Source organism: Chelonia mydas, chromosome 9 (assembly GCF_015237465.2).
Source record: "Chelonia mydas isolate rCheMyd1 chromosome 9, rCheMyd1.pri.v2, whole genome shotgun sequence".
Lineage (NCBI taxonomy): Eukaryota > Metazoa > Chordata > Testudines > Cheloniidae > Chelonia > Chelonia mydas.
This window is the reverse complement of record NC_057855.1, coordinates 50,598,724-50,670,812: the sequence shown is the minus strand read 5'-3', so window position 1 is coordinate 50,670,812 and position 72,089 is coordinate 50,598,724. Positions and strand designations below refer to the sequence as shown.

General features: G+C 44.7%; 1 protein-coding gene across 1 annotated transcript; it reads right to left on the bottom strand.

Moving 5' to 3' along the window:
• Nucleotides 1–43,968: 43,968 nt before the first annotated feature.
• SOX14 (SRY-box transcription factor 14) lies at nucleotides 43,969–46,003 on the bottom strand. Its single transcript, XM_007056968.4, has one exon. The coding sequence runs from the start codon at nucleotides 45,595–45,597 to the stop codon at nucleotides 44,875–44,877; it is 723 nt and encodes a 240-aa protein (XP_007057030.1). The 5' UTR covers nucleotides 45,598–46,003; the 3' UTR covers nucleotides 43,969–44,874.
• Between the last annotated feature and the right edge of the window lie 26,086 nt (nucleotides 46,004–72,089).

Sequence of the window (72,089 nt, the reverse complement as noted above, 5' to 3'; positions counted from 1 at the left end):
TGGGTTATTGAACGTCTCATCAGTAATTTAGATGGAATCCAAACATTTCCAATCCAATCCAATCAACACTATTATACTGCTTGGTTCTCCACATGTTTCATGCTGCAAGCCATCAGGAAGGAAGTTTCAAACTAGTGGCCCATGGAGCACTGCCTGAGAGCCATTGATATGAACCCACTCTTGTGTCTATCTAACCAGTTGGCAAGTGGAATGTCTTGGAGAGAGAGAACAGTCTCTGGCTGTCCTTGGCATTAAAATTATTGAACACTTTTTTTCAGTGATTACTGCAGGTAAATCCCACCTGAAGGTCCTTTCTCTCATTAAATGTGACTCCCTGGGGGAGAGGGCTGTTTCCCCTCCAGCGCAGGAGTCTCTGCCAGTTGGGGAAAGGCAGCAGTTGACGCAGGGAGCCAGGAAGTGGGTGGCTGGCTGCCTGGGACAGGGGAGTAGGGACCACACCCGTCATGAGAAAGATGGGAGTCCGATACCTGATGTTTGATGGGGCCCCAGCCCCTCCCATTTCACTTTATGTACACAGATGTTACAGGCGTTTTGGGGGCTCTCCTGAGCTCAGGGCCCCAGTACAATTGTCCACCGTTTCTTCCCCTCTCATCAGCTCTGGTGGGGATGCCATGCTGCCACAGTTGCCTTGATTGTGCTGCTTCCTCAGCCTGCTGTGCATCTTGAGTCTGCCCCGCCACCTCCCACAACCCCACCTCTGCCGGAGCCCCGGTGCTATCGCACTCCCTCTGCACCACAGCCCGGGCTGCTGTGCATACACCCCTAACTCGAAAGCGAATCCCCTTCCCAGTCAAGGTGAGCTTTTGCTGCCTCTGAAACACCAACGCCCCTGAGCTGCAGGAGGCCCTGGGCCAGACTCCATCCCACACAGCTATAACCTTTTAAATTGAACACACATCCTCTTGGGTTTGCAATTCAAAGTGACACTGACAACACTGATACATTTCTCTGCCCCTGCCAGAGCTCAGCCCCTCCCACTGGTGGAGGTCATCCCCTCCCTGCACACTGCTAAGTTATCCATGGCACAGATGACTTATCCCTGCTTAGTCTTCCCCTCCTGCCCAGAGCCAAGCCCAGAACTGTGCTCTCAGTCTGCATCTCAGCAAGAAAGGAGAAACACTCCCAGTGAGCGCAGTCAGTCAAGGTCAGCATGCCTCCCCCTTGACTGGGATACAATGACATTGTTTTATGAATATATTTGCCAGTCCCACACCCCACACACTCTCTGGGTATTATTTTGGTTCTCCCTCCCTTGTCAGGCTTGAACCTGGGATCTCCAGAAATAAAGCACAAGCCACTGCATCTTGAACTAAAGGATTTCACCACTTAGTGCTAGCTACAGCCACCTTATCTGCTCTCTGGGTCAGATATAGAGGGGAGGCATATTATACATACTGCACAGTGGCACACAAGCACATGTACCCCTAGAACAGTGGGTTTATTGAAGCCAAAGGTAGGATAGTTTGGCATGATCCTCCTGCTAAAATATTGGCATTATATGAGCCCCTATACTCATTCCCCACACCCGCCAGATCACAATCCCTCTTGAGTATCTGGAAGAGAGAGAGAAAGCTCTTATTATAATATGTGTTCCCTCCCCCACCACAGAAGAAACAGAGGATAGATAATGCTTGAAAAACCATTAGAAAAGAACTAATATGGAGCTGTCTCCAAAGAGCTGCTTTCCCTATGTGGCGAGCGCCTGGTGGATTAACCTTTTGTATATGCAGAAATAGGAAATGAATAATTGAACAGTGCTTAGACGCAGCAATGTCTCCTGTCCCACATGCTGTATCATCCAGATTCACGGCTCACTTTACAAAACCTCTCCAGCGACACCTTTTAATTGGGATGTATGGGAGGACGGGGTGGGGAAAGGGTAATGAGTGTTCTTTGCCTAATCATGCCTAGCAAGAGGTGCTGTACGGTTTAATATAATTCTGTAAACAAAATGATACACAGCAGTGAAGCCATCAACAGCCATTTGATCCACCCCAGATTGGTGATACAGGATTAATTAAATGTTCCCCCCACCCCAGCTATATCTCTCTATCAGCATGATTGGTTTATAGCTACAGCTACAACCTTCAAGTGGATCTGCGTGGCCGGGCCCCCTTCATAGTTGCAGAATCATGACCTTAGTTCTGTCTCTTTCCCAATTTAAGAACACACTGTGCAGTCCCTCCTTGCTTCTGTGACAGCCAAGTGAGGGAAATGTCCTTAGAAATATACTCCCTTTACTTTTATGCATGTAATCCTGGGAATTCAGGAATACTCACAGTGGAAGCACCCTCAAAGAGAGAAATCACTGTGGCATCCTAGTAGCACAGTAGTATAATAAGAAAGAAACAAGCTGGGCAAGAAGGGGGTGAGAATGAGACAAGCGTGTGTGAGATCTTTGCAACCAAGCAGATTTTTCTCTGATTTATTCTGTTTCTTTTCCTGGAACATGGACTGTGTTCTTGCACCTTCCCTTTGCGACGGCACGTTGATGCGGGTATTTTTCATCACCATATCAGACTGTATTTCTAATTCAGTTCTTAATCTGTTCTCTAAATTCTGACATTTTTACAATTTCCCAGGTGAGTCTCAGGAATTCACAGGACAGTCGGTAGCAAACGTGATATAGTTCAACTGCCTGACTGGGGAAAGCTCAGGACCCCTTCACACCACAGCAACACGGCTAGCTGAGCGGTAGCCCTTTGGCTGGGGGTGTACGCTGTGGTGAGTACTGCTCCTGTTCTTAAAGGGATAGCAGCTAGCACAACACTTTATAAACTTCACCTGCTCCTGCACTGGTGGGGTATGTCTGGCTACCTTGGTTATTCCTGTACTTGCTGAGGCTAGGCCTGAATGAACACATCACATGTAGGCAGTGTTGTTGTCACCATGTCAGTCCCAGATATTAGACAAACAAGGTGGATGAAGTAATACCTTTTACTGGACCAACTTCTGTCTCTCTCACCAATAGAAACAAAATTGTCTTCATTTACAAATTGTCAGTGATGGAGAACCCACCATGACCCTCAGTAAATTGTTCTAATGTTTAATCACCCTCCCTGTCAAAAACTTACACCTTATTTTCTGTCTGAATTTGTCAAGCCTGAACTTCCAGTTATTGGATCATGTTAGACCTTTCTCTGCTAGACAGAAGAGCCCATTATTAATATTTGTTCCCTGAATAGATACTTACAGACTGTGATCAGGTCACCTCTTAACCTTCTTTTGTAAAGCTAAATAGGCTGAGCTCTTTGGGTCTGTCACTCTAAGGCAGGTTTTCTAATCCTTGAATCATTCTCACGGCTCTTCTTTGAACCCTCTTCAATTTATCCTTCTTGACTTGTGGACACCAGAACTGGACACAGGATTCCAGCAGCAGTCACACACCAGTGCCAAATACAGAGGTAAAATAACTTCTCTACTCCTACTTGAGATACCCTGTGTATGCATCCTAATATTGCATTAGCTCTTTTGGCCACAGCATCACACTGGGAGCTCATGTTCAGCTGATTCTCCACCGTGACCTCCAAATCTTTTTCAGAGTCACTGCTTCCCAGGAGAGAGTCCCCCATCCCATAAGTGTGGCCGATATTCTTTGTTCCTAGGTATACCCATTTACATTTAGGCATATTAAAATGCGTATTTGCTTGCACCCAGTTTACCAAGCTATCTAGATCACTCTGTATCAGTAACCTGACCACTTCATTATTTACAACTCCCCCAATATTTGTGTCATCTGCAAAATTTATCAGTGATGATTTTGTGTTTTCTTCCAGGTCATTGATAAAAATGTTAAATAGTGTAGAGCAAGAACCTGCAGACTTCACTGAAAACACACCCACTCGATGCCAATTCCCTATTTACAGTTACCTGTTGAGACCTATCAGTTAGCCAGTTTTAATCCATTTAATGTGTGCCGTGTGAATTTTATATAGTTCTAGTTTTTTAATTAAAATGTTGTGCAGTAGCAAGGCAAACACCTTACAGAAGTCGACTAGATCAACCAGACTAGTAATCTAATCAAAAATATACATCAAGTTATTTTGACGGGATTTTTTCCCCACAAGTCTATGTTGATTAGCATTAATTACATTACCCTCCTTTAATTCTTTATTAATCAAGTCCTATATCAGCTGCTCCATTATCTTGCCAAGGATTGATGTCAGGCTGACAGGCCTATAATTACCTGGGTCATCCTGTTTACCCTTTTTAAAAACAGCTACAGCATTAGCATTCTTTTAGAACTTCCCTGGAGCTCCAAGTTTTATTGAAAATCAACATTTTCAGATGATACAACCCCTTTTGGCTGGGATAGAAAGAGAGACAAAAGGATCCTTCACCAAATCAGACTGTATCATTTAACCAGTTTTCTTGGTCTTGGTCTCACATATGTCCCTAGTGGATTTAAGGTTGTGCACCTTAGCATGAGACAGTAGGCCATAATTACTTAAATTGCAGTAGTGCATAGAAGATCAGGGTTCCCATTGTGCTAGATGCTGTGCAAACACATAGACCCTGTCTGGAAGTCAGTGGGAGTCTTTCCACAGACATTCATGGGAGTCAGCTCAGGCCTTAACTGGAGACCAGATGAGAAAGTAGCATGGCAAACAATCGAAAGAGGGAGATAGGACCAGGGTACTAGTCATAATAAGACATTTCTGCCCAGGCTGGCTAGGTGCATGTTGTGATGATTCTGAATCATTTAAATGTTGTGTCTATTTCTGTGCTGGTCTCTTGCAGGAGGCATGGCAGAAAAAAGATTCTGATAAAGCATTTGATGGAGAGGATGGGAGCTTTATGGCCTAGATCAGGAAGGACTTGCCATGGCATTTGAAGAAGCAGGGAAGATAGCAGGAAAACAGGAGTGGTAGAAGCAGAAAAATGGGGTTTAAAGCTGGCATCATTGGAGGATCAGAGTGGGCAGGGTCCATGCCAGCATATTCTAAAACCATTGCTTATTCTTTCCCATGGATAAGACCCGTCCTTACTCTCTGGATAACTTACTAGCCGAGTGCATAATGTATCAATCTCAAGAAGAGTTGGGCTCCTTCCCCCTAGCTAGGGGGGCTCAGAGATAGATCCCACTCTCAGCACAGGCACCCTTATGAAAGGCCAGCCAATGATGCTGTGAAGACCTCCCCTTTGGTATCTCTGCTCCACCCCAAAGGAAGCCCAGACACTGGTCATGCAAACTTCGCTGGTTGATTAGCTCTCCTTGTGCCTCTGCAATTCATTATCCTTTTGCCAGTTCCTAGAAGGGACCTCAGCAGCTACGATGAGAGCCTGCATCAGACCCTGCCCCAACATTACCCAGGACATCAGCCTAAATCTGAAATAGAGGATGACAACTTGTGAGTGTGGTCCAGGTTAGAGGCCAAAATCAATGGGTGCATTGATATCCTAGCAATTTTCAAAGATAAATCAGAGGGATCAACAGTATTTGAAGATTAGGAGTTGTGCCTGCCAAAAAGTGTAGATGTGTAGAAACCAGGAGAATATGTTATTTGGTGATTAGCAGACTTAGCTACTGCTATTTATGATATAAATGGGGCTTGGATATGTAGAGTCAGCCACCTGCTTCCCAGCCCTGTGCCCAGGCTAGAGTAGGGGCTGGCCAGGAAGGAGGAATCATGCTATCCTACTGCAAGAGCAATCCATCTGGCAGTGTTAGTGCACCTGGGTCAGATCTGGAACTTTGTACCCTCTCTCAGATTCCCATCCACCTGGAATAAGCAGAACCTCTGCCATCATTTCAGTAGGAGACTCACCCAAGTAACATCCCAGACAGTGAATCTATCAGACCCCACAAAACACTGGGCATCTGCACCCTATGCATCTCCCTGGTGTCCAGCTCCCCTGCCAGTGCCTGTCTCCTGAGACCTGCCAACTCATGACATGTTCCTGGTTACTATGGCAGCACATCTGCAATGGGGCCTTTAGCGTCACGAGAGCTCTGACCCTTGATAGGTTGTAGCTCCTGTAGGAGGCCTCGGGGTTGGTGGGGGGTGACCTGAAAGGACCAGGGGGGGCAGCCTATAGCATTTGGTACTGACTGGGAACTGGGAAATGGCTCTCACTCTCTCAGGCCTGGCTGCTTTGAGCCCCTTCCTTGAGGGGCCTTATCCTACTGTGACTGGTTCTTTTAAAGTGTCCTCTGAAGATGGCGCTAGGAGACTGACCTAAGTGTTACATGTTTTGTACCAGGTGCTATGTTCCCTGTCAACCCTCATATATGGGGGTGTCTGCACCTCCAAGTACCATGGTATCTCTTTGGCCTGAAGTTAGCATGCCCATGTCCTACTTGGCCTGTAATCAGACTGCTCCATCCATGGTTGCTATGGGTTTCCTCCTCTGGCTCCTTTTCCCTGCCCTGTCTGACACTGGGGTCACCCAAATGTGAGCTGTGAGAAGGTGAATGGTGCTGTGGTGTGTAGACAACACTTGTTCCCATGTGATTGCCTGTTTGTGTCTGGCTGTGGGTATGTACAATGACTGCTTTCATGAATAAGTGCAAGGCAGCTCTTTTGCAGGGAGTATGTAGTGGAAGCTGCTACAGATCAATTTGAGGTGCTTCATATTCATGACTCCGTGGACACTTGCATCCAGATATAGCCTTTGGAAAAGAAGAGGGACATCTATGGGGGCCCTTTGCATGGGGTGAACTTCATGCATTGTGAACCATTTCTACTGGGAGGCATGGACCCTTCTGAAGCTTAGCCCATAATGCACAAACACATTAGTAGGGACAAAGAGTCTCCTTGCTGTTCTGCACAGATGAGGTTAGTGAAGATGTTGGACGCTGTGTACCAGCTCAGACTGCTCCACGTCCCCTTCCTTACATCGGGACCTTCAGCTTTTCAGCTCTGCTGGTGCAGTGGCCAGTGAGTTCTGGACCGGTGAGGCTCTCTGGATGACTAAGAACTATATGGCCACACATTTACCACTCCATGTTTTTTCTTTGGAGTCATGGGTAAGAATCCTGGAGTGGAAGGTAAAGTCAATGCAGACCAGCAAAGCAGCTTCAGATGGATGTGCAGAGGTCACAGAGCTGGGGGAGAGGCCACCTGGGCCATGGCCCAGAGACCACATTTTGGCCAGGCCAATCCTGAGTGACACTGCAACCCTGTGGGCCCAGTCACAAGGCCATTCACTCAGATCTGAAGGTAGTGGATGCAGGGAATCATGGGCCAGGGGGTCAGGCTGCTAGTGGAGGAGGGGGAGAGGAGAGTCAGTCAGGGGAGGGCCAAATCTATGCCTCCACCACCACTTTAAATGGCACTGTGCCGCCCCTGGCAGAGGGGAAGCACTGGGCACTACATGGCTACATTCCATTTATCCCTGATGATCTGGGGAATAGTGTTCCAGTGATTTCTGTAGGCTAGTGTGAGTCTACAAAGCACCCTCTGCTGAAGGAGTTGCAGCTATAGCGAAACCTCACCTCCTAGCTATGGTGCAAACAGAGGACTGTGCGCAACTCACATCTGTCATAGCCTAGGCTCAATGTCTTCTGACAGTGGCCAGTGGCAGGTGCTTCAGAGGGAATTAACAGAACAGGGCAATTATCGAGTAATCCGGCTCCTTTCATCCAGTCTCAGCTTCTGGCAGCCAGAGGTTTAGAAACTCCCAGAGCATGGGGTTGCGTGCCTGACCATCATTGCTGATAGCCATTGATGTATCTATCCTCCATGATCTTATCTATGACCTATCCTCCATTAACTTATTCTTTTTGGAGCCCCGTTATAAGTAGCAGCATAGTTATGTCACTAGACCTTAACAAAAAGGGTTTTACTTGAGTCTCTAGTCATTAGGTAGATAATGTCAATTGTTCCCAAAATGTAGATGGCACAGGTGCTTCTTAGGTGTTCACCAGGAACAGGCTTTCAGCCACACTTAAGGAGATTTTTGAAACATCTATGTGATGGTCACACACTCAGCAGAAGGGGGAAGTAATCTGACTTGCTTGCTGTGACTGAACAGCACATAACTGTGAGAAGGAAAAGTTTCAGCAAACATCCCACTACCATTAGCGATCAAGTAGTAATTTTCTCTCCAAAGTCAGGGCTACAAATATTAAAACAGGGAATGCCAAAAATATGCACCAGACAACATTATCCCCATGTCCTTACTAAGACTTCTGAAGAATACTGTGATTTGACAAATTAATTGACCTCTAATGTAATCACAATCCTTCCTCAAATCTTTACAATTAGTTCTATCAATTTATCTAGGATTCTAATCCCCGGTTTCTGTGGTTTGCTCCAGCAATTAACTATGGGATTAAAGATACACAGCTGCACATTTTTCAGCAGCATCACTTGCTGTAATTCACAAGTCTTTGACCTGGAAACAGCTGAATCTTTCATACTTCTACCTGAAAGACATGGTGTTACAGTATGTAGGTTAAATGCCCCTACATGATACTGCCACTAGGTGGCACCATAACACTGCGGTGTGTTTTGTCCTCAGCAGAAGGGGTTGTTCAATTACACTTAGCAGTGGAAGGACGCTGTAAGCCAGGGCTGTGTCTTTTCTTTCCATGGACATCATGGTCTTTCCAAGACATGACACGCAGAAAAATCTGACTAAGTGGCTAGGCCTTGGGATAGCAATGACATTAGCAGATCAACGCAAAAGTTACTGAAGACCAATCTCTCTTGGATTTTAAGACAAAATCACCCGTATTAAGGGCAAAGTTAAATAACACAGAAGCCTCTCCAAGGACCATTGCACTGGAAAAGCTTAAGCCTTCCACCAGGAAAAGAGAGGGGGCAGATAAAGTCTTTGCTGTATTGCTATGATTGTTTATCCTGCTGTCCTAATATTTATCATTTCCATAGTGATGAATCCAGCTTGAGCAGCAATGTCAACTCATTAGACCTTGTAATGACAAGTTATTTTTTTCTAATGAATTTCTGATAATCTCTCTTGTGGCGAATTCCTGTTTACTCTTGAAAACAGCATTATACAGCTCTCAGAAATGTGAGATTCAGGCTTTTTTTAAAGTAAGAGATTTAGTTTTTACAATTTCATACTTCTAGAATGAGCATGGCTATGGAAATAAAAACCTACACAAATGGAAGGGTTTCCTGCCCAAGATGGCTCAGTTCTATAGCAAGTTAATGGACATGCTTTTCCCCCTGGAAATCTGAGTTGAAATCCTGACAGTGAAATGAGTTTGGTAGTCTCCATGTAGATACCCGATGCTCATGACTGTTCCCTGTGTTAATTCAGAACCCAGTAATGTGCTTGTTCCTTCTGATGTGTATTTATTAACACTGATTTCATCTGCAATATACCAGTTCACAAGGCCCAGAATCTTTTCTCTGGTTACTATTGATATTGATATGCCAGTCCTTTCCAATGGGCGCGGGGCATTCATTTAAAAAGATTAAGTTGAATAAATGTGTATCAAGGTAATCTTTGGCAGTGACCTCTCCAACATGAAGAAACACAGTAAGGATCTGTTCTCCTGTGCAATGTCCAGCAGCGCCCCATCATTGTCCAGCCACTTCCTTTTGGGACTAACCCAATTCGCATGCCACACATCTCAAAAATATAGAGCAAGCTTCCTCAAACGTAGTTACCATAATGACAGGCTTGTGTTATCTGCATTGCCCTCCAGGCAGAAATGACGGATATTGTCCTAAACCTCCAGAAATTAGGAGGTATTTCATTGTATTTTATTAGTGAGCGCACAGCCATGACACTGAATAGTGGACTCTGTGAGTGGCTGATTTCGGGCAGGCAGTTGCCACAACTCAGTCTTTACTCTTCCCGTTTTGTGTCGTTCCCACGATCTGTGCTCAGTCATAGCCTGGGCCCTGAGTCACATAATGCAATTGCTCAAGATGTGCTCAGACACTAGCTTTATTTGCCACAAGGGAGAGGGAAAAAAGCTGCAGAAATATCTTCATAAGGACCCCCTAGTTGGGTCATCACTGGGAAATGAATGGAGGACCTCTAGAACCAAAGCACAGACCCCTCCCACTTGAGATAAATGACTACGTCCATGGGCTGAGGATGGTAGCAAGCAGATATGCTCATATGGGCTGCAGCCACTAGAGGGGGATCTTTGGATGAGGTCAGAGTACAGAAGGAAACTGAGTGAGTGATGCGGCAGATGCCTGCAGCTGGAGAAGGAGGAGTACAAAGCACAGCACGAGCTTGTAGATCCTGCAGGTATCTAATGAGAAGTACTCTAGAGAGAGGCATGGAGACAGACTGTTTAGGGGTTCCGAGTCAGACACTGAATGTGGCATCATCCACAGTGTTGAAGTATTTTCCACATAGAATCATAGAAGGTTAGAGTTGGAAGGGACCTCAGGAGGTCATCTAGTCCAACCCCCTGCTTGAAGCAGGACCAATCCCCAATTTTTGCCCCAGACCCTAAATGGCCCCCTCAAGGACTGAACTCACAACCCTGGGTTTAGCAGGCCAATGCTCAAACCACTGAGCCATCCGTCCCAATTATTCAATAAAAGCGTCTCCTGAAACCTGCTTCCTCAAGAGTAGATGGAACATGTGTAGTGCCTGAGACTGACAGAAACAGAACACCAATCTGTGCTCATCTGCAAGAGGATTCAGGGATCACATGCTTCCTTAAGAACTGCCTGCCATGGCACAGCCAGGCTCTGGGGCACCGTATCCGCTCCCACGCCTTTTCCTGTCTGATGCACCTTCCCTACAGATCTCTTCGACTCCCCATCCCTTACCTCACCCCCCACACTCTCCAGCGGCCATGTATGCCCCCACTGCCCCAAAAACCTCATGCTCACCTTTTAGAACTTCATTTTGTTTCCTCTCCACCCCCCACGCCACCCCCACCCCACTGACCAGCTTTTGTTTACTGATTTAGAATGGGGTTGGATAACTGGCGTGGTGTTGTGTTTTCCGATTGAGGAGCGAATACTGAATGCTTTAGCCATTATTTATTGAGTACCTAATAGATACAGAAAACCTAACGGAGATAACAATGTATTGGAGATAAAATTCTCCATTAAAGAACTCTCACTTAATATTTGGGCTAGTAAATAGTTTTCTTGTCCTCTTTCCCCTACCCTGGCACTGAAATTTGATGTGATGCACCAGAATTTTAGGCATTAAATCATCATTAGAGAATACAACAACAGAAAACAGCCAAAATAGAAGAGCAAATGTCTCTGCCTCGGGCTGTGGCCTTCACAGAGGGCATCCTGAATCAGAGCTCATCTGTTATTGCTCCTGCATCCCTGGACTTTCCGAATGGTGAAATGCAGTGATGCCCAAACTCAGTCCAGGCATGGACAAGTGCTGCGTAACATTCTGCACGGGGGATAGACATTCAGCAGCATGTGCGCTTGAGCAGCAATTTCCAGGTCACCTTACGTTTCCCACAGGCTCTTGCTGAGGCAGTAGCTGAAGCAATACCTGGTAAAGGCGTACGTGATCTGGGTAGAGTTTCATAACCCAAGGGAGTGGGTCACAGGGAGGGTCAGCCAGAATTACCCTGGAGAGGATGACTCCGAAGTTCATGATTATTACTATTTACTTGTATTATCGTAAAGCCTAGGAGTCCTAGTCATGGGCCATGACCCACTGCGCTAGGCGCTGTACAAACGCAGAACAAGATGGTCTCTGCCCCAAGGAGCTGACAATTTAACAATGAGACAAGAGACAACAGATGTAGACAGACAGAGAGAGGAGTACAATGAGACAGTACTGGCCCGCACACCGGCAGCAGAGCTGTTGCCACTTTTTTGCAGGCCTCATGGCAAAGGAGAGCTTTGAGTTTCCATGGAACATTTTGCCTTTCTGACCCATTCAGACATCCAGGTTTGTATCTCTTCAGGCCCATTGCCATCCAGGAAATGGCCTTGGTAATTAATTTGCTGTTGGATTTCCCAGCAAGCTGGACTTTCTGGAGTAACACTAGGGGTATAGAAAAATAGGCAGTACATTAGTTTGTATATTGAATTGCAGTTGTGGATCACTTACTATTTAATGTGATTTTTAGAAATCTCTGGATCTGAAGTCTTCCCCACTAGGGTGACCAGATGTCCTGATTTTATAGGGACAGTCCCAATATTTGGGTCTTTGTCTTATATAGGTGCCTATCACCGCCCTCCCCCCCCCCCGTCCCGATTTTTCACTCTTGCTATCTGGTCACCCTATTCTCCACACATGCCAGGCCATAGCCTAATAACCAGTTTGCTGCCCAGTCCAGGGTCACCCTACCACAGAGATACACAAGGCCTTGTTGGGGAATTGAAAGTCCAGGTTCTAATGACACACTGATCCTGGATGCTGGGAGAGGTGGGAACCAGAGGGAAGGAGATGGGAGATGCAGCAGTTTGATGCAAGTGACCCAGACCCTGCGAGGGGAGCAGCAGGGGATGGGGAAAGGGGACATGGCACTAGATATTTGGGGACAGGAAGGTTAGGAAGGCTTTGGTTTCTTACCTGGAGGGGAGGGCTGCCTGTCAGGCCTGCCCTGGTCAGAGAAGCTTACCTGGGAAGCACTTTCCCCTTTAGGTCCAGGCTTAAATTTTGCTGGGGCACGTGTAGTTAAAATGGTTGGACCTCCCCCCTCTGGTGGAAAAGAGACAAGCAGGCAGACATGAATAATTTTCATTTAGTCTGCTCTAGGCAGGTGTTAACCGCAGCAGGAGAAGATGAATTGATGGCCAGATTTTTGGAGAAAGAGATTTCTGTGGTCAGGTGATAGATTTCTTTGGTGACTCCCCCCACAACACATATGCACTGTCCCCACAAACTCACCCATCACTGGGGAGATGAGCTATCATTATGTTTCCTTTGTTTTATCCCTTTGAACTGACTGGTGTGGGTGTTATTTTGTTATTCCCCACCCAGAGGTCCCATAAAGTAATTGAACCACATTCAACCGGGTGGAGTTATTTTACCCAAATGCTTTACTGTGAGTCCAGTGGATAGAACGTTGCACTGGGACTCAGGAATCCTGGAGTCTGGTCCCAACTCCGCCACTGCCCTAGCAAGTCCGTTTGCCTCTCTGTGCCTCAGTTTCCCCGTAAGTACACAGGGTTAATGGTACCACTCTCCTTTGTAAAGTGCTTTCACATCTGTGGAGGAAAAGTGCTGTATAAGAGCTCAGTATTATACACTGGGAAAGAGGTGACCAGGGTTTCCTACCCAAAGGCTAACAAGCCAGGGGCTCCTAATTGCACCCCTTCTGGGGATGTCTCACAGGACCAATAATTCCCAGTGATTATTCGCCCCTCTGTATTGAACACAGTGCCCATTTCCCCGCAGTTGTGTCAATTACATGTTCCTAAGCTTGCTACCTACCACTTCAGGAAATCATCACTGAAACAGACTATGGCTCATACATCTAATCAGACAAAGCTTAATAACAGTGTTTGTTTTAAGAGTCTGTTACGAATCTTATAAACAGTAATGAGTGTCATTTTCTCCACTCGTGAGCTCGTTTGAATGGAGGAGGTGCAGCGCTCTAACTCCCTGACATACAGCATGAAAGGGGCTGCTGAACACACTTGCCTTCCAGAAATCAGAGCTTTCCAGCCCCTCAGAGCAAGTCGTCCATCAGAGCAGGAAGTGAGACAACAGAACTAAATGCTGCTATAATAGACAGTTCCCTCCAAGCCATCCACATAGGCTAAAGTTTCTAGGAATTCATAGTCAATCTGATTTCTGTTGCACCCGCATGTTGAATAATCACAGCCTTTAGAAGGAGGTATTTGGTGAAGGTGTGTCTGTGAACCAGGAAACCTTGCGCGAATGTAGCTAGTTAAGGAAGTCCCCGTTTGGGGGCTGGGAGCTAAACCGAAGCATGCCAGGGGCTGACCCAGTGGGAGCTGCTCTGAGCTGGATTTCACCCGTGTGTGCCCCGCGCTCCTAGCATGGATTCATGCGTGAACATGTGGCAAGGTCTTTATGGTGGACTCACCAGGATGCATTATATCATAGACACCTCTAGTGACTGTGGCATCCAGTGCAAGTCCTTAGAAATGGGGACTAATTATGTTGTTCTTTTGGCAGGGCTCTCCCCTTTGGGCCTGATGAATTGCCCCTTCTCTGAAAAAATGCAGTCAGCATTAGCATGCCGTATATGGGAGTGGTTCTGCTATCTGGATGGTTATTATGCTGGGTATGTGTCACTTGCCAAATTACTCTAACTAAATACAGCTCAATTGTGGCTCTAACCATGCCTGACGCGGGCATGTAACTGTGCTTGTAAATAACAGCGTGCGGAGGCAGAGGCTGGAATTACGTCCCTCCAGACAGCCATTCTGTAAGGGAGAGAATAGGACACACTAGCTGTAATGCTATGCATTAAAAAGCACTTATGCCGCTAAAACCAGCATTAGAATAGCACATAAACAGTGCTGTCATGATCTCAATGGGACTCTGGAGTCCAAATGGAAGCTCTAGTGGCCTTTCAGAGCCTGCCTAAGGGGGGGAGAAAAGCCATTTCATGTGTTATAATGATGTGTCTCTTATACACACAAACTAACTCAGATTCCTTCATACGCTGTGTGCTGACACACCCACGCAGTCTGCACCGACGCACAAAGAACCAACAGAAGGCACAATTAGCAGCTTAGCAGCTCTCTTGGTATCACAAGTGGGACATGGAGATAGCAAAGATGGGGCTGATCAACTGCTTCCTATTATTCTGAAGCATTTAATCATAAATCCAGAACACGCATGTTGAGCGCCAAGATGGCAACATTTTTGTAGAGCCAAAATGGTTTAATTCTTTAAGCGAGTACTTCGCCAGCACACATTCCTGTCCTCTCCAGCAGCAGGTAGAGCAGTGGGAGCCTGGGCCTGAACTGTACAGAGGAAATACATACATATATATATTATATATTAGGGCCAAATCTTACCTCAACCCACACACTTTGCACAAGGGAAATCAAGGAAATAACTCAGATGTTTACAGTTAAGAAGGTGCATATTGATTTTCAGGAGAAGGGACTTGGAACTGTGGAGTTACCTGGCAATACTAGTCTGGAGATATAACATTATTATTGGTGTTGCTGTTGTTCATAGTAATAATAATAATTAATAAATCATTGCAAGCCCCTTTAAAAAGTGAAAACCCTCTTATTTTTATAATTCTGTATCCCCAAAATGTCTTATCTGAGTCACCTCACATTTGGCTCGTACGGAAGTATTCTACTGTTGCAAGAGATGCAAGTTTAAAAATGTGTGTGGGATAGATTTGTTCTGAGGAACATGTGGAGCAGGGTTCAAAATGGAGCTTCTCATGGAATGGTGATTACAGTCTTTAAAATAGAAAGACTCCTGTCTTGCCACAATGTGTGATGAAATTTAGCAGAGAACCGGTTTTTTTCTTTTTTTTCTTTTCTTTTTTTTTTTTTTTTTTTGCAATGGACTTTCAACCTTTAATTTATTCTGTAAATATTCCCAGTTATGGTAAAATTTTTCTCCTTTTGAGGGAAGTTGATTTTTTTCCCTCTGAAATGTCAATTGAGCAGCCCCGCTGAGCAAGAACTGAGAGAAGCTCAGTATGCAGAAACAGAAGATGCCAGCATCTTTTTGACTCTTTGAAACTCACTGGGGCTGGCAGGATGATCAGAAAAGTCTGCTTTAGAAAGCAAAACAGGTCCTGATTAGTTTGAAGTTGTTGAGATTCTAAAGCAGTGTGAGAGTCCTAAAAAAACAAGTGCCTAAACACACTTCTGGATTAGCATTCCAGAGCATTCCAATCTGGCCTGACCCCTGCTCTAAAGTTTGAATTAAAAAAAAAATGGTTTCCTCTTAAAAAGCCAGGTTTTTCAAAGCATATTCATTTTTTCTCTGTCAGTTTTTGTTAGCTTCCAACAAGAATCCTTCCCTGAACAATCAGAAAGATGAAATAAGAAGAGTGACGTAGTGAGTGTCAGGTCCATATGCTAGATCAAAACTACACAGTGGTGTTAACTATTCACATGTTCATATAATGAGGTTAGTCTATCACAATTCAAGAGTTTATAAAAGTATTGATTTTCCTTTTTCCTCTTTGTGTGTGTGTGTGTGCGTGCACACACGCGCGTGTGCACTAATGAAATGTTTACTTACTGTATATTATTCAGCCACTAGATGTCTCTACGTGCTGTCTAAAGCTCCAGACAGGATATGGTCCCTGGTAAATGAGGTAGACAAAAGTAGAACTCAAGCAGGGTGGAAGCCTGTTTATTTGTGTCTACAGTCAGGAGCTGTTTTTTCAATAAATGCTTCCTGTTTAAGATATATCATGACAAACATCTTCTTTGTTTATAGGCTTTTCTATGCCTTCACAACAGTCTAGTATCTTATACCTCACAAATATGAATGAGTTTAACCTTACATAACCCTTGTGAGGTAGGGAAGTATTATTCATCTTATATCTGCACCTTATTAGCTGTTCCCATTAACTTCAGAATGTGCCTGGCTCTCAGACGGGTGGACAGTAAGGAGGAAGGTTGTATGAAGCTTTCATCCCCCTTCTTATTGATAGTGTCAGAGTAACCTAGGGCATTTAGATGCTCACCTCATAATTTTAATGGAAATTGGGGATTCAGATCTCTTACGTGGCTTTGAAAATCGCACTGTGGCTGAAATATCCCATCTCCCTGCTGGACAAGGAGAGAGAACATACTGATAGATGCAAGGGCTCAGAAGTGGAGAGAACTGGGGCAGCCCACATTTCAAAGAGTCCTTTGTCAATGATAGCAGAGCACCACCAGATAGTAGAGCATCTGGAAAGGAGAGAAAGGAGATGGGAAGAGTCTAACATAGCTCATGGGGAATGGCAGCAGGAGTAAGTAAGGTGGTTTTAAGAGGAGACAGAAAGAGCTGAATGTGAGGGAACCTTGGCTTGGGAAGGGGGAATGGAAAACTAAGTAGCTGAGCTGTTTTGGATAGTGAGTGAGAAGAGATGGAAACAACCAAATACAGCTAGGGACCCTGTTATTGTAACTGAGCTTCACTCAACAAGAATCCAGAAGAGATGGAAAGAGCTGGATATGGCTCAGGAGGAGACCCTCTGAGTATCTGGTATGGAGAACCCAGCACCACAGGGATGGTGGAAAACGCATTGGAAAAGCAGGATACCTCTCAGAATTCACTGACTCTTTAAGCAGTTCAGTACAGCCTGGGGGATGTGCTGGGACTGAGCAGCCAACCTTTGTGTGTTTTGAAAAGCAAGACACCCAGGAAGTACTTGTACAAGAGTGCGAGTCTCTGCACGATGCAGAGATAGGGCGGCTACCTAGTGCACAAAAGTGGAATAGTAGCAAAAAGAATGGCAGAGAAGAGAGCCATTCTACTGCTTCTTTCTGCTACTGCTCTAGCATCAACAGGTGGGCAGAAACAACGAGCCATAGAAACAGTCCTTTTGTAAGTGCATTTACTGGGCACAACCTTAAAAACAAAGATCAAATGGTGCCAACTCCTTAATTAATGTACATGTCAAACTATGAGCAAAGACTTAGGGGCTGATTCTCATTTACAGAAAAGCTCCATTATCCCTCTCTGGCAATGTGAAGGGGCCTCAAAGGGGGAGAGCACAGTACTTTTGGACCCACGCGAAGGGCCTTGTAGAAAGCAGTGTGGAGTAGTGGCTTGAATGCTAGACTGGGGAGTTGAGTGACCTCTGTTCTATTCCTGGCCTGCTGGGTGTGACCTTAGGCAAGTCACTTCCCCTCTCTGTGCCATGTGCAAACTGACCTCCTTTGAGATCTGCCAATGAACAGTGCTTTGTAAGAGCTAAGTGGTGATGTTGTTGCTATTAATAATGAAAGGGTTTTAGTGTAAAAGAGAATCAGGCCCTGAGATCCTGTATTGGCAATGTGAGTAAAGAGCCAACAGATTTCATGCCAGCATGATGTCAATCATCAGGTAATAATCATGGGGCAGGGCATACCCGTTCATCTAGGTCTAGGGCAGTACCGAGTACACTGCTTTCCCCCACTGCAGAGATCTATTTCACGGTGTCAAGTGGAGAGAGCTGCCGAAAGTCCCGTTGGGACCTGAGTTGAGAAAAGAATGGTGTGCATTGGACTGAAGCATTCCATAGTTCAGCATCCACAATAACAGAGCTATCTGCTCAGTGAAATAGATATTCCTTGTGCACGTATGTGATACAGGCCAGTTGTGCAGAGCATAAAGTGGCACTTCATGCAGATGATGTGCTATTGATGTTAACAAATTCCAGGCCTTCAATGCTCCATCTCATGCAGCAAATAGAAGACTTTGAAGAGGACTCTGGTTCTAAACTCAATTATTCCAAGTTGAAGGCAATGGTAGAGGGGCTCACTCATACAATTCTGGGAAATCTATAGGATTAATTTTAAATGGACCATGAATTATGTCACTCTTTGGGAGTATAAATCATCTCTTCATGTAATATCCTTTGGATGCTACTCACTTCAGAAAGGTCAGAGAAAAAAATGTAGCCAACTGGCTTGCAAGGAGGACATCTTCCCAGCCATGAATATGAACCGTTTTACCCAAAATGTCCCTTTTTTTCACACTACCAAGTCTTTTAAGTACTGCACCCTTCCATGGTGAAATTCACCTAAGTGAAAATTTACCTGGGACCATCCAGCAAACCCTGCGCAGCCATATGTAGAGGGAGGTTTTGCAGCCCCAAATTGCAGCACAGCTCTCCCTGTGAGTGGTGCAGTTCCAGGAATATCCAGGCGAAAAGTGGGTAAACACTGAGTCATATTATTCTGATGTGCCTGTCTAAACAGCAGAGAAATTGTCAGAATTGTTCTCAGCCACTTATTAATTTAACAACTGGTATATGGGAAAAAATTAGGATTAAATTACACCTTGGTACTTTCTTACTGTCTGACTCCAATGAGAAATAGTGCAAATTTCCCCAGGGAAGACTTGGACCTGGGCTACGATTTTCCAAAGTGCCTCAGTGACTTAGAAGCCTCAGCCTCATTGAAAGTCAATGGGATGTAGGCTTCTAAGAAATTAAGGAGCTCTTGCAAATCTTAGCCCTGAAGTTCAGGTCGTGAGGAGGGGGGAAATCCTGAATTGCATGTGGTAGAATGGCTATCTAAAGACAACAAGGTTCTGAATACCAGTGAAACAAGTAAAATATTAACTGCTCAAACTCCTCCATATTACCATTCTTATCCTTTAAAAATTATGCCATCAGTGAGGTGGGGGAGATAGCAGAAAAGACGAGAGAGGAGGCAGCCACCTATAGTGGCCCATTGCTGACCCCTTCATCCCCTTCCTGGAGGAATGGTTGCAGTGTTCGATAAGTGCTCATGAACTCTGCCTGCCAGTGTCACACTTAGGCTGTGGGTAACAGGAGATGGACCAGTCAGGCTCTCCTTCTCACCGATGACCTCCTCCTTGGTGACAGTTTGGACACAGCAGAAGTAAGTTCTACCTCTTTCCTTCTTTACGTTCAGTCAACTCTGGAGCCTCAGATCTTCCCAACTAGCCAGAAAGCTACACCTCCCCTGGGATGCCCAATGGGAAAAGAGTCTTATCTCCTGAGCTTCTGAAAAGAGGTTCTACAGACATGAAAAAGTCTAAAGATGGATGGTACAACATGGACAACTGTCATTGCCCCAGCAAACTCAACACAGACCCATATAAGATCAATTACATAGCATGGGACGCTTAATGCGCTCCAAGGAATAAGGACTTCCATAACACCTGTGGCTTCTGTACAAAGGATGCAGGCAGAGTCCTCAGCACCCTTTGTGGGGAATGCACATCAGCTGCTAAGACTCTACCTGCAGCATCCTGGAGTTTCCCACAGCCCTTCATTCCTGCTGAGCAGCATCAAGCCACCTTGTGAACTGTTTGGGACAACATCTGCACAGCCTCAGAGTATCTGTCCATTGATTCTATTGGGCCTACCCACAGCACGCCCCTAAGCCTGCCAACAGTACTCATCCTTCACTTACCACAAAAGCCAGTCAGGTGCAAGGGTGATGGCAGGCAGCCTAAGAGGTAATAGAGGGATGACTCTCCATCCCTTTCCTCCATCCCACCCAATAAGCACACTGTAAATGGGCATCTTTTCCCTCTCTGCTATGGACACTATTCCGTGCTGGAGTATTGGGCCATCCTTTTCAGAGAAAGCATGACCTTGTGGGTGAGACATGGGCTGGGTCTCGCAAGCATTGATCTCCACCCCTGCCACAGAGCATGGTCCACTGACTGAATCTCAGTTCCCCATCTGTAAAACAGAGAGGATAACGCTGTCTTTCTCCTACCCTGTGTGTCATAAGCTTTTTGGGGGCAAGGATGGTCTGTGTTCATACAGTAGCTAGCACAACGGGGCCCCATTCTTGTCTGAGACCTCTACGTATTATTATCACATAAATAATACTTACCATGCCTTTCACATTGCATACCCTGCACAGTACTTCACCAGAGCCATTGCTCTGTCTCTTATTATTGTGCTTGTCCTTTTGAATTAACAGTTTACCTGCAAAACTGGTGGCAATCATGCTGTCCCTCGTAGTTCTGAGATCAAGTCCTGGGCTGTGGTCGTTGTTTCACATTCTGCCAGCATTGTCCTGCTGGTACCCCTCAGGCTCCTCCATGCATTATTGTTAGCCCCATTCCATGGCAACGCTGATATTGGCAAAGCTACGTCCGGTGGCAATGCTGGCAGGGCACACAACATGCTAGGAGTGTCCTGTTGCTCTCTTCTGGGCCATATGGCAGTGTCCCACCAATTAGGTGAAGGCACCTGAATCTAATTTCTAAGATTCCAAATGCTCTCTTTATAACCCATTTAATACATTTTACAGCCCTGTTTGTATTGATTAATAAAGATTTAAAAGAGCGCAATATAATTAATGCCCATCAATATGGGTGTATGGAAAATAAATCCTGTCAGACTAATCTGATATCTTTTTTTTAGTGAGATCACAAGTTGGTTAATAAAGGAAATAGAATAGATGTAATATACTTAGATTTCGGTAATGTTTTTGACTTGATATTGCATGACATTTTGATTAAAAAAACTAGGGTGAAATAAAATTAATATGGCATACATTAAATGGATTAAAAACTGGCTAACTGATAGAACTCAAAATGTAATTGTAAATAGCGAATCATCACCAAGTAGGTATAGTTCTATTACGGCCCCACAGGGATTGGTTCTTGGCCCTATGCTATTTAACACTTTGATCAATGAACTGGAAGAAAAAAATAAAATCATTAATGATAAAGTTTGCAAAAGACACAAATATTGGGGGGATGGTAAATAATTAAGAAGACAGGCCACTGATACAGAGCGATCTGGATCACTTGATAAGCTGGGTATAAGCAACTAATAAATCCAGACTGGGTGGTTTACTAAAAGATCTGTTCTAGGAATTATTTTGCAGAAGTTCTATGCCCTGTGTTATACAGGAGGTCAGACTAGAATGATTACTAGAGAGTCCCTTCTTGGACTTAGGATCTATGAATATACATTTCAGTATGATTAAATCTAAATTGCATCTAGGAACAAAGAATGCAGGCCACACTTACAGGATGCGGAACTCTATCCTGGGAAGGAGTGACTCTGAAAAAAGATTTAGGAGTCATGGTGGATAATCAGCTGCATGTGTGCACTTCTGTGATGCTGTGGCCAAAAGGGCTAATGTGATCCTTGCCTATATAAATGGAGAAAACTCAAATAGGAGTAGAGAGGTTATATTACCTCTGTATTTAGCACTGGTGTGACTGTTGCTGGAATATTGTGTCCAATTCTAGTGTTAACAATTCAAGAAAGACGTTGGTAAATTGGAGAAGGTTCACAGAAGAGCCACAAGAATGACTGAATGAATAGAAAACCTGCCTGATTGTGATAGATTCAAGGACTTCAATTCTATTTAGCTTAACAAAGAGAAGGTTAAGAGGTGGATTGATCACAGAAGTATCTACATGGGGTAGATCTAGAAGTATCTGCATGGGAAACAGAAATCGGATAATGGGCTCTTCAGTCTATCAGAAAAAGGTATAACCAGATGCAATGGCTGGAAATTGAAGCTAGACAAATTCAGACTAGAAAAAAGGCATAATTTTTTAACAGTGAGGGTAATTAACCATTAGAACAACTTACCAAGGGCTGTGGTGAATTCTCTATCATTGGCAATTTTTACATCAAGATTGGCCATTTTTCTAAAAGATCTAGTTCAAACTGGAATTTATTCAGGGCAGTTCTCTGACCTGTGTTTACAGGAGATCAGACTAGTGATATATCTTGACTTTAGCAAAGCTTTTGATACAGTCTCCCACAGTATTCTTGCCAGCAAGTTAAAGAAGTATGGGCTGGATGAATGGACTATAAGGTGGATAGAAAGCTGGCTAGATTGTCGGGCTCAACGGGTAGTGATCAACGACTCAATGTCTAGTTGGCACCCAGTATCAAGCGGAGTGCCCCAGGGGTCAGTCCTGGGGCCGGTTTTGTTCAACATCTTCATTAATGATCTGGATGATGGGATGGATTGCACCCTCAGCAAGTTTGCAGATGACGCTAAGCTGCGGGAGAGGTAGATACACTGGAGGCTAGGGATAGGATCCAGAGTGACCTAGACAAATTGGAAAATTGGGCCAAAAGAAATCTGATGAGTGTTAAAAAGGACAAGTGCAGAGCCCTGCACTTAGGATGGAAGAATCCCGTGCACCGCTACAGGCTGGGGACTGACTGGCTAAGCAGCTGTTCTGCAGAAAAGGACTGGGGGATTACAGTGGATGAGAAGCTGGATATGAGTCAGCAGTGTGCCTTTGATGCCAAGAAGGCTAATGGCATATTGGGCTGTATTAGTAGGAGCATTGCCAGCAGATTGAGGGAAGTGATTATTCCCCTCTATTCGGCACTGGTGAGGCCACATCTGGAGTATTGTGTCCTGTTTTGGGTCCCCCACTACAGAAAGGATGTGGACAAATTGGAGAAAGTCCAGTGGAGGGCAACAAAAATGATTAGGGGACTGGGGCACATGACTTATGAGGAGAGGCTGAGGGAACTGGGCTTGTTTAGTCTGCAGAAGAGAAGAGTGAGGGGGGATTTGATAGCAGCCTTCAACTACCTGAAGGGGAGTTCTAAAGAGGATGGAGCTAGGCTGTTCTCAGTGGTGGCAGAAGATAGAACAAGGAGCAATAGTCTCAAGTTGCAGTGTGGGAAGTTTAGGTTGGATATTAGGAAAAACTTTTCACTAGGAGGGTGGTGAAGCACTGAAATGGGTTACCTAGAGAGGTGGTAGAATCTCCTTCCTTAGAAGTTTTTAAGGTCAGGCTTGAGAAAGCCCTGGCTGGGATGATTTAGTTGGGAATTGGTCCTGCTTTGAGCAGGAAGTTGAACTAGATGACCTCCTGAGGTCCCTTCCAAGCCTGATATTCTATGATTCTATGATCACAGTCATCCCTTCTGGCCTTAAACACTATGACGCTATTATTTTTTTCCCTATGAGCATGTTGGAGGGCTGAGGGATCAACAGGCAGGTTCAAAGTTGATATCCTTTTTCTCTTCGGGGGAAAAGCAGGGATTTGATTCTGGTGAGTGATTGTGCCTTTTGACAAACAAATATGGGGGCATGATTGTATGTGGGCATCAGGATGTGTGTTGGCGAGAGAGTGAGATGATTTCTATTCAACAAACAGCCTTAACATTTTCTCCCTACTTAAGAACATAAGAACAGCCATATTGGGTCAGACTAATGATCCATCTAGTCCAGTATCCTGTCTTCCAACCCTGGCCAGTGCCAGATGCTTCAGAGGGAATGAACAGGGCAAGGCAATTTACTGAGTGACCATCCCCTGTCATCCAGTCTCAGCTTCTGGTAGTCAGAGATTTACGGACACACCTGACCATCTTGTGTCTTGATGGACATATCCTCCATGAACTTATCTACTTCTTTTCTGAACCCAGTTGTACCTTTGGCCTTCACAACATCCCCTGGCAATGAGTTCCACAGGTTGACTGTCTGTTGTGTGAAGTAGTACTTCCTTATGTTTGTTTTAAACTTGCTGCCTATTAATTTCTTTGGGTGACACCTGGTTCTTGTGTTATATGAAGGAGTAAATAACGCTTCCTCATTCACTCTATCCACCCCATTCATGATTTTATCGACCTCTCTCATATCGCCCCCTTAATTGTCTCTTCTCTAAGCTGAACAGTGCCAGTCTTTTTTAATCTCTCCTCATATGGAAGCATCAGGACTGTGTGCCTTCAACCACCTGGAGGAGGGGAGAAGTTTGCCACATGGCTGCTCTGAGCTTCCCTGTGTGGCTCCCCATTCATCTCACCTCAGAGGTTCATGATAGCACTAGGGGTGAGCTTCTACCCCTGCATAACTTGCACTTCAGTGAGGTCTGCAAAGGTTCTCCTGAGGCTGAACTTCATCCTGTTGTCGATGGCTACGTAGGCCTTAGCTTTACAGGAACAGATGCATGGTCCCCTCAACCCTGTATCTTCTACAAGCGTGTGGTAAACTCATAAAAGTCTCCAGGATAAAAACTAATTTCTCCAAGAAAAATAACAATCTTCCCCTGCAGGGAGACCCACTCAATCTGGAACAGAAAACAAGATGGCTCCCAGGCAGCACAATGCAGCGAAAGATCGGAACGTACTAGCGACTAAGGCTGGCGTCAGGGAACTGCTGCTAGATTTCTAGGCTTTAAGGCCCAGTATCCAAGTAGATATTTCTACCATTTGAAAATAAGAAGCCACTGAATTGGGAGAGGAAACAGGAGCACTTGAAAACTCAGATCAAGTTTGTCAGACTGCAAGTAAGAGCGAAGAAGATGAGAATAAGAGACAGCTGTAAAATAATCTAGAAGACATAGGGTCTGATCCAAAGATCCCTGAAATCAACCGGAGTCTTTCCATTGACTTCAGGACTTTGGGACATGCCCACAGAGACCAGAGAATAGAGAAGTAATATGACAATTAAAGGGCTGCCAGAATATCAGAACATACAGATACTCTAGGCTCTCTCTGCCTTAATTCTGCACAGAGAAATGAGCTAGACAACTGGGGAGCTCAGGATAAAGGACAGCCAATGGCATTACAGATGGAGCTTCCCTTTCAGCTCCTCTACTGCTACCTTATGAAAGCTCTTTCTATGTTTGGTCTGAGAAAAGGGGGCAGTTGAAGAAGATCAAGAAGTAAATACAGAAGAGAAGGAATCAGATCTGGGCAAGCAGCAAAACCCAAATGGGGGAGGCTGCTTCAAGACAAGAAAAAGAAAAGAGTTTCTAGAAGCGAACTGACAATATGGAGGCGGATTCATAGCCCCGAGGGCAGACACAGAGCAAAAGGGAACTAATGGAAAACAAACAGCTAGGTAGCTCTCACCTTGTAAGGAACCCATATGCTGGGCCAGATCCTCAGCTGGTGTCAACCAACATGGATCCACTGACTTGAGCTGAGCGATGGTGGTGGACACCAGCTGAGGATGTGGTACTAAATTAAGTTATTGGGGGAAAAGCAACAACATGACTGTTAGAAAACTGCCTTACAACAACCATGAATTGCCGATCTGGAGATGCAAAAGCACTGGTGACATAACAGAATGTGTTTGGTTAGAGGAGTCCCAATGCACGCTGAGGGCCTGTCTTTCCTCCTCTCCCCACCCTTCCTCCCTGTAAGTACCTGATAGTTAGAGAAAGCAATGGATGCTCACACTTAGTAGAACTAGCAAGATCCCTGCACAGAGGATGTGAGTTCAGGGGCACTGTTGGATGCAGGATGGAGGAAATGCCTATTAATTAAGGGAGTGGAATGGGGAGAGTGAAATGGCCTCTGCCTTATTAGATCTCCCTTTAAGGGTGGGAGTCAGAAATCAATAGTAACATAAAGTGACCTGTAAAATGAATGGAGGTCATTGATTTACTGAGTGTGTACAGAATGTGATAGGTGAGAAACAAAATCCAGCCCATTGGGGGCTTGCATTGTTACCTCTTACACTGGCAATAAAACTTACTGTTGACACTGGCTGGGGTGGGGAGAGACAGTGAGGGAGGGAATGTGTAGAAATGAAGAGTAAGGAACATCAAGACTGCTATGGAATTCATTAAAATGTGTCGTGTGTGTGTAGCTCACTAATGCAAAGAGTAAAATCTGCAAACATAGGGGATATTACTGGCTCTGACCATGCACCTGTAGAAGAAGGAATCAGAAATGCAGACATGGAGATTTAACTGCTTGTACAGGATACCAAGTCAAAGCTGTTCAGAAGGACATTGCTCAATACTTCCAAGCAAATGGCAGAGCTAACAGGAAAGGAAATGTACTGTAAGAGCATTGGAAGATAAGGTTAGAGTCGCTCATTTGAAAATAGGAAGGACCCAGAATAAATTAAAGAAAACCAAAGCTTGGAAAATATTAATAAATCATCTGAGTCAAAAAAGGTCCTCAAACAATTGATCAATACAAGAGGAAAACATAGTGTCCTGATGAGAGAGACTACTGAAAAAGGGCATGGGAACAAAAAGTGTTATGAGAAGGACGATAAAAGTGACAAATTGTGGGACTGAAAATTTAAAGGACTGCTGCATATTACTCCTTTCATTCAAATTAAATAATAGTGTAGTATTTACAGACTATTACAGCAATCAGGTATTCCTCAAAGGGAGCAACAGAACATTATCAATCATTCAAGTAAATTCTAACTTGGTCTTTCAGTGGACACCTTTAATGCCGGGTAAGGAGCTCCCAATATATCTGAGGAAGAACTGAGTCCTTTATTGGTGGAGATTGTCACTGTCAAGCAGTAATGTCTTGAGCAGAGACTGTGCCAATGCTACCTTAAGAGAATTGGTCAATCTGCCCTCTCTCCAGGAGACACTGACAATCTGTCCAATTATTGCTTTGTATCTCATCTGCCTTTTCTGGTTAAAGTTGTGATGAAGGTGGCTATCTGGTATCCTCAGGTCTCTAAGAGCTTTGTCAGCCTGGGAACTGAGATAGATATGACACTGAGAATGCTCTTTTGAATTGGTAGATGATCTCCTCCTGACAATGGATGAAGATCATGTCTCCATGCTGATATTATTGGGTCTGTCAGCTGCTATTAACATTGTCCATCATGAGGTGTAGCGGAAATAGATGGGCCACTGAGGTTCCACAACAGATTGGTTTCTGACATTGGGAGTAGAACAAGAGTTATTTTCAAAATCGATATTGGAGCTGGGTGCCAAGTAATCACAGCACTTGTGTACAAAGTGATTAGTGACCACCTGATGTTAAAATTGAAAACTTCGCTTTTTTCCTATAGTGAGCACAAAATGAGACCATGTGGCAAAGATACACTGGCAGATCTGTATAAAGACAAATATCACTCAGTTGAGTATGAAACAGTAGAAGAGAAATTCCCATATTTGCATAGGTCAAAATCCAAACTGCAAATGCAAATGATCAAAGGGTATACAACTTATCTACCGAATAGGATACAAAAGATATACTTAAAGAATTTTATGGCATGCTTAACAGACCGGAATGTATTAGAGAGATAATGTATCCAATGATATAGATCACAGAGTGCTGCCATAAATATATGCACCACGTAAAGATCCACATGCACTGAGCAGTAAAAGTGGAACTTCACTGTATGGCAAAATCAGATGTTATTCCTGGAACATGGAAACCAGCTGACAGGGTGAACAGAATGGTCACCACAATGAAACAAAACAAGATAGATCTGAAAGATCTGAATGAATGTCAAATGTTAGCACGGTCCATGAGAAAAGGCCATGTTTAAAGTTCAAGATGCAAGAGTCTGGGGGACAAGCAAAGGGTTCTAGCAGTCCAGCTCAATATAAAACGTTCAGAACTCTGCATCTTCTGGTAGATCTATGTGTAAGCAACTTCCCTTCAGGGTTGCCTCAGCACCTGAGGTTCACCAAAGTAACATGTCCAGATGTTTGGTGATCTAGATGGGGTGGAAGCAATTGTTGATGAGCTGCTGCGACTGAGGCTCTTCGGCACTATAATAATAATAATAATTAATAATTAAGAATAAGAAACTGCATGATATTCTGCATAGTACAAAAGAAAGTACCAAATCTGAGTTTGTATACATAGTCAGATATAATGCTATTTTTAAGAGAAGACAGCAAAGGATTTTAAATGCTCTACAATTTCTCATACCTGTTTAGCTTCTGCTATTTATCTTTGTCTGAAGTGCCCTCCAGCCTCTCACAAGAGATTGAGTGATTTCTTCAGGCACTGCTTTGGTTCATAAAGGTTAGGAAACCGCACACGTGACATAGGTGACTAACCACACAGAGCTAATTCCAAATATGAAATACCCAAAGGAGAACTCAAGGACCGGCCATTCAGATCAATTGTCAAATTCAAAACAAAAGAGCAGAGTTTGCAAAAAGCCCAATATGTTCAAAAATACTTTCATTCTTCATTGAACAGCCACCAAAAACTACCAAATTCAGAAAAATCATATATTCCTTTAAGTAGGTGAACAGAGCCAAATCAAATCTGATTTTGATTAATAATTGTTCCTAACAAGCTCTTCTTACAATGTTTATATTTCCAAAAAATGCCTAAATTTTTTTCTTACAGTTAAAACTCAAACTATTTCCAGGAATTTCAATCAGCATTTTCACCTTCTCAAGGTTTTATATTTTATTATATTTCCTGACAGTTTTTGATACTACAAAGATGGAAAGTGTACTAACGCTTCTGGGTTAAGAAGGTAAGGGAACAGACATACATGTTATGTTATCAGGGCTGGGATGATTAATTTGTAGTTAACATCCACTTACTTCATTATTCCTTCATCTAAACTTGACAAATGTGAAAACAACAATGAGAAATAGAAACCAAGAGCGGCCATAGGAGTCTGAGAACTGAATGCAATCTATTGTATATTAAATACCCACTAAAGAGCATACAGATACATTATATCATCTTTCTTTCTATCTATCCATCTTTCATCTGTCTGTATTTCTATATATACATGTGGGTGAAAGGATTTTTATCAGTTAGGGCTGGCAAAACCACTCAGATTAAAATAAGGCACATGCATACTTGGAACTCCGGCCTGTCCTGCAGAACAAAACCAAGCTTTTCATAGATTCAGGAAAGGCTGACAAAGGATCCTCCATTTCAGAGAGAAGTTACAGCATGCTCTCTGCTGTATACTCCACCTGAGCAATCCTCTATCAGGGCTCTGCCCACCTTCTTGAAAACTCCTCCCTCTTGCTCACTTTTTTGCCAACTCTCAGCCCTAGGCTACGCTTAAAAATTAGATTGAACCGAACTATGTCACCCAGGGCTGCAAAAAACTTAATGTCCTGAATGCCATAATTAGGTGGATCTAACCCCCAGTGGTAGCTGTGTTAGTCTGTATCAGCAAAAACAATGAGGAGTCCTTGTGGCACCTTAGAGACTAACAAATTTATTTGAAAGCTTATGCCCAAATAAATTTGTTAGTCTCTAAGGTGCCATAAGGACTCCTGGTTGTTTTTGCTGACCCCCAGTGTAGACTTGGCTAGGTGGATGGAAGAATTCTTTTCTCAGCCTAGCTACTGCTTCTTAGTTACAAAATTCCTTCCATCAATGTAGGAAGCGTCTACACTACAGCAGCACAGCTGCAGCACCATAGCTATACCGCTATAGTGTAGACATACCCTCAGAATATTTGGGTTTTTGTTTAAAGCACCAGTAATGTGAAGATATGAGAATCTTAGCCTTCATTTTTTAAAAAGAGTATTCTTCTACTACTCATGGTTTTGGAATACTGTGCCCAGTTCTGGGGTCCACAACTGAAGAAGGATGTTGAAAAATTGGAGATGGTTCAGAGAAGAGCCACAAGAATAATTCAAGATTTAGAAAACCTAACTTATAGTGATAGATTTAAGGAGCACAGTCTATTTAGCTTAGCAAAGAGAAGGTCAAGACCTGACTTGATCACAGTCTGTAAGTACCTACATGAGGAACTAATATTTAATAATGGGCTCTTCAATCTAGCAGAGAAAGGTCTAACACGATCCTGTGGGTGGAAGTTGAAGCGAGACAAATTCAGATTGGACATAAATGTTTAACAGGGAGGGTAATTAACCATTGGAACAATTTACCAAAGGTCATGGTGGATTCTCCATCACTGACAGCTTTTAAATCAAGTTTGGATGTTTTTTCTAAAAGCTCTGCTCTAGGAATTAGAGTGGGGAAGCTCTATGGCTTGTGTTACACAGGAGGTCAGAGTTGACAATCAAAATGTTCCCTGCTGGCATTGGAATCCATAAATCTCTAAATCTGCTTGTTCCCCACACATCTGCCACACCAAATTTTCCTTTTAATGATCCCCTGTGCTCTCCTTTCTGGAAAGGTGCCACTTTTGCAAAATAATTGCAAAGATTTCTTTTTTTAAAAAATATTTCTATATATTTTAATTAAAAATGTATATGTTTCCATGTGAAGAAAAGTGTTGGTATTTCTTTAAGTGTGCAGTGGCTACTTGGCTCTGCAGTAGCTACTTGAGCTATTATTTGTCTGTACCAGTGGTTCCTTGTGGTCTAAGCTATAAAGGTACTTGAATTTTTGTCGTGTGACTGGTTGCCTGCAGCTCGCTGAGTCCCAGCTTTTTGCAGATGTTAACCTTTTGTGCACACACAGTGTTAAGAAGAGTCTTGCAAGCCCCAAGCAAGAGCCTGCCAATTCACAGACTGCAGGTGTGAAAAACCCAGCAGTCATCCATGACCAGTGGACTTAGGTGTGTACATTGATCAGAGCAATTATCAACACTTGAATGCCAATCTTCTTCAGTGTGCAGATCTTCCTGGATGTGCATGCGCCACCCACACATGCTAAAATGGCTCATGAACATAGGTTAATCTGCATGTATGCAAAACTCTTGTATTATTTTAAAAGAGATTGAGGTGCAGCCAGTAGACTGAAATGGCTATACTGAGAAGGTGTCCTGCTGCTTACAGCGCCTCAAGACAAAGATAAGAAGCCCTGTGAAAATGGGGGATGTCACTGATGAGGATCTTGCTGTACTCATCACGGAAATGCTCTTCAAGGAAAAATCACTATTAAAGGAGTCACTCATCCACCCGCCAAGGTGACATGCAAATAAAAGACAAAAAAGATTGTGTGGCCTTATTTTTTGCTTCTTCTTGAAGAAAGCCTGAAAAGCTAGGGAGGGGGCATTTTTCTTTTGACTTTTTCCATTAGAAATTCAAAGTTCTTCTCTTCAGTGGAATTGTATGGACCACTGGAGAACGAGTGAAATTGTAACATCACAAGAGACAGACAACTGAGCAGGAGAGGGAAAAGGATGTTTTAGTCAGGCTCTGTGTGAGTGGGTTCCCCCTCCCCTGCCCTTAAAGTCTATTTAATGCCAATGTTCAATCAACATATGGGAGAAAGAAAGTCTCAGATAAAGGTTCAGCACCCTTACTTCTTTAGTTATCATGTGGAGACGAGCCTAATATTAGAGCTGCATAAAAAAATGCCACAAGGTTTTGTGAAAAAAAAATTCATCAAGACTTCAAACTTCAAAAATTTCAACTAGCTCTATAAGCTATCTCACACACACACACACACACACACACACACACACACTGCAAAAACAATTACCCCCCAAAAAAGTCAGAATTTCAAAACTTGGGAAAATTATGTGAGCTGGACCCAATATGCATCCAGCAATCCCTCCATCAAAATCAGGAAAGACCAGACATGATAACCCAGATATTTCTGAGATTAAAGCACAAGCAGATACATAAATAAAGCTCCAGTCCTCCTTTACGTATCAGAAAGGAACCAAAAGGAGAACAAACACCCAGCTCCCATTCCATTTTGAAGTCAGCTGAGCGCCCATATGGGAGGCAGGACACTGTCTTTAGAATCTATGCTATGAAGAGCCACAGGAGATCTCTGAAGGGAAAGGAACTACAGGTCAAATGAACCCCCCAGTTATCCGCCTTGGTAATTCCATGTGGAACACATTTTTCACATGTTTGTGGCTGCCACAATCTTCTGTCTTCTCTCCTCACATGATCGGTTTCTTCCATCACAGTCAGCTCCTCTGCACCTTGGCTGGCTCTGCCAGATAGCAGCCTGCTTTTTGTTCAGGAGCAGTGACCAGCAGGCATGCCCAGGATCAGGAAACATGTAGGCTGGTAACCCCACTGGGCCTGCATATGGGCGCCATACTGGAGAGAATGATTGCTAAAGATCCCCTTTTTTGAAGATAGGTGCATGTTGCTATTTTGGTCCTCCACACCTCCTAGCAAGGAGACCCATCTGACCTCCCTAGAGAACAGTGCAATCTCCCTGTCCTCAGAACCTGACTCGGATAGCTCCAGGCATCTCCAAGTACCACTAGCAGCCTCAGGGGTTCCCAGGCATGCAGAACTTACGAGACAACCAGATCCATATTGATCAGACCCTTTGGACAGAGAGAGTTTGGACCTGCAGTCAGGAGCATCTGTAGGTCTCTAAGGTTATGTCTACACTGCTGTGGTATGTTGAGCTAAGTTACGCAGCTCCAGTCGACATCACTTATGTTGACTTACTGTGGTGTCTGCACTGCGCTGGGTCGATGGGAGAGTATCTCTCGTCTACTTATCTTATTCTTCTCATTTGGGATGGAGTACCGGGGTCGACCAGAGAGCAATCTGCAGTTGATTTGGCGGGTCTTCACTAGACTCACTAAATCGACTCCTGGTGTATCTATCACTGGAGTGTTGATCCGGCGATAGTGTAGACATAGCCTAAGAGTGCTCTAAATCAGTAAGGCAAAACCTGACCTTCTCCATTCTAGTGGCCCAGCCTTTTGGGGGAATGAATACCATCTGATGAGAAGAAACAACTTGTCAGTTTCTCCTGGACTGTGCCCTCCCACCTTTAGATGTCATTGACTTCCACATCAACTGGTGAAAACACTCCACGTTCCCCCATAGTCTTCATCTGCCCTGTGATCTGCTAGGAAGGGCATATTCTCCACCAGCCTCAGAGTCTCCCTAGAAAAGGCCAAGGGAAAAGAGGAGTACCCTTTCCATTACATGCGGCAGGTTTGTTTGTTTGTTTCCTTGTGTTTTCTAGAGTCCATGATTGCTGGCTTGGTCTGGACTCATTATGGATTTCTCCCCAATGTTCCTCAGGATTCTACACTTTGTTGTTAATAGAAATTTTTAATGGGGGGCCCTCTTCTTTTTGGATCTTACTCTGCAGGACTAATACTGGGGGTGTGGTTTGTTTCCAGGTTATTGCAGTTTTCATGGCTCACTGCGCAGGTGCCGCTCGACCTACTCTTTGTAGCCGACAAGGATTTGCAAGCCTGCCTCCATCTCACGTTCACTCCAGCTCAACAGCAATGAGAGTTTGGCCCATCCCAGCTGCTGCTGATTTTAATTTACAGCAGCTGCCCATGCAGCTCCTGTGAGGCTGCTCCCACAGGGGTCAATTTGGAAAATTGCCTACAGCCGAGATATGCGAAGGAGCCTAATGGAGTTAGATGCCCTGCCCCTTAAGCTCCTTTACAAACCCCAGCCTGTGTGATCTGTTTTGCACGTGCACTTTGCCTTGATGGGCGTCATCTGCACGTCTTCCAATTGAATGCATGCCCATCTTCTCTCTGTGCTCAGTTTGCACACACACTGATGTATGCTTCCAAAACCCCAGCCCTTGGACTGTGTATGTGTGCACATATCTCTGGATAGAGGGAGCTCACGTGATGGCGTTGCATAGTGTAAGGGTTTCATTAGCACGATGTCCACATTACTCATTGGTGGAGAAGCCGTGAGCAAATTATGCAGTCATCCTAATGGGTGCCAATAAAACCTTTACATAACAATGCATCATTATGTATTCTGTACACGCTGTATATTTTACAGGCAAACTATTTGAGAGTTGACTATTAATGGACCTGATCCTGCTATCACTGATGTCAACTGCAGTTTTGCCATTGTTTCCAATGAGAGCAGGCGTGATGTTGGTTGTCTTGCGTATTTCTCCAACTCTCAGGACAGGTTTCCATAGTAGCAGCTGTCCAGCTGTACCAGGAAAATTGTAACTAATATATTTCAGAGAACCTATTAAGCTTACCTAAAATAGTTTCGCCATACATAACAATGCCACAATGTAATGGTTTGATATCTAACAATCTACTGAGGTCCTTATAGCCTTGGAAAAGGAGATTCCTCCTGGATTTCCAATAGAATAAAACTCCTTCATGGGTCACAAAATATGGGACTCAAACCTGTTCCTGGTCCAAAAGAGAATATTACCTGTCCAGAGTTGGCACCAGTTTAATTTTGGAGGGGACAGCCCACCTTTGGAAGACAAAGCACAAGATGTTTCTCTGGCAGGCTAATTTCATTTTAAATGCGGCTGCTTGAATCTGCCCAGAGGATTGGTCCATTGTCCCTCATTTCAAGGGACGTTGCTTATTTCGGTCCCAAAGTTAATTATGTTCCACACAAATATAGCAGCTCCTCACTTTTCCAGTTGAAAATGATTTATGCCAGCAAGATAGGGTCATGAGACTGGGACTGTAGAAAGGAAGGAATCCCACAGTTTTTCAAGTTTCCTTAATGAATAATTGTTCTGAGTCCCCCATTTCAAGTCTTTGCCCCATATTGCACCCCACAATGGACCCTGACAGGTTGGGCGGGGGGAATTAAGATAAAAGAAGAAGTCACGCTTAGGATGAATTAGTGGGCGGAGTGCAGGTGAGGCCATCAAGAGAGCATGAACACTGTAATTTATCCCATAGCTATACAATTTATCATATGGCTCCACAGTGTCTTAAATGGATACAGCAGCATCTGGTCTTGCAGAAGAGAAGGGATTGAAAGAGCAATTTACTTACCGAATCTAGTAGGTGATGCAGTCCTGTGTGATCAACTCTTTCCATAGCAAGACAGGGAAGTCCGAAGACACCTCCAAGCAAACAGCTCAAGAGAGAGCAGGCTCGGTTTCAATGGATTTTTCACAGAACCAGGGATAAAAAGAAAAATTAAGAAGCACCTCCAAAATGACTTAAATGTTTAATTATGTAAAACTGTTTTTCATTGACATTTGCTCAAAAGTGATGTTTTAAAACGATTTAAAAATTAAATATCATGTGACATAATTCGAACTCCAGACCAATATGGGTTTTTTTTCAGTTCCTTTGGTCCTAACCCGGCTCTCATGGAAGTCTATGGCAAAATTCCCACAGATTTAAATGGGAGCTGGATTGGGCCTTTGTGTTAATTTTCTCATTTTAGAATCTTACCAGCAATGAGATCCTTAAGAAAGTTTATTCCACAATGAAAATGAAAGCCAAGATAAAGGAAACATATTACACGAGCTGAACTGTAACATCCAGTGCATTAAGACATTGGAACTAAACCTGCCTTGCTTCCACTAGTGCTTGCATTTTAAGGAAACCTTTTTTAAAGGATCGTCTTTAGGAACCTTCTTCCAACTGCCTATTTTTTTAAGAGTCCTTCATGGCAATATTATTATAAAATATGTTATGTGATATTATGATGTGTTTATTCAGGTAGGGGTTCAAAACACAAACCAGGTTTAACATCTAGAAGTCTCACTTACAATATAGACTCTGGTAACTTCAATCTTTGATCTGGTTTATATTTTTATAGTGGATCTACACGCAGAAGGTCTCCACTGAGTTGCTGATATCTATGTTATTGCCGGGTTGTTTGATCTGAGATTAATTGATGGAGCGGTTTAGTTATATGTGTATTTTTAAAAGATTATAAAGGATGCCCAGAGCACTGAATGGGGCTCTTTAAACAGAGAGCAGTAAAAACCAAAATAAATCAATTTGGTTTTGTACAATGAAAAGGCAACTTTTAAAATGGCTTTTACAACAATATTTGGGTTAGAAATTTACATTGTTTCACCCCATCCCATTTTCAAACTCTGGAAAGCCCTCCCGAAAATTACTTACATAAGTTAACAGGAAGCCTGATGCTGCAACCTTTTTCTTAGGTGAGTAATCCCACTGACAACTGTAACTATGCAACTGAATAAGGGCTGTCAAATCCAGACCATGGTGGAGAGCTGCCCATTTCCAGCAATGTATAGCACTGCCTAATACACACAGGCAGTAGGGATAAGCAAGAGCTTGCATATAGTGGATTTGCTTTAATATTAGAATGCACTGCTACCAATAGGAAAGATTTATTCATTGCTGTAGCTGGTTACTATTTACAAAAAGGAAATTGTAGCTCAGTTCCATGTCCTTCATTGAGTGAATACATATATATATATATATATATATATGCCCTTCCTTGAGTGGAAAATTGAAAATTACTTAAAATTCATTTATATCGATATAATTCTTCCCTAAATTTTAAGACAAGAAGGGACCATCTAGTTTCTTTAACACACCCTGCCTGTACACACACACATATTATAAAATACATCTAAAATCATATATATATATATACTTGCTTCAGTTTTGAAACATTGTGTCTATAGAGAGAGAGAGATGATGTGTATATATACACACTATATATGTACATTGTATATATGAATACTCTATTGATGTAAACAGCATATATGTATGTTGTGTGTGTATATACATAATATATGTATGTTTTTATATTTGTGTATCTCATACATATATATACACAAGGTATATATTATATACTTATATATAGTGTGTGTATATATATATAATATACAGTGTGTACATGTGTGTATGTACAAAATCTCTCCAAATTGAAGCAAAAACATGTATATTTAAAATACTGAAAATTCTCCTAAAATTCATAATGTAAAATCCACAAGGGGAAAACCTTCTTCTCTTTACCTACTTCAACTCAATCTCGCTTTCTTCTTTTTTTTTTAAAGGAAACTTCATTGTATATTCTAGAAAAGTATATTGGTGGGGAAGGTTTAACAGAGCCAGGGAGAATGTGCAAGGAGTGAGAAAGTGAATTGATGGATGGATGGTTAAATGAATATAAATGAACTGATACCTTTACAGGAAAATAACATTTCTTTTCTTTTTTTATTCTATAGATCAGTGGGTTTTGTATCTGTAATTCTTTCATATCAGCAAAGAGGAAATAAACTCCCATGTAAATCATTTTCCCCCCATCTGGAAGCATATTAAAACCATGCCATTTTTTTTCTTTTAAGCAGAGCCTTTTTCCCTATTTGCTTATCAGTTCATCCACCATTACATTTTAAATGAAATTGCAAGACCCCCCCTCCCTTCCTTCCCCCAAATTCCAGGCTGATGTAGAAAAGTGGGAAGCAGACTTTTCTTGCTTTAGAATAGTGACCTAGATTCAATTACAGATAGACCTAGAGGAGAGGATGACACCTTACCATTTTCATAGAGGTCCTCTTAAAAAATTAGAAAAACAAAAAAAAACCCTTCCCCCCAAAAACCAACACCCCAATAAATAAATAAATAAAATAAGACAAATAAACAATAACCCTGAATGGAAAGAAATGTGTTTTTTTCAACTTTGGGTTTTGTCCCCCACTTATATTTTATTATATCTTGCTTAACTTCAATGGCATGTCTGTGCTACAAAACCCACAATATTTCCTCCAAGGGGCTGGCTGTGTTCATGAAAGTGACATGTTGAAAAGTATTTTTCCTGGTGTGTGTGTGTGTGCGGGGGGGAGGGGGGTGCCTATGTGTAGGGAGTGTCTACATTAAAGATACACAGGGAGCCAGATAAAAATGTAACCGCCAGAAAGAGGCCCATTTGTTTGACTGTCACCGCCAAACAAAAATCCAACTAATTACATGATAAAGACACACGTATTACAATTATGATGAGGCAGAAAGCAGCTTTGAAGAGTCCAGTGCATTTTTTTATAACTGTGGTTTCCCTCGTTACTCTGAAATATTTACTAGGAGGGGACAGTGCTGTGATCCTCGCTTATTGACTTGTATCACTAAATTAGGCATATAAATGACCTGAAAGCGGTGTCTGTCGCATTAAATTAAAAAATAAAGAAAGAACAATTACTCTCTCTTCTTTTTTCCCCTCCCTTCTCTGATCTCAGCCTGAAAGGAGCCTGGGTGAGATAAGAGAGATTGGATTTACTTCTGGAGCTGCTCTCGGTTTGTTCTTCTGAAATAAAATAGACTCGGAGCCACTTGACTAGGGAGCTAGTCCGCTCATTTTCACGCGCGGCTCCCTTGCTTATTTATTCATTTATTTATTCTAGGGTTTCTGAAAAGGAGAGGGCTCCTGGTTTTAAGGACAGAAAACAAGGAGGGGAAACTTAGTTACCTTTGCTCTGTTTCGTAGGGAAATCTCCAGTTTTTGTTTCAAATTTATGCTTTTGTTTTGCCGAGTCTGCTTGAAGGCTGAGGGACCCCTTTAAAAATAAAGGCTTTGGGGGAAATGAGCTACCTATTGTGGACACAGTGTGCACATGACCTTAGAGAGGTAACAGCAACACACACGTGCGTGGAACTGGTTGCTATGTATGTCTGATCTGGCGGCACACGCGGGTTATTCCCGAAGCAGTGATAACGGGGGAGGTCTGGGCTCATGCCGGGGGGAAAGTGTGTCTTTCACAATGCTCTCCCTGGTGCAGTTGTTTCTTCAAACGCCTTCTGTCCAGGAGGGGCAAGGCGCTAAAGTGGGCAGTGCGGGGGGCATAAAATGGGAGCTTCTGGGGCAGGAAGGTTTTGCAGGGAATCCACTCTGGCGCAGGGCGGATTGTTTCCTTTCAAAGCGGGGCTGTGCATGCTTTAGGAAGCGATGTTCAAAATATAATCTTCATATTCAGTTCAATGGAGTATCCTTATAATTTACGGCACCAAGATAAGGCTGGAGGATGTAATAAAAAAAAATCTGAAGCCGTCCTTTCACACACACACCCCATATTGAATTGCACCTTGGGCAACAGTGCGGAATCCAGAATCTTAACTTCGCTCAACATATGTTTCCAGCTGATAAGTAAACAATCTGGACGTGAAATGAAAATTTTAATTAATGCAGTAATGCTATTACACCTCAAGTGTGCAAATCCCATTGCCTTGCACTGTGACAATGGGTTGGGGGGAAAAAACACACACAGACAACAACCACAAGCAAATTCTAATCTGGGTTTGCTTTTCACTCAGCTCCAATTGTTTTCATAGTTTGTTTCCTTTGAATTAATCTCATCTTATATTTCAATAATTACCAGCTACTCATCTCTCCCCCCCCCCCCTTTCTCTCACACCCTGAAAGAGGCTCTTTTCCCCTGTCTCTCTCCTCCTTAATTTGGCATCAACCTGCATTTAATTTCTCGGCTCTTCATGTACAAATATTTGGTTGTTGGAATGTGATCTTTACAGACCCTGCACGTTATTTCTTGTTTAGCTATTCAAATGTGGCGTGTTCAGGAATAATGAAGTATTTTGTTATTTGCCCTAATAAAAAAGGGTTGGCTTTTCCCTTTGATGTTCCTATAAAACAACCCCAGCTGAAACAGAGGCGTGTGAAAGAATGAAAGAAAGGCAGGAGGTAAAATTAAAGAACGAAGAGGGAAAGATAAATTACAAACACCTCCAAAGCACCATCAGGGGCTCCTTCTCTGGCTCCGAATTTAAAAGTAGCGACCTGTCTGGAGAACAATTTTAATTTCAAGTGCCATTTTCAGAAGAGACTAGAGAACTCTTGTCTCTCTGGCCATCCTCTCTGTGCTTTTCCCCTCCGCTCCCTTTGTTTGCTTTAACTCTCCAGTCAGATTATTTTTTATCATTCTTCCCTCTCCTGTAGCTTCGCTGGATCGCGCCCAGAGTGTCTCTAGGTTTCGCCCATTTTCGCCCCCACTCGCTTTCGTTTGCGCCCCCTTTTCTAATATCCCTATTCCTCGCACGTCCTTGTTTAATACCCTTCCACCTGGTCTTTGTTTTAAAGCACAGACTGTCGCTTTTCACACTTTTGATCTCTTTCTTTTGCTGTTCAGTTTCCCCACCCATTGTCCCTTTCTCACCTAGACGGCCCCGTTTCCCATCTGGATGATACAAATTCACATTTTTCCCAGCTCATTCCACAATTATAAAGTCTCACGTGTGTCTGGGGGGTGGGGAGGCGCGTCGTCAATTTCATTCGGTTTAAAAATGAACGTGCAATTTTTTGCTGATTCTTTCCTCACCCATCATGTTCCCCACTTCCACCCCCACCCCATTTTAAAAGGTAACCCATTTGGGGTTGAAAGGAGGAGCAAAGATGAAGAGAAGAGGTTGCAGCCTCGATTTCAGGCACTTAGCAAGGTGTAAAAAGACCTCGCTTATTTTAGGTGTGGAAAAAGTTGTGGGATTTTTTGAAATGTTATAGTCCTTAAATACATTCACCTCCCTTCTATGCCTGGATCTTAAGGCCAACATCCCATTCAGAGAAAGCTGAGGGCTTGCGTTGTTTATTTGATTTGTAATATGAGGACAAGTTCTCACCTGCACAACTTTACATCATACCTTTGAAGTTACTGCAACGGCAAAGCACATGCGTGTATAATCTAGATAAGGATTACTTATGTAGAACGGACAGCTCAGAATTCTCAGCCTTCCACTGATGGCCGCTGCGGATTTTCGCTGTTTAATTATCACAGAGGTGTATGTGTGTGTGGGGGGGGGGGTGTTTTTGTTTCTTGAATTCATGAGGTATTTAGAACACAGAATAAAGGTATATTTCTGATCACCAGCTTTTAAACAGTGCAATCAAGGACTGTAGCCAGGAGGTCGGGGCTGGAATAAAACCGGAACATCAGAATTGAAATCTTTTTGATGTTTCAAAGTCTCTTTGAATGGCTTTGATACACTCAATAGCAAATTTACTCTGCTATTATCACTAATAAGCAGAAATAAGTAATATCTCTCAGAGGCTTCTTATGGCTTAATATGTCCTTTAAAATAAAGTTTTTAACACCATGTAATGCTTCTCTGTATATCCTACCTCTCTGACACACACACACAGAGCAAAGTTATTAAACAATTAAGCATTTATATTTGTAACCAAATGAGGGACTGTCTACTTTTTTTCCTTTTGACTTCTTTTGGGTGGGTAGAGGAGAAGAAAATTATTTTGACTAGCTACCTGGTTCTCTCTCTCTCTCTCTCTCTCTCTCTCTCTCTCTCTCTCTCTCTCTCTGCGGCCAGAACCCTAAACAAAATCAAACGACTCTTCGGGGAGGTTTATTATTGGGCTTTTTTTTAAAAAAAGGGGGAAAGAAATCATCTCAACGCGTTTGTGTAATTCGCTTGACAGGAGGAAAGACGATTTATGGCAGCAGAGAGAATTGCTTAAAATAAGTTACTCCACGAAAACAAACATAAGAAATCAACCGGATGAGCCCCCTACTTCTTCACTCGGTCACTTGTTAATGTCAAGGCAGCAGGAAAGCAACCGAAACAGTGACAAGTGTTTAAAGCTCAAAATGCGACGGCTACTGCCTGGCAAAGTCCTTCATTCCCTTGATCTCTCTTTCATTTCCAGGTAGATTTTAAAATGAAACAACTTTGCAGCTCGCTCCTTGCTAGCCCGCCCGGTGTGCTTTTCAGCTGTACTCCTTGCGGGCTGCGCAGAGTACCCCACACCCAAGATCCAGCAAAGACCTTGAGTTGTCCCATCTCCTCCCAATATTCTTTTGGAGCGGGCTGAAGGCGTGGAGTCTAACACCCCTGCAGCCTCTGCCTAATGATTTTATTGCAAGAGGCAGACAATTGTGGGGAAACAGGTTTGACAAGGAGCTGCATTTCCCCCCTCTGGGGAGAATCTTTTTTTGGGCTCCTTTTGACATCAAAGTCAGTAATCGGTTCTTTTCGGTGTCAGGACGATTATTTAATATGTTTATCTCCACGAGTAAAATAGCTGCACACCTGCAGACGGAGAAGCCAGTTGAAGGGATAATTTGGCTGAGTCAAGGGGGGGGGGGATGTGCTGGCGAGGTGAAGAGAGACTTGGGGATGGGTGAGAGAGAGCAAGAGAGGAAAGACCGACGTTAAAGCGTCCACCCCTGTAGCTTTTCTGCGTGGTGTGCTGGAGCAAGCCAACAAGGGGCGGGGGTATTATTTTGCCCAGAACATTGTGGCCAGGCTTATTTCTGTTGGGGGAGGGGAATTACCCCGGCATCCTTCCCTTTAAAACCTCCCCGCAGAGCTTCACTTCCCGACACGCTAGGGTGGGAAAAGCGGACAAGATCCTGACTCTCGGGACAGATTTGCCCTGCCCAGACTAATCCACCCTCACGTATAAGGAGAGGGTGTGATCGGCTACCAGGAAAGGAGTCAATGGCTATGAAAGTCACCAGTGGCTAAAGCCTCCGTACCTAGCTATTTTTCTTTTTTCTTTTCTTTTTTTTTTTTGGGGGGGGGGAGGCTCTGCAAAAATACCCTGGTTTGCTCAGTTCTGTAGGTTGGGGCGGGTTCTGCCCCCTTCTCCCCCACCTCCCCTTTCTTCTCCAAAGTCTGGTGGGGAGAAGGCAGCAAGCGCCGCAGATTGGGCCCAGCTCTGCCTGAGACCACTGTAAAACTAATCTGGGTAGATGTTAAAGGACACTGAGCTATGAGTGTTATCACAGAGCCTGACAGCAACTGTCAGCTGGGGTTAAATCAGCGGAGGAACCCACCAGGCTCCCAGCTCCTGCCTCTCCTTCTCGGAGCCACGCCGGGGTCTTTTCACTGGGGCTTTCCCTGAGTGTCCCAAAGCACCGTGCCCCTGATTGCAGCCCTAGTCAAGCCAGTTCCCTAATTGTCCTGCTTTGTAAGCGTGCTTTGTCATGCTAAACGAGCGTGGTCCCGCCATTCTAACCTCCCCTTTCAAACCCTTTCTCCTCTGCTCTTTTGTTTACCTCCGCCCGATCTCCCATTTATTTATCTAGATGCTTACCCTTCCATTCAGGCCCCATGTATGTTAATTGTGTTATGCCATTTAATTCTAACTCCGGTCTCAAAAGAGCACTTCATGAGAAAAGCATCTACGACACGGATCGCTTTGCCATTCAGCTCAAACCAGATGGACAACTGGGACTTTTTTCTTTTTTTTTTTTCAAAATGAAAATCCCTCCCGAACAAAGGGGACCTGATGAATAGCCCCCCCAACATTGCTAATTGCTCAGGACAATATGCTAATCCGCTGTTTTCGGCTTCGGCCGGCTGCTTATATTGGGTGGTAAAAGTTACATTGAGCGCTGCTGAGGGGGAAAAAGAACTGACCGCTTCGGAAGTCGGATGCCACACACGCTCGCCGAGAGAGGGAAAGGGAGACAGACCCAAAAAAAGATGTGGACAAGTTTAAAGGGGCCGGGCATTTGGCGAAGCAAGCGACTCGCATCCAAGCATGACTCCGAGATGCTCAGAGCTAGCTACCTGGGAAGGCCAGTCCCCTTCCCCGACAGTCCAGCCAACCACATGGGTTTTGTCAGCAAAAACTTTCTCCTGAAGAAGGCTATTAAAAACACGCAGCCCCGTGGATCCGAAATAGAGACATTGTTGCTCTGATTCTGTCTATTGTCAATTTCTATTCTTTCCCCCTGTAGCCAGGAAAGAGGAGGAAATGCAAGGGAGCCTGGTTTTTAAACATTGGGGAAAGTCCTGATAAATCAGCTAAGTTAGATTTAGCTATGAACTGGTATTTCCAATAGATCAGGTACTCCAACCTCTCCTGAAAGCAGATGAGACACACGCTGTCCTCTCCCGTGTGTTACTGGCTCATTGTTTCACTTTTAGCAAATAATTGAACACTCGAAGTGGTTATTAAAATCTGTGTAGGTATAAACCTGTCAAAATGAAACCGCAGCAAAAGGCTTCTTAGTTGACAGTGGAGATGAGATTAAAAATTATGTATAGGTATAATCTATAAATGCCCCGACCCCGCCAAACGTCACGGGAGTAATATTACTCAAGTGAGTAGTCCCACTGAATTCACGTAGGGCCCCTCACCCGTGTAGCGTTACTCACTACCTAAGTTTTTTCCCTCCGGATTGGGCCCTAAAATGCTTTTCTGGCCAGAAGCATCTGAGCTAGTCCTATTCAACTCAGTCTTTAAGCTGTGCTTTCGTGCTTTTAGGAGGAAGCTTGTCAGAATTGGAACTTTATTCACACCACATGGTTTGCTTGTTTAATGACAGATTGTCTTTATTCAAAATGTCTTTGTTCAACAAATGAACAGGTTAACGAGGTAAAATCCTTCTGGATACATTTTTCAAAGACATGGTTGAAACATATTGAAATTACCATCTTTTTTAAAGTCTTATTCTTATTTGTTTATTTAGTTATTTTTACAATTCTACTGCCTGGCTTCATACCTGACGCTCTGTCTAAAATGAACTTAGGTCTAGTTGCACTGGATCACACAAATTGAAGGACTATCTGTTTTAAATTAAGCAAACACTATCATATGTTGTAAAGAGAAAAGTTTCCCTTTTCCGTAACTTTTAAGAGCCTTTTTGACATGAAAAGCAATTTTTACCTATTAGTGCTTGATGGCAAAATATATATGTATATATATAATATAACACAGCTAATCTTGTCTTTTAATGTGCAAAAGGAAATAAAATAATAATAATGATATTAATAAATACCAGGACTTCAGAAATTCAAGTCCAAATAACAGCAGGTCATATAGAACTCATATACATTAATATTAATAAATAAAACTCAAAACCGCCTAGCCTTTAGTCCAAAAGGGCAGGTCAAGATTTAACACATTTACAGTTCTTAAAGGTTTCTGCACCTAGCTGAGCCTCCAATTCCAGTTTCCCCAGGCTGAGAGAGAAATCTTTGTTTGTTTAATTTGACTAGAGAGTCTCTGAGTTCCAGGAGAAGTCTTTCTGTCTTTCCCCAGGTGCCATCAGATACACTGGCATCATTCTCCCATGCAGGTGGCTTTTTGCTTCTGCAGTTTCTATGTACATGCCCATGAGTGAATTCAAGTTCTGACTGCAAAGCAAGTCTCGCTTGCGGGTATGTGGGTGTGTTACATGGCAGTCGCATGTGCTGAAGAATAGGGGTCTATTCCAGTCTTGGTCATGCCTGGGAATAATATGTAGGCAACTGGAGGTTGCAAACTGGAAGCCGACCAAGCTGTACAGTTACAGGGCACCACATACCCAGGGTTAGTTGGCGAAGGGTGAGTATGGGTGTGCTGGCTGGGGCAGCTCAAGCTGCCGAACGCCCCGCTCTGGTATCCCAAGGTGGAGGCGTAGGGCAGGGTGCTGGTGGCTAAGGTGTGGGGCACTTCGGTCATCTTCTGGATAGCGCTGGAGCTGAACTGGCTGGGGTCAAGTAAGGAGTAGGGTGCGGAGGTGGGAGGCAGGAAAGCCCTAGCCTTCTCCGGGGAGCTCAGCAGAGCGTCCGTGGCTCCCACGGGCAGCCCGGCCGCCTTGAGCGGGTCCGTGTCGCTCAGGTAAGGCAAAGGGAAGACATACCTGTCCTTCTTGAGCAGGTTCTTGGGCTTGCGCCGCGGCCTGTACTTGTAGTCAGGGTGCTCCTTCATGTGCTGCGCCCGGAGCCTTTTGGCCTCGTCGATGTAGGGTCGTTTCTCAGCCTCCGACAGCAGCTTCCACTCCGCGCCCAGCCGCTTGCTAATCTCCGAGTTGTGCATTTTAGGGTTCTCCTGGGCCATCTTCCGCCTCTGGCCCCGGGACCACACCATGAAGGCGTTCATGGGTCTCTTGATGTGATCGGTCGGCTTGGACATGGTGCTGTGGGGGGGTCGCTCTGCGGAGTCACAGCGGGGCTGGGCTCACCTAGCCGACTCGCCTGCCTCGCCGCCCAAAAAGAACCCCAAAACTCTCAGCTGATCATACCAGTTCTCCGGCAAATCCACAGGCAGCTACTGGGGGCGGGGGGGTCAACGGAGGAGGAGGGGGGGAGAAGACAAGAAGGAGAAAAGGAGTGAAAAAAAGAAATCCAGGAGTGTCTCAGGTCGGAGTGATCAGCCTCTCAAGGGTTTGTGTGCGGGAGAGAGAGGGAGGGCTTGCTTTTGTGATGAGATGCTGCTGCCGAAGGTGTCTAGCCCTGCAAAGCACCTGGCTGGGAATGAGGAACAGCGGAGGACCAGGAGCCAAAAGCGGTGAAGTTCAAAGGCTAGCCTGCTCCGGACTGCACGCAATCTGACATAATCGCAGGGCGTTCACTCCCTAACCTGAGCGCCCAATCAGCTTGGAGAGACGAATACCTTGAAAAGAGACAGTCTGGGAGAGGAGAGAAAAGGGGGGGAGAAGGGGGGCAGGCACTAACTACATGGGATTAAAGGGACTGCTTTTGTTAGACGTTGCGCTAATAGCACCAAATGAAACTCCGCACGTCTCCTAGCCAAAGTTCCGGGCTGCTGGGGAGGTGGGACGTGTTGTACCAGTCACACAAGAAACAAAAAACAGCAGCGTGTGAGTTTGTAAGTCAGGCACCACAAGTCAACTGCAAGGCAGCGTTTCCCCTTCCCCGCCAACCTCGGGACAAACAAAATCCCAGGGAGCAGCTAACAGCATTCCTTTCGAAAAATTAAAACCAACATCTAAAGGCAGTGTATATTACAGCGGCTGTTATAAAACACCTGCAAAATACAGGTACATCTCTGCACTCCCATTCTATGTCTAACGGCAAAGCATGCCAATCTAACCCCCCTACCTATACATACTGTCCCCATATACATCGTGTATCAGCCCCCTGCAGACCTCTTCAGTATTCATTAGAGAATGTAAGACAAACGGCAAACAGGGCTTGATATAAAAGATAAACTACCGTTTGATTTTGGAGATAACGGTTAACTTTACACCAGCAGTTTAACAAGGCTTCTTTCTTTCTTTCTCTCTCTCTCTCTCTCTCTCTCTCTCTCTCTCTTAAAAGCCTCCAGAATTATTTTAAATTGGAAAAATGAAGTCCACCAGTTGGATGAATTAGATGGATTGGCGTCGGGATTGGCCCGGTGTCTGGGTTAATAACACTTGGTACCTTGCTTTTGTACTGCTTGGAGAATGGTGTGTTTCTATTCTCTGGTGGTTTGCTTTTTTTAAAAAAGCAGGTTATAATTCTTCGGGTAAGGAACACTAAATAACCCTAGGAATCAACTTGCATGCCTGTTTTCTTTGAATAATTGCCTGCCTAATGTGAAATGCCCTTGGGGAAAATATTTATTAAATGGAAACAATTGTCCCGAGTCCCTGTAGAGACTGGGTTTGTTAAAGGGTTATTGGCAACTGCACCTGCCTGGTTTAAAAGACTTGTCTAAAATAACGCTTAAGCACCTTCAGTTGTTCCTATATGCAGCGTTCAGCTTTAATAATCTATTTAAAATAGAATCTGGAGGGGAGAACTCTACCAGTCTGACAGCTCTAAATATTTGCCAGTTATCTTTCTCTCTCTTTAAACCGACCCTTCCAGACTGGATAGTCTACGTTCAGTTAAATTCGCCAAGAAATATCTCCACCTCTCAGTGCAGACCTTTAGAACCTCGTTAACGCAGAGGACATGGAAACACATCAATATATAACTTACCTGCAAAGTCTTTAGCCTTTATTTCCACAACAGCCCCCAATACAAATTATAACAACACAAATCCATCTGCAGATACACGTACTGGGTGCGTACATAGACTGGAAATAGCTGCGACGATTGGAGTCTTTAGGGGGGCTTTCCCTCCCCCCGCCCCGTTTTCACTGAAATTATAGCCCTGTTCCCTGCTTTCTGCTTTTCCCACACTTGGCGTCTCCAATAAATTAGTTTAATTCAATGTCAGTTTTAAAGCGATGCGGGGAATGATTTAAAGTCCATTCACCTGTACGGGTTTGCCCGGCGCCCGGGGCGCCACCTGCTACTTAGATTGGACTTGTGCATTTAGCAAGATCGGAACAGATTTTTCGTTATACAGAGAAATGCGTTGTGCATTTCTCAGGACTCAGGGATGTTTTATATTTATTTATTTATTGCTACGAAGCCACGCTGCAAATTAACACCTATTTGGAACGGAGTAGACAGTAGATGGGACATATTTGTAACACACCACTAATTTTACAGTACAATACATTCCCCCCTAGCCTTGGGCACTCAACATTTGCTCCCCAGTGTATATTTAGAGGCGACATCTGAGCAGCTAGTTCATGCCTATTAAAAAAGGAGTATTTTGAATGCACGCAGGAGTATGTATTGGCATTTCTACTTCTAATTGCCTCCCTCCACACACCGTCAGCCAAGGGGAATCATGTAGGTTGTGATTCAAACGGAAATGGCCTTTTTTTTTCTTTTGCAACCCTTTGTCCCCTGATATTTTTGTTTGTTTGTTTCCAATCTGTCGCTGAGTGATTCCTGAAGTTTCTGAACTTAAGCCTTTAACTCCCCTGCTTTTCACCCTGCACAAATACGCAGTCATCCAGCCAACTAATCTCAGGCACTGAAGAGAGTCGTTTTCGTGTTAATCAGAGTAAGGACTGTAACTAAATATAGCGAATTCAGCCCCCCCACCCCTCCCCCGACACACCCTCCAAGGATGGACCAGTTAATACCACAGCAAATGTTTGCTGCTTTCACTGTGGTTCTGGGTGGATTAGGGGTGTGTGTGTGTGTGTGTGTGTGTGTGTGTGTGTGTGCGCGCGCGTGCAAACCCTGTTTTCCGCTAGTGATAACGCACTGAACTGCTGCAGAGAAACGCTCAGAGGCGCTTCGTGTCATCAAATGCACTGCGCCCTTCATCCGGTAGGCAGTGCCCTGCCTCGGTCAGTAACAACAGGCACCGAACCTCTCCCTGCCCACACCTGGTGCAGAGAGGGAAAGGGGGGTGGGGGCAGCACCTTTCTGTGCTCTTCCTTGGAGCCCCGGTTTCCCATCAAGGAACTGAGACGGGCCTCAAGGAAGCAACTGGTCCTGCCAACTCCGCGGGGTGCATTGCAGGAGGATGGGAAGGAGGGTATCGCCTGCTCGCATTGCCACCCCTTCTGCTCTCTTGTCCCTTGCAGAGTTCCACGCGAGTTGCTGGAGAAGTGACTCCCGGGGAGGGGGGGGCAATCAGGTGCCTGCCTCGCTCCCCCCGAGTCTGGAAAAACGCCCCTTGAGGGTCGGCAGGGAGGGGGACACAGGCAGGGACAGAGCAACGCCCCAGGATAGTTCGCTGGCAGCTTTAGCGTCTGGGCTCCGCAGCTCCCTTTAATTCGGTGCCACCGGGGGCTGGGGCGCGCTCCCCTGGACACGGCTGGTCAACGGCTTTTCAGAGACGTGGCCACCGGCAAAGGCCGCCCTGGTTCCCAGGGGTTTCCTGCCGCGGGTTCCAGATAAATACAGGCCGGCACTGGCGAGGGTAGCAAGCGGGGCTGCTCCCAGGCGCGCCTCTCTGGGGCTGGGCTGTGCAGGCCAAGCTGGGGAGGCGCACGGGGCAGGGCTCACTGCCAGCTCCCACCAGCAGGGGTGCGGGGGAGCCCGGACACAGCGCTGCGCGGGTACTGCTCTCCCACCCACCAGGCGAAGTCCCGGGGTTCAGCGCGCCTGGCTTGGCACAGGCAGCCTCAGGAGGCGAACCCCCGCCCCGGGAAGGGACGTGGGGACAGCCAGGGGATCGTCTTTGGTTGCTGGTCTGGCCTATCCCCGCTTGCCCCTTCCTTTGCGGAGGCACATTTCCTGGCAGGCATGTCAGCGGCGGGGGGCGCTTTCCCCCCGTGGGACCCTCCCCGCGGGAGAAGATCAGGGCTAGCTGAGGACTCGCGAAAGACTCTACAGGTGCAGCCCCGCTCGCTGGGTAGTTTGCGGGAGGTCTCCCCGCAGCCCAGCCCGACGAGCCAGGCGCCAGCCCTTTCTGGGCAGGCAAAACACACCATTCCGGGACCCCTGCAGCCTCACCGCGGGAAGGAAATATTTCCCTGGGTGGCCTATTTGCCTCTCTTCCCCAGGAAGCTGCTGCTGCGGCAATTCCTCGCTAAAGGGACAGATGTGAGAGGGAAGGAAAGGTCATGTTAACAATCCTGGCTGGGGGAAAGTGTCCTTGTTCTAGAGCCCCCGCTTTCCATACCGCTCCTCTCTCAGACAGACTATGTTACAATCCAAACCCCTCCTTTGTTTTCATGGTCAGGGTCCGATTCTCCAGGTATCTATGGATCTAGACGGATCGCTTGTCATTGCCCGTGAAGATGAAACAAGAGAAACTTGGCCCCCTTTTCAAGCAGGCAGATAGCAAGACAAATCGTTTGGAAATGAGGGGTGATTTGCAAGCCCTGTCTGCTACTGAAGAGTCTTGCGAATCAGTTCATGTTTGTTTGGCATATTGATGACAGAAAATACCCAGCTGTACTTTGATTGGCTGACACTTCTGCATTAATACACCCTATATATATATGTTCTTCTGTCACATAGTTGTAGTATAGCGTGTGTATATATATATATATGATTGTCCCCACACTTTCCGCTATTTTTGTTGTTACATTGTATATGCCTCCATTTAAAAAAGAGAGAGTTAATCTGAATTGCCAAAACGTCCACCCCCACCGTTAAAAACTCCTGTTTCTCATGTATGTGATCTGCTCTTGAAGGATACCTGTTGCAAAAAAAAAAAAAAAGGAAAGAAAAAAAAAACAAAAGCAGAAAGAAAGAAAGAAAGAAAGGAAGAAAGAAAGAAAGAAAGAAAGAAAGAAAGAAAGAAAGAAAGATGTCTCCCGGCTTTTAAAAACTTTGTTTTCCCGCTATGCTACTAGTTATGAATGCCACCAAAGACAAGGACGCCCGATTGCTCTGAAATCCGTTTCCCTTTGCCAGGTTGTTGAGGCACGAAAACTAACAGTGTAATTATTATTCCTGAATGACACCGTGCTAATACAGAAAGATAAGCATAAAATGATACGGAAGCATTACAATTCTATTCTCGGAGATAGCTCATTTGCAATAATTTTAAACTCGATTAGAGCATTTAGCCTGCAACCTAACATCAGCCATAACTAGAACTGTAATTTAAAAAAAAACCAAACAAACAAACCAAAACCCCCCATATTTTCTTCATGAGAATTACAGTCAGGGCGACACTATTGTAACTCACAAAAGTAACTGATAAAGAGCTCAGAATATACAGTCAAGGCCATTTTGAATGAACTGGGTCTCTCTGTTTTCCCTCAGATATTGAAGTCTAGCGAGCCAGCACAGCAGGTGTTGAACCTGAAGTTGTCCCTCTTCCAAACTTTTAGTTGCTGGAAATTTGTAGTTCCTGAAGAAAATGGATTTTAAAAAATATAGACCTACTTATATCTGATTTTAGGTTGCAGACTACATGCTGGAAATAATATAGATATGCATTTAGTGGATCTATATCTATCTACCAAGCTATATTTATATATTATTACATTTTATGCACTAAAACCCAAGGATTTTAATTGAATGGTGTTAAAATAGTGTGCAGATTTTCAATAGACTTTCAGCCCCTTGGTGCTTTTCACAGCTATTTAACACAATGTTTTTTTCTGATGCTCTGCATGCATTCAGCTTTCCTTCCCTATGTCAGAATTGCCTTGCTAGATTTCCACTGGAGGCAATGTTCTTAAGATATATGTGATCAACTCAGTGTAATAGGCTGTAATTGGGTGATACATTTTTTCCATTTGGTTTTTATATATGTATATACACACACATTTTATCCATCCATAAATACTATATATAAATATACACACACACACACACACACACAGATACAAAACACTATATACATATATATATAATAAATACATATAGTGGGGAATATAATACATATTGAATAGTGGTGTATAGTACACACACACATATCTAGGTGCACATTTACTTCCTTGCTCAACTATATAGCTAGATCACTATGCAAAGAAAACCATATATATATATATATATATACCTACACACATAGAGAGAGAAAAAACATGAAGGAGAGCTCTGTGTAAGCTCGAAAGCCTGCCTCTTTCACCAAGAGAAGCTGGTCCAATAAAAGCTCACCCACCTTCTCTCTCTAATATATACAAATACACTAACAAAAGTTAGTTTTAAATAGAATATAGTTTTAATGGAGCAAGAAACTATACTACAACTATATGACAGAAGAACATAGGCATTGCCAGACTGGAGCAGACCTGAGATCCTTCTAGTTCTGTATCCTGTCTCTGACAGTGGCCAGTACCAGCTGCTTCTCAAGATGGTGCAAAAAACCCTGCAGTGGGCAGCTCTAGGGTAATCTGCTTCCAGAGAAAGATTCTATCTAACCCCCATTATTTAGAGGTGGCTTATGCCCTGAGTTGGAGAGTTTGAACAGCCTTCCAAGGGAAGCAGTGGGGGCAAAAAGCCTAACTGGCTTTGAGACTGAGTTTGATCAGTTTATGGAGGGGATGGTATGATGGGACTGCCTATGATGACATGCAGCTGATCTGTGACTGCTAGCAGCAACTATCTCCAATGGCTGGTGATGGGGCACTAGATGGGGAGGGCTCTGAGTTACTACAGAGAATTCTTTCCCAGGTGTCTGGCTGGTGGGTCTTGCCCACATGCTCAGAGTGCAACTGATCACCATATCTGGGGTCAGGAAGGAATTTCCCCCCTGGTCAGATTGGCAGAGACCCTGGGTTTGTTTTTTGTTTTTTGCCTTCCTCTGGAGCATGAGGCATGGGTCACTTGCATGTTTAAACTAGTGTAAATGGTGGATTCTCTGTAACTTAAACCATGATTAGAGGACTTCAGTAACTCAGCCAGAGGTTAGGGGTCTATTGCAGAAGTGGGTAGGTGAGGGTCTGTGGCCTGCAATGTGCAGGAGGTCAGACTAGATTATCACAATGGTCCCTTCTGGCCTATGAGTCTACAGCCCTTCCAAAACTTGATTTTTGTTGTGTTTATTTTTTAAACCTCATCACTGTGTCGCCGTAGGATCTCACTGTCCATATAAATACATGATCCTTTTTTCAATCCCAAACGCAGTACTACATGCATATCCACAGCTCTCCCTTTGCAGTCAAAGACTGTAATGAGTAAAACACCAGTTGTTTTAGTCTTTCAAAACTGCCATTTCTGGTAGTCTCTTGTTAATAAGAAAGGGACTCGTTCTCATGCTTAGGCTCTTTTTCAGTTCAAGGACACACTCTGTAGGTAAAATGAACATCTGTCAATGTAAAACTAAACTCGGCTAGCCCATAGATTTCTGTTACTGCTAGGGGACACCTGTATTAAGGGACCTGGAGCCTCTGTTGTAAGAAATTAAGCACATATTACTCTCCTTCATCTTCCGTCCACACTACAGTTGAGTCTCTGCTTGCAAATATCTGCATTTAAGTGCCATTGTTGCTAGAATGAGACTAAAACAGTTTCCCAAACCATGATTTCCCACCCCACCCCCAAGAGTGCTAGTTGAGATAGTCCACAGTATGGTTTTATAATATAGTTATAATATGCTTCCTAGGGAAATAAAATCAAGCATCATTCTCTGTCCATATCGGTCAAGGGAAAAATGCGCTGAACGATGCAAGCAACAACCATGTTCAAACATGTTTGTTCCTGGCATTGTTTCAATTGCAATGTTCCCAGGGTACTACAGTGGCTCCAAACAGCTCTAGAAAACATTCAGAAAAGATGTGTATGGGTGGACGGATGAGATATTCCATATCAGTTATGCTAGAACTAGCCATGAAAGGCTAGTCCTAAGCATACAAATGACCACCAGGCACTGTGCTGTAAACAAAACGTGGTTGCCCCATGATGTGGATTGTATATGGTTTGAGTTTGAACCTCAACTGTGTTTTGTGACCTTGCTAATGCCTTGGACCTTGGTTACAGAATATAGTTGCATTATCTAAATGACTTTCCCCTACCATGCTGTGCAAAGGGAAATACAGGGCCGGCAGGTGGGTCCCTGGCAGGATGGTATTGTCAGGGAGATAGATGAGGAGAGGAAACCAGAAGCCAGTGCAGAAGCAAAGGGCATCAATCCGGATAGCCCTGCCCTCCGCAAATTCCCCACAGCCTGTGCAGGTGTTGGGGGTTCAGTTGGGGGTTCTGATGGCTGAATCCCTTGATTCTTCTCCTGATTGTAACCCCTCCTCCCCCCTCCCCCCCCCTCCCCCCCGCTGCCCCACCGAATGAAGAATTAACTCCAGTGAGAGTCCACTCACAGCTCCTGTCCCATGTGGGAGGGATGTGGGAGCAGCAGCTGCCCATGTAGGGGAGACTAGGGCTGATTAGTCTGTACTGTAAGTAAGCATGTTCACTTTGCCCTGGATGCCTGGTATCAAGTGGACTTTTTAGCTCTTTCATGATCAGGAAATCTTAGTCACCATGAGCAAGAGAAAGTGAAGGATAAACCATCTTAGGCTGAAAGCACAGAGGCCAAACTAGCTACCTTAAGAACTTACATGCCCTCCACACACCCCCACACACACCCTATTTCTGTGGGGTCTGAGTGCCCCACAACCTTTAACATATTCATCATTCCAATACCCTTGTCAGGAAAGGAAGTGCTATTACCCCTGTTTACACATAGTGAATTGAGGCCCAGAGCCACACTCCAAGGTCAGACAGGGAGTCGTGGTAGAGCAGGGAACTGGCCCCCCATCTCTAGCATATCAGGCCACTACCCTAAACACTGGGCTACCCTTCCTCTAATCCAGTCAGCCCCAAATATTACCAGGAGATCCAACATATAGAATACCTGCTACTAGCTTTAATATCTTAGTTATGATTGGTACATTGCAAAACACATAAAGCCCAGATAAATAAATACCGGGCCAACATCTATTGCAACAGTCTGTAAAAGCAGTATATATCCTGATGTATTTTCTCACACATAGCATTCTGAAGCAGTTAGGTAACATGAAAAATATAGTTTTGTTCAAGATTTTTATGGCCCGGAGGAAAAAGCTCTATGTATCGATCTGTGTAACATAGTCACTGTTTTATGGGCTCCACATTTTTGCAAATCTAATGTGTTGTCCCTGAGTGCTTGCATTTGGATATCTGAATTAGATGAATGGCATTTAAAAGCCCATGTAGCTACAGAAGCTGCACAACTAAGGAGTTTCAAGACCTTTAGTTATTCTAGTAAAGGATGTTTAAAGGTATGTTCACTAAATTTATTTAAGATCTGCCTGTTTCAGATATGAGCATACAATTAAGTTAGATGTGTTGCTAAAACTGCCCTGTTTGGGTTAAAAGATGTTCTTTGCAGAAGGTCTGCCACCGCAAATGCACAGAATCACAGCTCCAGTTCAGCACATGCTTAACTTTAAACACAGGAGTAGTCCCATGGATTTGAACTGAACAGCTCACGTGCTTTAAAATCAAGTGTGCACTGAAGTGCTTTGCCAGAGAGAGGAAGAACAGTCTTGGGATTAGAGCAGAGCTTTGCAAGTCAGGAGAACTTCAACTCATTCCTGCCTGCGTTACATGTCGCCTGTGGCCTTAGGCAAATCACTTGGCCTCTCTGCATCTCAGGGGGAAACAATACATCCACATCTCATAGGGGAGTTGTGAAACTCACACGCTTCTTCCAGTCCATAGTGGAATTTCTGCTGATGCTGTAAGCTGGCCATAAAACCTGCGTGAGGACTGATGTCAATATAAGGTCCTAAATACCAAGGCTATTATCAACCATCAAATGCTTCATTTATTCCACCCACCTGTTTAAACTATATGGCATGTAATTTGTCCCAAAGAATGTAAATCCTTGGGATCTAGTCTTTCAGATGAACCATAGTAAAATCTAACTACTTCTGGTCATTACAGTTCCCATGGAACTCTTCACAAGAGTAGAGGTGTTAATTCCAGTGTTCTGGCCAAATTCCAGGATGAGCTGACCTTACCCCTAACTAGAGCTGTGTGTCCATAACCCCTTGCAGGGAAACACTTCTATTCTAACCTTCCTGATGCCTTCCTCCAAGCTGACAAGCAGCAGCCACCACCACATTGTCAAAAGAAGATAAGAATTTAATCCAATGTGCCTCAGACAGACCCATCTCCTTTCTAGGTACAGCCCATAAAAGCCCCATCAAATAATTGTTAATCATTTTATCCCAGTAACTCTAACTGTCAGATCGCACTGGCTTAATACAGGTAAAAGACGCAAATAAGCTAACAAGGTACCTAAATCAAACCCTTTCTGCATAATAGTCTACCCCCTTATTGCCCACTTCACTTCAAGTGACTGCCTCCAGTATGCTGTACCCCTTCTGCTTAACAATCTGTCCCAACATATAATTAGCTCAGACACTCTGCTTCCTTCCCCAGACCTGAGGAAGAGCTCTGTGGAGCTTGAAAACTTGCCCCTTCTACCAACAGGTCCAATAAAAGATATGACTTCACCTGCCATGTTTCTCTGAGGCCCCTAAACATATTTAACCAAATCACAAACTCTGTAACGAGGCTCCACCTTAAAACCATCTAGGCTATGAAGACTGGAGAGCATGGTAAACACAGTATCTCACTATGGGTATATCAAGATAGTGTCTAACAATCTGCACTGGTTGCCTGAGGTTAACCATACTTTTAAGGTCTGGTCTTCGGCCTTTGCAGTCTCTTTTAGAGAAGGAAGAAACCACAGAACCAAATACCAGCTCCTGTAGGATAGCAAAGAACCTGGGGGACCGGGTCTCACAAATAACATCTCAGGCCCACCTCAAACATCTAATCGCTGGGGTACCGGATTCCACATGAACACCTGGGCTCACATGGAACATTCAGCCCTTCTGACTGCCGCACTGAATTAGTACTCTTCGGAATGATCACAAAGAGTAAAACTCGCCTCCAGATGAGGCTATGGGTAGAAATCAACAACATGGATCCAACACTTCTGCACTTCCAGAAAGCAAGAGACTCCTGGAATACAGTTTCCCTTCTCCAGCTGGTCAAGAGGTTGCATTCATCCCTCTCAGAGGTGGACCTATTTGTTACAGGCTTTCCCTTCACCCCCTCTCCTGGTTCTTGTCATGCAGACAGAAAGCAGGAAGACCAGAAATCCGAAGTTCAGACAATGTGATGTTTATTGGGGTTAGTTTCAAGCGAGCAAATCCATAGCTGTGACACCGCAGAGCCTTTACTGTGTCCCCATTTCTATCTCCTCCTTCTGAGCAGGCCCAAGTATACCTGCAGTGTATGCTCCTGGTCCCACCCCTTACAATTTGTGGTAATGGTCCATTTTGAAGGGTCGTGAGTCTGGGGGCATCAGTACCACCTCTTTTGTATCCCATGGGAGGGGTAGGGAGTGAGGTTGTGTTTCGGTCAGGGACAGGCTTTTCTTTGGCTTTTAGTGTTTCGTATGCCTTCTCCCCTCATCCCCCTCACCCCTCCCAACTGGTTGCTTGACCTTGGCTTGAGAGAGGAGCCAGGCAGCCTTCCAGTGCATGCTCGTATATTGCACTCCCGCCATACCCAGTAACACTTTAGTTCTATCCCTTTTCTTTTCTCACTGTGCTGTAAGCCCCATCTGGTTGTGGGAAATGCAACACACAGTGTCTTTGTTTACACTTATTAGTAAGGATATAAGAGTATCAAAAATCAAATCCAAAATTCTATCTCAGGCTAACAAACAGGCCTCTCTACTAACACCTGTGACAATGATCCATCTGTTGGTCACTATCCAGGCTGTGGGATGCTTTTCATGGAGCTAGTCCTGAGGGTCACCTGAAAGTTTCCAGCACGCTTTGGGAAGACATCACCAGCATGTTCCATCTATGCTTTGGGTTGTGCATTGGCTCTTAATTTGCTTCTGGTACAACTCAAGGTCTCAATAATGACCTAAAATGCTCTAAATGGTCAAAGGCCCAATTATCTCCGTGATCAGGTCCTGAAAAGACTCTAGCTATTTGTCTCCAACTGAGCTTGCAGAACCTAGGGAAAGGGGGCTCTCATGGGCAGCTCCTTGACTATGGAACTAGCTAGGGCCCAGGATCCCCCAAAACTTTAATATCCCCCTTATCAGGCCATGTAACACAATACCCATTTCTAGTCTGGCTGTCCTACTACAGTTGGTGCTGGCCTCTTTCCCCTGGGAAACCAGTCTCCTAACATCCAATGTTAGGGGAAGTCTCACTAACTCATTTGGGGAATGGGGCAGACGATATGATCATGGAGTGAGGAAGTTACTATATTTTAACTACATTTTGTGCACTGGGCTCAGAAATGACTGTGGAGGGCCCTTTATCAATTGTCAGGGCTCATACAAATGCCATTCGCTTCTTTCTGGAAAAAAAAAAGATATTTGATGTAAAAAAAAAATCACTCTGAATTTTAACATTAAAATAACAAAATGCCTCAGTGTTCAGCATCTGCAAAAGAGAAAGCCCGACAGTTACTCAGGGTACGTCTACAGTACGAAATTATTTCAAAATTATTCTATTCAAATTTTTGGAAGCGATTTTATACATTCGGTCTTGTGTGTCCCCACTAAAGCACGGAATTAGGCGGAGTGCATCCACAGTACTGAGGCTAGCATCGAATGTTGGAGCGGTGCACTGTGGGTAGGGGCCAGATGGCTACAGGAGAGTGATAGAAGACAAATATATTAGCCCCAGGTTAAGTAGGTCCCTTTTCCCTGGGTAAGGTAACAGGGAAGGTTCCAGAACAATCAGGAACTTTCTGGAAACAATTAAGGCAGACAGGCTGATTAGAACACCTGCAGCCAATCAAGAAGCTGCTAGAATCAATTAAGGCAGGCTAATCAGGGCACCTGGATTTAAAAAGGAGCTCACTTCAGTTTGTGGTGCATGTGAGGAGCTGGGATCAAGAGGCGCAAGAAGCTGAGAGTGAGAAGGCGTACTACTGGAAGACTGAGGTGTACAAGCATAATCAGATGTCAGGAGGAAGGTCCTGTGGTGAGAATAAAGAAGGTGTTGGGAGGAGGCCATGGGGAAGTAGCCCAGGGAGTTGTAGCTGTCACACAGCTCTTCCAGGAGGCACTCTAGACAGCTGCATTCCACAGGGCCCTGGGCTGGAACCTCAGTAGAGGGCGGACCCAGGTTCCTCCCATTCCTCCATCCCCCCAACTCCCTACTTGATACCGGAGGAGTTGAACTGGACTGCGGGTTCCACCAGAGGGGAAGATCTCTGGCCTGTTCCCCGATCCACTAGATGGATCAGCAGAGACTGCGGGGATTGTTCTTCTTCCTTTCCCCATGCTGGCCAGTGATGAGGCTAACTGAGTGAATGGCAGATTTGAGCCATGAAAGTGGCCAAACTGAGGGCTGCTGTGAACTTCTGAGGTGAGAAAATTTGCCAATAAGTGCAGGACCCACCAAGGCAGAGGAGGAACTTTGTCACAGTAGCTATCCCACAGTCCCCACAGTCCCTGCCGCCCATTGGAATTCTGGGTTAAGCTCCCAGTGCATGATGGGGCAAAAACATTCTCGCGGGTGTTTCTGGGTGTGTGTCGTCAGTTGCTCCTCCTTCCGTGAAAGCTACGGCAGACAATTGTTTCACGCCTTTTTGGTGTGCAGACGCCATACTGCTTTCAGCAGACTGTGCAGTACAGTGCACCGCTTCTTTCCTGGTACTATGAATCCACCTCACATTTCCTCTCGTCTTTCTATGTAATCTCTGTAAGTGTCTACTCTTTCTCTTCCTCATCCACCGCTTCCGCTGCCAACTCTGCTCGGCCATCGTGACTGAGCAGAGCAGCTTCCGCTGCCAACGCTGCTCTCCCGCTCTTGCCCCACTACTGAGCTTCTCCATGTTGTCTGTTCTGGGCTCCCCCCTCCATGAAAGCTACAGAAGACAACCATTTCCCGCTTTTTTTTGGCTATCATGAACCTAACAGCACCTCTTCCGCTGCCACTCTGCTCTCCTACGTTTCGCCCCCTTTTTCCAGGATTACCTGTGCAGGTGCCATAGTGCAGCAAGCATGGAGCCCGCTCAGATCTCCGCTGCCGTTTTGACCATTGTAAATACCTTGCACATTATCCAGCAGTATGTGCAGTACCTGCAAAACCGGGCGAGGAAGCGATGACAGCACGAATTCTATACTGGTGAGGACATGGACACAGACGTTCCTAGAAGCATGGCATGTGGCAATTGGGAGACCATGGTGGCGTTAGGCCAGGTTCATGCCTTGGAACGCCAATTCTGGGCCCAGAAAACAAGCACAGACTGGTGGGACCACATAGTGTTGCAGGTATGGGATGATTCCCAGTAGCTGCGAAACTTTCGTATGTGTAGGGCCACTTTCATGGAACTTTGTGACTTGCTATCCCCTGCCCTGAAGCGCAAAGACACCAAAATGAGAGCAGCCCTCACAGTTGAGAAGCGAGTGGCCATAGCCCTGTGGAAGCCTGCAACGCCCGACAGCTACCGGACAGTTGGGAATCAGTTTGGAGTGGGCAAATCTATTGTGGGGGCTGCTGTGCTGCAAGTAGCCAATGCAGTCATTGACCAGCTGCTATCAAGGGTAGTGACTTTGGGAAATGTGCAGACTGTTGTGGATTGATTTAATGCGATGGGGTTCCCTAACTGCAGCGGGGTCATAGAATCATAGAATCATAGAATATCAGGGTTGGAAGGGACCTCAGGAGGTCATCTAGTCCAACCCACTGCTCAAAGCAGGACCAATCCCCAATCAAATCATCCCAGCCAAGGCTTTGTCAAGCCTGACCTTAAAAACTTCCAAGGAAGGAGATTCTACCACCTCCTTAGGTAACGCATTCCAGTGTTTCACCACCCTCTTAGTGAAAAAGTTTTTCCTAATATCCAACCTAAACCTCCCCCACTGCAACTTGAGACCATTACTCCTTGTCCTGTCCTCTTCTACCACTGAGAATAGTCTAGAACCATCCTCTCTGGAACCACCTCTCAGGTAGTTGAAAGCAGCTATCAAATCCCCCCTCATTCTTCTCTTCCGCAGACTAAACAATCCCAGTTCCCTCAGCCTCTCCTCATAAGTCATGTGTTCCAGACCCCTAATCATTTTTGTTGCCCTTCGCTGGACTCTCTCCAATTTATCCACATCCTTCTTGTAGTGTGGGGCCCAAAACTGGACAAAGTACTCCAGATGAGGCCTCACCAATGTCGAATAGAGGGGAACGATCACATCCCTCGATCTGCTCGCTATGCCCCTACTTATACATCCCAAAATGCCATTGGCCTTCTTGGCAACAAGGGCACACTGCTGACTCATATCCAGCTTCTCGTCCACTGTAACCCCTAGGTCCTTTTCTGCAGAACTGCTGCCTAGCCATTCGGTCCCTAGTCTGTAGCTGTGCATTGGGTTCTTCCGTCCTAAGTGCAGGACCCTGCACTTATCCTTATTGAACAGCATCAGGTTTCTTTTGGCCCAATCCTCCAATTTGTCTAGGTCCCTTTGTATCCTATCCCTGCCCTCCAGCGTATCTACCACTCCTCCCAGTTTAGTATCATCCGCAAATTTGCTGAGAGTGCAATCCACACCATCCTCCAGATCATTTATGAAGATATTGAACAAAACCGGCCCCAGGACCGACCCCTGGGGCACTCCACTTGACACCGGCTGCCAACTAGACATGGAGCCATTGATCACTACCCATTGAGCCCGACAATCTAGCCAACTTTCTACCCACCTTATAGTGCATTCATCCAGCCCATACTTCTTTAACTTGCTGACAAGAATACTGTGGGAGATCGTGTCAAAAGCTTTGCTAAAGTCAAGAAACAATACATCCACTGCTTTCCCTTCATCCACAAAATCAGTAATCTCATCATAGAAGGCTATTAGATTAGTCAGGCATGACCTACTCTTGGTGAATCCATGCTGACTGTTCCTGATCACTTTCCTCTCCTCTAAGTGCTTTAGAATTGATTCCCTGAGGACCTGCTCCATGACTTTTCCAGGGACTGAGGTGAGGCTGACTGGCCTGTAGTTCCCAGGATCCTCCTTCTTCCCTTTTTTAAAGATGGGCACTACATTAGCCTTTTTCCAGACTTCCGGGACTTCCCCGGATCGCCATGAGTTTTCAAAGATAATGGCCAATGGCTCTGCAATCACATCTGCCAACTCCTTTAGCACTCTCGGATGCAGCGCATCTGGCCCCATGGACTTGTGCTTGTCCAGCTTTTCTAAATAGTCCCTAACCACCTCTTTCTCCACAGAGGGCTGGCCATCTACTCCCCATGTTGCGATGCCCAGCGCAGCAGTCTGGGAGCTGTCCTTGTTAGTGAAGACAGAGGCAAAAAAAGCATTGAGCACATTAGCTTCTTCCACATCCTCTGTCACTAGGTTGCCTCCCTCATTCAGTAAGGGGCCCACACTTTCCTTGGCTTTCTTCTTGTTGCCAACATACCTGAAGAAACCCTTCTTGTTACTCTTGACATCTCTTGCTAGCTGCGGCTCCAGGTGCGATTTGGCCCTCCTGATTTCATTCCTACATGCCCGAGCAATATTTTTATACTCTTCCCTGGTCATATGTCCAACCTTCCACTTCTTGTAAGCTTCTTTTTTATGTTTAAGATCCGCTAGGATTTCACCGTTAAGCCAAGCTGGTCGCCTGCCATATTTACTATTCTTTCGACTCATCGGGATGGTTTGTCCCTGTAACCTCAACAGGGATTCCTTGAAATACAGCCAGCTCTCCTGGACTCCTTTCCCCTTCATGTTAGTCCCCCAGGGGATCCTACCCATCTGCTCCCTGAGGGAGTCGAAGTCTGCTTTCCTGAAGTCCAGGGTCCGTATCCTGCTGCTTACCTTTCTTCCCTGCCTCAGGATCCTGAACTCAACCAAGATAGACGGAATGCATATCCCTATCTTGGCCCCGGAACACCAGGGTGGCCAGTACATAAACAGCAATGAATACTTTTCCATGGTGCTGCAAGCAGTAGTGGATCACAAGGGACATTTCACCAACATCAACGTGGGATGGCCGGGAAAGGTGCATGACACTCGCATCTTCAGGAACTCTGGTCTGTTTGAACAGCTGCAGGAAGGGACTTACTTCCCAGACTAGAAAATTACTGTTGGGGATGTTGAAATGCCTATAATTATCCTTGGGGACCCAGACTACCCCTTCATGCCATGGCTCATGAAGCTGTACACAGGCACCCTGAACAGTAGTAAGGAGCAGTTCAACTATAGGCTGAGCAAGTGCAGAATGGCGATAGAATGTGCTTTGGGACGTTTGAAAGTGCGCTGGTGCAGTTTACTGACTCGGTTAGATCTCAGCACAACCAATATTCCAATTGTAATTGCTGCTTGTTGTGTGCTCCACAATATCTGTGACAGTAAGGGGGAGACATTTATGGTGGGGTGGGAGGTTGAGGCAACTCACCTGGCAGCCAATTTCACACAGCCAGAGAACAGGGCGATTAGAAGAGCGCAGCAGGGTGCACTGCACATCAGAGAAGCTTTGAAAGCCAGTTTCATGACTGACCAGGGTACAGTGTGACAGTTGTGTGTGTTTCTCTTGAAGTTACCCGCCCCCTATATATATATGAAAGGAAATAAAGTCACAATTGTTTAAAAACCGTTCTTTATTATTTGTTGCATAACACATTGAGAGAAATCAGAAGGTAGACCGGGGGAGGGGGGTGGGTTCTGGGGGAGGGAGGTGGAGGAGGAGGGAAGGACAAATCCAGAAACCAAATCAAAATTTTGGATATGCCAGCTTTCTGCTGCTTGTGCAATCTTCTGGGGTTGAGTGTGTGGGTCCCTATAGTCTCCCCCACCCCGTGTTCTTGGGCGTCTGGGCGAGGAGGCTATGGAACTTGGGGAGGAGGGAGGGAGGTTATACAGGGGCTGCAGTGGCAGTATGTGGTCTTGCTGCCTTTCCCGCATTAGATCCACCATACAGTGGAGCATGTCAGTTTGCTCCCCCATGAGCCTGACCATAGCATCCTGCCTGCTCTCATTGTGCGTGTCCCTCCTCTCTTCTTGTTCATGTAACGCTTTAGGCGACTCCGCAATTGTTTGCCTCCATACGTTCAGCTGGGTCCTATCAGTGCAGGAGGACTTCATGAGCTCGGCAAACATGTTGTCCCGAGCTTCTTTTTTCCGCCTTCAAATCTGGACCAGCCTCTGGGACGGAGTAGATGGGGCCATGTTGAAACATTTGCACCTGTGGGAGAAGGAAAAGGGAGGGTAGTATGTTAAAAGATACATTTTAGAGAACAAAAGGGATACTCTTTCTCAGTGAAACAGGCAATTTATAGTACACAGCACATGTTCTTTCTGTACAAGGTCTCATTTTGCCTCTTCTACTGAAGTGCCTGCCATTTTGGTGTGAGTAAGCTATCATACACGGCCGGGCAACAGAATTCAGCTTGCAGGCAGCCCTGGGAAGCCTGAGGGGCACGCGGGATTCTGCTTCTTCCTCATTCATTTCAATGATTTCAAACTGCCGGGCCCCTTTCCCATAGCAAGCAATGCCTGGTGGGTTTGCCATATAAAAGGAGGGCCTGTGGGCTCTCTGGGATGATCACTTCACACAACACCCCCACCCTACCCCCCAACCCCCCGCACCCACTGAGTGGCTCCAATGAGGCTCTGAGCAGGGATGAGCCCTTTAAACTAAATGCGAACAGCCCAGCGTGGTTCCCCCTACCGCATGGCTCCGATCAGGCTCTCACTCACCAGAAGTGTCTTCTCCAAGGTCATGGTCCAGGAGCCCACCTTGGGAGTGGGGGGAGGCTATTGGCTCCAGTGTTAAGAATAGTTCCTGGCTAGGGGGGAAAACGGATTCCCCACTTGCCACCTCTGCACTGTCCTCCTCCTCCTCTTCCTCCAATAACTCATCCTCCTCGCTCCATGCAACTCCCTCCTTGCAGGTGTCCACGGACAGTGGTGGGGTAGTGGTGGCATCACCCCCCATAATTGCATGCAGCTCATGGTAAAAGCAACATATATGGGGCTGTGACCCAGAGCGCCCATTCGCCTCCCTGGCTTTTTGGTATGCTTGCCTGATCTCCTTGATTTTTGTACGACACTGCTCTGTGTACCTGGAGTAGCCTTTTTCCGTCATGGCCCTGGAGACTTTAGCGTACGTATTTGCTTTTCTTTTTTTGGAATGTAGTTCTGCCATAACAGATTTGTCTCCCCAACATGCGACGAGATCCAGTACCTCCCATTTGGACCATGCTGGAGCTCGTCTGCGAATCCAGGACTGCGTGGTCTCTTGTGATGGTGGACTCTGCATGGTCGCCTGTGATGGTGGACTGTGCTGATGGTCACTTGTGCTGATGGTGACCAAACAGGAAATGAAATTCAAAAGTTCCCTGGGCATTTACTGCCTACCTGGCTAGTGCATCGGAGTTGAGAGTGTTGTCCAGAGCGGTCACAAGGGAGCATTCTGGGATAGCTCCGGGAGGCCAATAACTTCGAATTGCGTCCACAGTACCTGTAACCCGGAACTGTGATCTTGATTTTAGTGCTACTCCACTTGCCGAGGAGGAGTACAGAAATTGGATTAAAGAGCCCTTTAAATTGAAAAAAACAGTTTGGTCATGTGGATGGAATCAGTTTTATTTCGAATTAACTCAGCTAATTCTGAAATAACCGTGTACTGTAGACCAGGCCTCAGATTGGGAACTCACGGGGGCAGGGATTGTCTCTCTGTTCTGGGTTTGTATAGTGCCTGGCAGAATGGAGTCCTGGTCCCTGACTGGGCTCCCAGGTGTGATGGAAATACAAATAATGCATCGTAATACAATGTGGCATCACAAAATCTGAGAAATATGGGCTATGGATCAACCTGCAGCTCACAGTAGATAGCCCAGTGACTATCAGGTGAAGCATTAGGCTAAAGCAAGTTATTTACTCGTAATCTTCAAGAACCAACAACAACCTCAGCCATGTAACACAATACATGGCACTGACCTGTATCTAGAAAGCTGTTCCCTTTTAGGACCAAATCTTCAACTCCCATGTAAAGCCCAAATAAATGGGTTTCAAGCTGATGTCCTCTGCAAGGGCTGGCTGTATAGAGTTCCCCCGCACAGACTGCGGAGCACCTCAGGAGCCATTCCACAGCTACTCCCACAACCTCAGGGCTACCATGGTCTCTTCCACCTCTGTATCCTCCCTCTCCAAACTGAGGAAGAAGAAGGTTTGGCTGGTGGGTTGACACAGTCCTCCCATGGTGTTTAGTGCCCTCCATGCCCCAGGGGTGGGGGTCATGGCATCCTCCACACTGAATACATAGCAGCTGCATACATATTCAAGTGCACCATTGTGGATCCAGTGGCTGTGTATATGTGTGCATAGAACAAATGGTGCACCAGATAGTCATTATTTATTTATTGCCCATTTACAAGGTGCCCATCTCTCAGCAGCTGCTCATACTTCACAAGGTTTGGAGATGAAACCAAACAACATTTCCACCCACCCAGCCGAAAGAGAGTGTCAGCTCAGTAACCCTTTCCTTCCCCCTGTGCAACACTAGCTAACCTTCCAGGAAGAGGTTCGGGGAGCACAATTTAACTAGCAGGAGAAGTGGCAGGAGATTCCAGACCCTACAATTAATGAAAGGCCTGGGTGAAATGTGCATTTTATATCTTGTTCCAAACACAGCCAGGAAAGTTTCCACTGGGAGCAATTCAGGAAGGAGGGCCCACTATGGTGCACACCCTACCCACAGCACCTGCAAATTTCACCCTGGGGATAAGCAGCTGAAGCATCCTTGTCACTTAAAACAGGTTTTGCTTTATGTGGGGCTGCTCAAATTATTCCTTGCAGATACATTATCAGACGACGTTAGCCTGTTTGTTTTTATGGTAATGTTCATGAATCATTTGCAAATTGATCCTGATTTCTGAGAGTGTATTTATCATTCATAATAAGTAAGCACTGAGTAGATTATGCAAACACATTTCAGCCACTAAGGTGTTGTTATTGTTAGTGGCATGCGACTGGTGGTTTAGGACACATGGTATTGCTTCCTCACCCTGATTGGGGATGGACAAACTGTCCAAACATGATGATAACAAATGAGGAATAAGGAGTAGTGTATAACAAATGCACTTGATCACCCACCTGTACCTTGGTTTGCATGGGAATGTGTGTATCGGAACGAAGAACAGCCATTTTCCAAATAATGGTGTGGACACAGAGCTGTTTATGTGCATGTCTCAAACTGTGAATAAAATGATCAAACTGAAGAACCTATTGGAATTCACCACAACCTTTGTGAGTGAGCTTTCTGCAGCACTTGACCGGCTTCAACTATCTATCTCTTAAGAGTCAGTCAAAATATCAAGGCAATACATTCTCCACACGTCAAAAGAAATGCACCTAGAGAGAGAGAGATGTACCAGTTTAGCTTCCCTCTCTTGCACTGGTGGCCTGAGTTCTACACAAGGCAAGCTTGAGGCCTGGCGAATCAGTCAAGCCTTTGTTTCTTCAAAGCGTGCTATTTGCAAGTTTGAGCAATTACAGCACAAATGAACAGCTAGAGGTTATTAGAATGCCACATAGACAATGCTCCAGTTGGGCAAAGAGGGAAAGAAAGCTTATTACCTTTGAATAACAATTTGCAAGACTAGGCCTGGGCAGCACTGAAGGGACAATGGGCAGAGACAAGGAGGAAGAGCATTGGCTGGGATGCCTGAGTTATGTGCTTACTTCAGATTGCTGTAGACGGGGAAAGCATCCCATTATTGGCAAGACAATAACAGTCAGTGCTGTATAAACACTCCTAATCAGTGTCATTATTCTGCCTCAATGGGCAACCTGAGACTAAAAAACCACAGGGCGGTGCAAGGTCTTGGCCTGAGAAGACAGACAAAACTCCCCTCACATTCTGCTGTGAAAAGGGATTTAATCAACAACAGTTGCAAATTCACAGGGCAAGAATGAATCCCATATTAAAGCTGCAAGGCTGTTCCATGGCCTGGCTGTTTCCGGAACTGATCCTTCGCGTGCAAACAGTGCCCTGGATTTCAGTCAGGCCATTTGCCCAAGGAAGGACTACTCGCATAAGCAGGCTCTTGCGGATGGATCTTACTGCAGTTCAAAGAGTATTATATTCAAAGAAACATCCAACCCTCACTCCCAACCGCCACTGTATGAGTTAGCAGCCTGGCTGTGACATCATTTATAGAAGAATGCAGGGCTGCATGACTTAAATTTGCCCATCACCTCGGGATATCCTGACATTACAGACAGGAAATCAAGAAAACACTTCCCATGGCCAGCGAACTCAGGAAAAAAACAGGGTATTTCGTTGTCAAAATCCAAACTGAGCAAGCTGGTCACTGCTGTCTATATAGAAACAAACCCCTTTCTTCCACATATTCATTTCTTGTTGTTTCTTTCCCTATACTGTCACTGCGGTCTGGTTTGCAGTTTTTGTACTGGTATAACTAGGTCAGTTCGGGGTGTGATTTTTTACCAATGTAGCTATACCAGTACAACATCTAGTGTGGATGTAGCTATACCAGTATAAAGGTGCTTTAGATCAGTGCAGCTTATTCTCCTTTCAGTATAAGTATTAAGACTAATGCTCCAGAAATCCTTAAGAATTCAAGTCCAAACGACATAAATATGTCAGTTAACAACTTAGTAACTCTCTCCAGAGCAAATTGAATTACATATGACATGATAAATAATGCTGCCCTTTCTTCTGACGTCATGTCCCACTTTGAACACCAATGTTGCCACTATGCTGAGCAGTAGCAAAATTTCAAGGCCTTGTCCCACTTTGAACACCAATGTTGCCCCTATGCTGAGCGGTAGCAAAATTTCGAGGCCTTGCAGGTCAGATTCCCAGTGGAGGAGAGATCAGTGATGCAGAGTCTAGGTATATTTTAAGCGTAACTTGCTTTATTTATGCACGTGTGCTAGTCCTGGAACTGAGGCAGTCACAAACAGCATCCAGGCAATCCCTTCTTCCAAACCTGAGCCTGCACACCAATGCCCAGATCCCAGGAAGCTATTCAATTCTAATAATTGCCTCCAAACATGAAAAATAAACAACAGAACAAACTCTCTGTTATCTGCTACAGCTTCTTTCAAAAGATGAATGCACGACAAAGTTAACAACATCAATAACACAACATTTCTTCGAAGACTAAAAACTTGCTCACACACCAGGAAAAAGAACTTGTAAGACTATGTGTAACAGTGCCATCTGGTGAATCCTGCCATAGCATTGCTCATCAAAAGAATTGAACCATTTCTTCTTTTCACAAACAGAACAGGATTTAGTCATTGTTCCTAACTGTTTACTTAATCGCTTGTCTGAAGAAATTACAGCCTATAGGTTCTCCATGAATTGAGCAGTTTGATGACTCATAATGTATCAGTTGTGTGCTTGGTCACCTACGTCAGACGGTATTGTTTCTGATCCTTCATTGGATGACCTAAAATTTAAAAATAGGAGGTGTGCCTGGACTAACCACTGGGGCTTCAAATCTCTCACAGAGACAGGTCTGGGAGGGAATATTTTAGGGTACAGTGAGAGCAGTCAAGAGAATTTTAGGGCATTCAAAATCTTTCCTTATCCTGGTTTGCACAAGAAAGAGTATTTTATTTGTCTGCGTATGAGGTCCTCAGACTAAAAAAAAAAAAATAGCAGGGTTGCTTCCTGATGGTGGGAGAATAAAAAACAAAAGAATTGATTGGCTGCCTTGCAGATTTGGCATCCACTTTTCTCCTCTCCCATCAAGGCACTGGCACTAACTGCATGAGCATGCAGCTGTTGGTGCAATTTGTGGCTGGATCTGGCTCATTTCATTGCCTGAATTCCAAGGTTCTGGCCAAAGGGTGTCAGGGATGTTCAGTCTAAAGGGCCCTGTGGGCACATAGAGAGAGCAGTGCCAGCACTCTCCCAAGTGCAGAGATGGGGATTGGGACTGTTCCTGCCGGGGCATGGAGCCTGAAAGGTGGGTAAACCTCCTTGTATGTCCCCAGCCCTCTGTGGCTGTGTAAGAGACACTCAGTGCTGGGAGTGAGAATCCCCTGTAGAGATGAGCAGAGGAGTTCACAGTTCACTCCCAATCCTGCTTAGATTCACATGGGCAGACCCTGTTATGTTAGTTCTGAATGTTTAGCACCACTACTCAGAGTGGCCATTAGGGGGCATATAGCCAGGAAGTAAAAATCTGTGTAAACAGGAAGTAGAGTGTCTTGCTCACCCCAAGGACAGGGTCCTAAGATATCATTGTTGAAGGCTCTTTGTCTGCACTAGAGCCGGTCAAAATTATTAGAATGTGTTTTAAAACCCAAAGATGGATTTATTTTAATTTTTTTAAGAGAGAATTTCTTGTGCAAATGTGATTGTGATTTTTTTTCCCAATTTTTTCAAAACATTCTGGGCAGCAGCTTTTGAGCCAAGAATTCAGCCTGCTGGTTGCGCTGCAAAAACGTTATGGGTTCCCATTTTTCACTTTTTGCGACTTTCGCCCAGCTTCATTACATGGCGTGACATTTTTTTCTCAAGCAGAAAATTTCAAGACGTGAAATGCTGTTTTCTTTCAAAATTGCAACCTTCCTTTAACTTGAAATTTTCCCATTTCAAAATAATAATCATAATCAGGTTTAGCAAGACTCCTGTTTTGAAGACTGGTTTCAAAACCAATTCTGCAGAAAATTCGGAAAAGAAAACCTGGGTTTTACAAACCACAACGAGACAGAGAACGCTTTTCCACAGGCTTCAAAAAAAAGGTCCACTGGTTAGGGTCTTAGCTTCAGACTTAGAAGACCCACTGCTCCTGATTTCTTGTGACCAAGTGTGCTTAGTCTCTCTGTGCTTCCTTTCCCTATCCATGTAATGCGGCCAACAGCACTGTCTTCCCACACAGGGGTGTTGTGAGGTGCTCAGATGCTGTGGTAATAAGGGCTAGAAAAATGTATCTAGATTTTTTTTCTGATTTTTGCACAAGTTCATGTCTCTGATTCTGCAGCTAGCCCCATGCTGGCCCAGGGGTCAAATTACAGTCTTACCAGCAGGTTTGGCTCTTCCTGATCCCACAAAGCCTTAAAAACAGGCTGAACATTAAGGGCATGAGCAGTCGCATGGGACTACCTTTGTTTTAAGCCTCTGCCAGATTGGGGCCAAACTCTGCAGCATCCCAAGCATAGCATTGGTTTGCCCTTGTGTTAGATTCGGAAAGTTTTCTTTACAACGAATTGGGCTAGAGATGTACTTTAAAAAATAAATAAAGCTTAAAATGTGCAGCTCCTTCTGATCCTGACTGGAGGAGGACTGATGCTGTGTTTATGTGTACTACGCTCAACTTTGCATAACCATGAAAACTCGGCCACATTTTACAGGTGCCTTTTTCTACACAGCTCTGCTGCCTGTTCCCCTTTCTGCTGCATGCTTCCTCCAGTGCAATGGATGTGCTCCAAGGACAATGAAAGCACTGCACCAGGCAGCACAGATTAATACAGGGCAACTAATACCAGATAAGCTTGATGGCATTTTTAATTGATTTTTAAACATTACTGTAAGAAGGGAATGGAATAAGATATTTGGACTTTATTGAATGGGAGGCAGTGAGGCCTAGTGGATTGAGCACTGGACTGGGACTCAGGAGACCGCCATTCTATACCTGCCTCTGCCACTGGCCTACTGTGTGACCTTGGGCAAATCCCTTCACCTGCCCGTGCCTCAGTTTCTCCACCTCTGAAATGGGGATAATGAACTAATCTCCTTTGTAAAGTGCTTTAAGATCTCCTATGAGAAACACTACGTAAGAGCTAGGTATTATTATTGTTATAAAACATTTGACACATTATCTTACAACATCCTACTTTAAAACTGAGATCGAAGTTATCAGCAGCTGTGAATCAGCTTTTGAAGTGAAAGGAACTATGGCAGTTTACACCAGCTGAGAATCTGGCCTTCAAGCCAAATTGGCTGGGATCTGAGCATTGTCACATGGACTGAAGGTTGGTTGAAGGACTGTAGACAAAAGGGCCATGATAACCAGTGAGGTATCAAGACAGAGGGCAGTATCTAGTGGACTCCCATAGGGACTGATATTAGGTTGGATCTTATTTAAAATCTTCATGAGCAAGCTGGAAGGAAGGATATGTAGAAAAGTGGTCATCATGGGGTTAACTGGGCTACCCAAAGTATTGTGGGATGGAGCCATGCTCCACCTCTCCTGGTTTGCAATTGGGATTACCCCTCCCACCACAGCCTCTGTGTTACAATGCAACTGAATAAAGCAGCAAGTTCCCAGCCTGTAGGCCCATGAGGACAGAGTTTGTTTTTGTTGCACTGAGCGGCCCTTTTACAAAAGGATACACAGCATGTGTATTAAGGGTGCAACCCACCCTGGGCAGTGGCCAATGCACATCCTAAGCCTCATTTAAGATCTCAAAATAGGAGT

What these genes read in the sequence shown, in the direction of transcription:
- SOX14 (XM_007056968.4), bottom strand. Translation starts at nt 45,597, where the DNA reads ATGTCCAAGCCGACCGATCACATCAAGAGACCCATGAACGCCTTCATG.